Genomic DNA, 60948 nt, shown 5'->3' on the forward strand with positions numbered 1-60948 from the left:
AGTTAAAAATTGCCCTCCTAGCTGTCACCTCTGTTGTTCAACTTCATAGATCGCCTCTGAGCTCAGGGCATCGCTGTGCCAGGCACTGTGTAACAGCAAAATGCAGAGCAAATCGTGAGCAGAAATGCTGAGAGCAGCAGGGCAGGGTGGTCTTGTCTTTCTTTCTTTCCATGCAAATAACATTCAGGCTTGAAGTTGTTGTGGTTGCCACTGAAAGAAGGAGAAAACCTATTTTTCCGAAGCTGCTGTTGCTTGCAGGGAAGCAGCACCCAGTGAGAGAGGATGCAAAGCGCAGCTCACGCTGTTGCAAAACCACGTGGCAGGAGAGGAAGAAGAAATGACTAGGAATAGGTAAAAATTAAATGGAGAGAATGGAAAGGGAGTCTGGAGAGATTTTTGGAGACTGGCAGGAGATGACCTCCATCTCTCACCGGTGGGCTTGGGGAACGGCCACTTCTCCAGCCGAATGGCCTCATGTCGTGGGCAGGATTCAATAGACTAAACATAGGCATCCAGCTCCATCTGAGGTAGCCCAGGGCATTCATCACCCTGTTTTCCACATAAACTCTGGCTCCTGCTGCTGAAAAAATATTTACACGAAGAGCGAGGAATCATAACAGTGAGATATGAGAGAGTTATGACCCAGGCGAAAGAAGGTTTAATCACTGTGATGTGGGAGTTCGGTGCATAGCTCATTTTCAGGTCGATTGAATCCATTTGACAAAGAGGTTTTAATTTGCAAATTATTTCAGCCCCTAAAAAAAGGATTCTTAAAAAAAATCAAAACAATGTTGCTTTGTCATTTCTAAATTAAAGATTTCTAACATTTGTAAGTAACATCAAGGGACCAAGTTCTGCATTAAATTCCACTTTAAATTAGCAGCATCCACTGAAATCTGTGTGTGTTTTGACCTCAGGCAAATGTTTCACTGACTTTAGAATGATTCAGGATTGGACACGGTTTCATTTGACAACAAATGGAAACAGATTTTCCCTGGGGCTTAAGCGCAGCTAGTTCTCAGTTTACTTTTTTCCTGAATTTTTTCCCGTTTCTCACTTCTGGGCCAGACAGCAAAGGGATAATTGTATATTCACGCAGCGGAGCGGTGCAGGAATCCAGCACCTTTCAGGGGAGCTGGGCTGAGATTGCCAAAGTGTAGGAAAACTCTGAAAATAAAGTGTCTAACCCCCCTCCGGCGCTGGATAATGGGGAAAAAAAAGTAGAGAGCAACCACAGTCGTCGTGGGTTTTACGGATGCTCATTTTTTCTTCCTCTCTGCCCTCCAGGCCTTGTCTCCTCCAACAAGGAGAGCGCGTCCTACGTGCTGCAGAAGCCAGAGGGTGGGAACATGCTGGCCATCATCGTCGGCGGGGCGCAGGAGGCACTGGACGCCCGGCCGGGATCCTGCACCTTGCTGCTGAAGAATAGGAAGGGATTTGTCCGCCTGGCCATCGAGCACGGGTGATGCAGGGGATGGGGTCAAGGGATGCTTGGGGAGGGATGCTCTGGTGTGTGGCTGGTTAATGGGATGTTTCTGCCGGTTTTGGAGTAGGGGGGGAAGGTGGTTTGGGGTGGGCTTTGCTAATCTTCATGCCCCTACGTGGGGTTCGACTCCCCGCAGCACCCCGCTGGTCCCCATCTTTTCCTTGGGGAGAATGACCTCTTCGAGCAGGTGAGAAACCCCAAGGGCTCCTGGCTGCGGCAGCTCCAGCACCGGCTCCAGCAGATCATGGGCATCTCCCTTCCCCTCTTCCACGCGCGAGGCATCTTCCAGTACAGCTTCGGGTTGGTACCATACCGGCGGCCCATCTGTACCGTGGGTAAGTCCTTCCTCGGCACGCTGGCACGATGCCGGCCACGCTCAGCCTGGCCAAGACGGGGGGACTGGGGACAGTCCCTGGGTTGTGTCATCCTCCTGCTGGGCTGGAGCACCATGCCAGAGAGCATGAGCTGTGGTGGGCTAGAAACGTGCTGGCAAAGGAGCATCCCCAACTGCTCAGGTGTCACGCTGGTTTGGGACTCTGGCTTGGTCTTATGACAGAGCCCACGTCATCTGGGCTGCGCTGGGAAAGCCTCAGAGCAAAAACACGGCCACCCCATCACCCGTGTGGGATGTAGCCAACCCCAACCCCAGCGCAACCCGGTGATACAAACCACTGCAATAGTGTTGGGTTAAACTTCTTCCAAGCCGATTTTACAAACACAAGTAGGACAACACCTAAGCAATTTGCAGGTTTGCTCAGTGTCCCGTGCAGACACAGCCGCAAACCCCAACCTATTTGCACGTGAACAAGGCAAGCCGGTTCGACCGGAGACCATGCCCATGGGAGACCAAATTTCAAGGAAATCTTTCGTTTTGAAGAAGTTTTGCCTAGTTTCAACAACTCCATGCTTGGCCCACCAGCGCGGCTGACGCTCTGTGAATTAGTCTAATTAAAGAGGCTGTTCGGAAAGGTCAGAGCTCACCCCGCTGATTAAGTTTGACAGCCAGCAATTACTTCTAATTGTTTTACAACCTGTTTGGATTGTCTCAATGGTTTTATGAGCTGTGCAGTATCACAAGGGCTCTTCATTAGTCTGATGAGGTAGCAGCGTTACATGATGATGAAACCCTCTGTCACTTGACAAACACAATTTAAGTAAGAGAACAGAGCAAGAGAGGTATATCTCATGGACTTCCCTGTCCCCTGCAGGCACCTGGTCCTGCTGCTGGTGGCTCTGGGAGATGGGAAGGGGCTTCTTCTAGTGCTAGGAATCAAATTAATTAGATTTGCCCCTGAAAAAAGCACGATTTTCTAAAGATAAGTGGGTACTTGGTTCCTAATAAAAAACAGATGTTTCACAGAAGCTTTAATCTAAGCAAAGTGGAAGCAGCCCAATCGCTAGTGTGTTTAGATAGTCTGGGGCTCCCTCGTGCCTCAGTTTCCCCATTTGCAATGCAGATTCCCAGGGCCATGTGGGAACAGCTTGGAAAGCCCAACCCAAATATCAGGATGATGTTGTCTTTATCTGCAGCCCATCTGAGATGTCAGGAGCGGCTGTAGGGACCGCATTGGGATGCAGTACTTTTTACTTCAAAGAGCTACACAGAGGGTCTTTGGCATGAACCAGCTTTGCAGATGGGGAAACTGAGGCAAGGACAGATGTGACCTTGGAGACCAACAGCAGAGCCAGGGTCTGAACCTCCATCTCCCTACCTCCTTGGTTGCGCTACCTCCCAAACTCCAGGACATGACTGGTTATATCGATCCGTCCACCGCCTCCTTGGAGAGGTGGACCCCAGCTCCGTGCTAAGGTGTGCAAAGTGTTCAGAGGGGCCTGGCACTGGCTCCTCCTAACGCCTGTGCTTGTTTTCCAGTTGGGAAGCCAATTCCAGTGCAGAGGAAGCACAGACCCTCCAAGGAAGAGGTTGATCAAGTCCATCAGAAATACCTAAACGAATTGTGCAAGCTCTTCGAGGAGCACAAAGCTAAATATAACATCCCAGAAGACAGACACCTGGAATTTATATAGAGCTCCTCAAGCAAGGTGAAACCATGGAGATCAAGCTCCAAGTTTTCCCCTATCTCTGGAACTATTTCACGGCCTCAACTTAGTCGCAGTTAACGTATGGTCCGTACAGTGTAAGGAGAAGGACTTGATTTTCCCAGCACTTGCATGGGTGTAGGGCCAGAGTTTTCATTTTTGCTCCCTGTAGGACACATAAAAGATATAAAAAAGAAGAAGAAAAAAAAAAACCCCATCCCATCTGTGGTCAGCACTATTGAAACTCCCCAGCAGAAAACTCACACTTCCAGCCTGGCTTGGAGGCCAGTTTTTCAAGATATTTCCAGGCAGATATGAATTCTTGAAAGTTTCCTTTGCATTATTTTCATTCGGAAATGGGATGATGAGCCATAATTTCTGCTGAATGCATATGTTTTTTAAAATATAATTTGTCTAGATCAACAAATGATCGCTGTTTGCTTGGTGCTCTTCGTGTCTTTAATTGCTCTGGGCTCTTTTCTCGCCACCTGAAACACAGTTTATCAGAAAACTCACACTCCCAGCACGGTGCCGGGCACCCTCGGCAGCAACACGATGCCGTACCCCACTGGGGCAAGAGAAATAAAACATTTATAAAGGGCAAGGGCTCATTCCGAGGGTTCGCCCTACCAGGGCTCCGGGAGTCCTGCTTATAATTTTATTAATTTAACCCCCCACACCCCCGCATGGGAACACCTTGGACTAGTCACCAGCTCTGGCAGCACTGTGACTGTGCATTTCATTTTACAAACGAGGCCATTTCCTAAGGAGAGGGCACGGCCAGGAGATGGGAGAAGGGAGAAGTGATTTGGGACAGGAAATATGGCTCATAAAGCCATATTTGGCAGGTGATCAAGGCTTTAAATAGGCTTTCTGCTTCTTGATATCCAGAACTTTGCTAAACTCTGCACTTAATGGGATTTCACAACGTGGATGTTTAGGTGGCAGGAAGCCATCTGCTCAGATCAGCTTTACATCGCCCCTATAGAGCCCTTATACCGTCACCTTCTTCTCTCTCTCCCTTAATTTCTCTTTCTCTTCCCCACGTCCCATTCCCCACCTGCAAGGAGCCACCAAAAATCCTGCAGAGCACGTGCACTTCATTGCACCTGGGACTTTTGTTACTGCGGCTGCAAGAATTGCATTTAACAAGGCAAACACACAGAACTGTTTCTCAACTGACAATACCAGGGCCATCATTGTGGGTTTTTTTTCTTTCCCCTTTCCTCCTGCCCTGATCAAATTACTCCACCGGATTCTTAATCTGAATGACCTGCTGCAAATCCTTCCTGTTCCCAGAAAACAAGCAGCAACAGGGAAGAATTTGATGGAGCCCTTATCGACATTTCTAAACACTCCTGTAATCCCACACTTAATCCAGTCAAATAAAGCAGGTCACCTGCTATGATTTCTTGCTTGCTTTCTATTAATAGACTTTTTCTTTTGTCCTTAATTAAGGCCAGAGGTGCCTAAGCAGGAGGAAGATTTACGCACCAGGAAAATAAAAATATTTCTCTCCCACCCTTTTCTTTTGGTGCTCATCACCATCCAAGCTTTACCCTAACTCCAGTTATTTTTTCCTATCCTTTCCTCTGCCTTCCCTGCTGTTGGCCATGCCACCCACAGATCCCAGGAACGTCGCCATGACCTTCTGCAAACATCCCGATGGGGATCAGTGCTGGAGGCGAGCGATGGGGACGTCCCCAGGGACACAGCACGGGGTGCTGTGGGGATGGGAGAGGTCTCCAGGGGTGAGGACAAGTAGCTGAGGTCTTGATGCAGTGGGGAAAGGAGCAAAGGTGCTGCTGTTGGGGTGGAAATCAGCAGCGCGCGAGGGAGAGGATTTGGGGAGACGTCGGATGGGCGGTTGGATGTGGTGATATTGTGGGGATGTAGGAAGTGGGGAGGGAGCAGGATGCAAGGTCCAGTCCACGGCATGGACAAGGATGGCAAATGTTGGTACAGACAAGAGGGGTTGGGTCTGTAGAAGCCGCATGACTCTGCCCAAACCTGATGGAGAAGCCCCATTAGAAGATGTGCTCCCCGGTTGTCCATGGAGGCCTCAGTCTTCCCCTTTGGGGACCTGCCTGGCGATGCCTCCGATGCCAGAGACACACGTAGTTGGGAGGTGGGATGGTCCGCCAGCTTCCTGACCGGTGATGCCATACTGAAGGAGAGAAACGGCAGAAAACGGGTGGTCAGGAAAAAATCCCAGGGAGGAATGGGGAGGAGGATGCTGGAGCTGTCTGAGGGCTGACGGGGTGGTCAGAGGCATGCAAGACCCGAAGGCAAAGGAAGACCGCAGTGCTGGAGAAGAGGGGTCAGAGGAGTGCGTTGGCTATATATAAAGGGCTTCCTTCGAGGTCAGTTTTATCTCACAGACTGGAACGTGTCCTCGATCCCTCAGGGACCTATATAACCCAGGAGAGGTCAGTGCCTGGGCTTGTGTGACACATAACATTAAGAATAATAATTCATAGGCGTCCTTGCAGCCGGGGCTATTCAGGGGGCTCAGCGCTATGAGAGGTCTCATCTTCTCGAGAGGCCAGAGCTTTCTCCGAGCGAAACGCCGTAAGACGAGAAGCTTTTGTGCTATTTCAGCCTCGGACAGAGCTGTCTGGAGGATTAAAACTCCTCTGATGCAACACAGGGCAGGAGAAACCTTAAGAAAAAAGGAGCGCCCGGATCAACCAGTCAAACAGAACTACGTTTGGGTTTGGACTCTGCAGCTTGGAACTGGCTCAGTTGGAGACACAAATGCTAGGACGGGGGAACATCCAAGCTGTCGCCTCAAAGTAAGGACCATTTAAAGCTAAAACAACACAGTATGTTTCCTTCCAGCGTGTCCACTCCCGAATTCTGTGACTGGCTTTGATTTGAGAAACAAGCCCAAGGAGAAGTGATAAATTCATTGCCTGTCTTGCAGAAATTTCAAATTTCAGTCTTTTTGGGCCTTTGATGGATATTCCAAATTGGAAAATACGGTAAAAAATAAAAGTGTAGTGATTCGGTATTCCCCTCCTGCCTGTCTCTTCCTCCGACCGCTTCCCTCATGATCTCTCCAGTATTTCTGTTGCGAGAGGCTCTAATCTGGATTTGCCTTACTTAGTGGGTTCAGATCATGAGGCTCAGAAGAAAACTGCCGACGACTGATGAATACAAAATACAGACTAATTCCCCAAGAGGAGGAAAGCCAAGCAAAATGGTTTTTTTGCCCTTCTGTAGCTCTAGTCCTGCGAAATTGTTTTACTGCCCTGGGAATGGGGTTAAAAGGTTGCTTGCTGTTGCGGCAAGCAACTAGAAAAATGTGTGGTTTTCTGCTTAGGGAAAGATTTCCTGCTTTTAATTCAATAAAGACCCAAAATGTGGTATGTTAAACATCCCTGCCTCACGCTGCAGAGCCTTTTCCTTTTCAAGAAAGGAAATAAAATTGCAAATGCATCTGAAACCCATCGCTTCGTTTTCAAAACTATTTAAAGCATCTAAAAATCAACCAAAACCGCAAGTCTCCCCAGGAATGTGAACACTTTTGGGGGATAATCTTTTAGTTCTGTCTGATTTGAACCCATTGAGCTGCTTTTCTGCATCTCCCATCACCTGAGATCGCCTTTTGACACAGCCTTTCTGGGAGGACCCATCTGATACAGGATTTTGGCAGACCGCCTTGTTTAGGTTCTAAAAAACTATCAGCGAAGAAATAACCTGCAGTGACCAACGTGCTGCATGAGGCAGGCGGGTATATGTTGGATTTAAAGAAATACTGGGTATGGTTGAACCATTTTTCAAGCTTGTGCCCACTCTTACTCCTGCCCATGTCCCGGCCCCGGCCCACTCAGAGATGCTAAGCCATTAACTCTGTGCTAGCAAACTGCTAAGCCACCGCATCTCTGGGGCACGGGGGTCTCACGTGCTTCAGACAGCATGAGACCTTCAAAATGCAGCGTGCACTTATGTGCTGGTTTTGGCTGGGATAGAGTTCATTTTCTTCGTAGCAGCTGGTACAGGGCTATGTTTTGGATTTGTGCTGAAAACAATGTTGATAATTCAGGGATGTTTTCGTTATTGCTGAGCAGTGCTTACACAGAGTCAAGGCCTTTGCTGCTCCTCACCCCACCCCACCAGCGAGGAGGCTGGGGGTGCATGAGGAGTTGGGAGGGGACGCAGCCGGGAGAGCTGACCCCAACTGACCCAAGGGATATTCCATACCATAGGACGTCATGCTCAGCATATAAAGCTGGGGGAAGAAGAAGGAAGGGGGGATGTTTGGAGTGATGGCGTTTGTCTTCCCAAGTCACCGTTACGCGTGATGGAGCCCTGCTTTCCTGGAGATGGCTGAACACCTGCCTGCCGATGGGAAGGAGTGAAAGAATTCTTGCTTTCCTTTGCTTGCGTGCACAGCTTTTGCTTTCCCTATTAACCTGTCTTTATCTCAACCCATGAGTTTTCTCACTTTTACTCTTCCGATTCTCTCCCCCATCCCACCGCAGGGGCAGTGAGCGAGCGGCTGTGTGGGGCTTAGTTGCCGGCCGGGGTTAAACCATGACAGTCCTTTTTGGTGCCCAACGTGGGGCTCGAAGGGTTCGAGGTAATGACAGATTTGATTGGAATGTGGTAGATTGAATGTATAGCTGTCATTGCTGTTTAGCTATTAATTGACAAGCTCCTGTGCTTGCCATGGGGCTCGCTTGCCTTACTGTAAATTAGAGCCCAGTGCTCGTTAGTGGCTGCTTTTCACTTTCGCTGCTCGCGGAACTGCCGTGCTGCTGTCATCTGACTCTGCTGTGCCTGGGAACGTTCTGATAACAGCAATGGCGATGCGCCTGGGCTGGTAGATGGCCAGGGCATCGCTGCTGCTTCTGTGCTGCTGTACTGGACAGGCTGGAACTCCAGTGTGAACTCGAGGCGAGGGGACTGTGACCTGTGGGTGAATCCATGTGGGAGCAGGACACCCCGAAGGGTCTGAGGCCGAGGTAAGCCCATGCCAAGCAGGCACATCTCGAAGCGTCTGTGGCCGTGGTTGTCTGTGCCACAGCAGGTAAACCTCTGAAGGGATTGTGGCCCAAGGATAAGTCCACGCTGGAGAAGGTACACCTCGAAGCATCTGTGGCTGTGGGTAAGGCCATGCTGCAGCAGGTACACCTTGAAGCATCAGTGGCTGTGCACGAGGTCATGCTGGAGCACCTCAAAGCGTGTGGCCGTGGATAAGCCCACGACAGAGCAGGTACACCCCTGGAGGGACTGCAGCCATGGGTAAGGCCACATTGGAGCAGGTTTACATCTGAAGGGACTGTGGCTGTGGGTAAGGCCACGCTGGAGCAGGTACATCTCTGAAGGCATTGTGGCCCATGGAGAAGGCCACGCTGGAGCAGGTGCACCTCAAAGTGACTGTGGCTGGGGATAAGTCTACGCCGCAGCAGGTAACCGCTGGAGAGGCTGTGGCTCACAGATAAGGCTCCACTTGGAGCAGGTACACCCCTAAGGGACTGCAGTCCGTGGATAAGCCCAAGCCGGAGCAGGGGCAAGGGGAGGAGTTCATTGCAATGTTAAACCCTATGGTCTGGTCCGAAGGGACCAGGGGTGGAGACTGTAATGGAAATACCTTTAAATTGTTGTAACCCGGGATTTGAGTTGCATGTTACAGGAATTACTACAGCAGGAACCACCTGAGCCAAGGGAGGACAAGCCTTACAAGAAGCAGTGCCAGTGCAGCAGTGACCCGAGCTGAGCTGGCTTTGGTGCCCAGTAACTCCACACAACACCCCACCTCCCCTGTCCTGAGTGACCGCCAGAACAGGTGGAGCCCAAAGTCATGGACTAAATAAACTTAATGGACATTTTGTGCACATTTCTGGACATTTTATGGACATCTTACAAGGGTGGTCCATAGAGTAAGGGAATGATATCTGCGTATTGTATCAAAGGATGGAGATGGGAAGGAGGGTGGTGGTTAATAAGGATGTATTGGATAGCGTGGGACCTGAGCATGACGTAAATGGTATGGAATAAGGGGTGGAGAATGTGCTGGTTTTGGCCGGGATAGAGTTCATTTTCTTCATAGTAGCTGGTACGGGGCTATGTTTTGGATTTGTGCTGAAAACAGTGTTGATAATTCAGGGATATTTTCATTATTGCTGAGCAGCGCTTACACAGAGTCAAGGCCTTTTCTGTTTCTCACACTGCTCCGTCAGCGAGGAGGCTGGGGGTGCACGAGGAGTTGGGAGGGGACACAGCCGGGACAGCTGACTCCAACTGACCAAAGGGATATTCCATACCATATGATGTCATGCTCAGCATTTAAAGCTGGGGAAAGAAGAAGGAAGGGGGGGGATGTTCAGAGTGATGGCGTTTGTCTTCCCAAGTAACCGTACACATGATGGAGCCCTGCTTTCCTGGAGATGGCTGAACACCTGCCTGCCGATGGGAAGCGGTGAATGAATTCCTTGTTTTGTTTTGCTTGTGTGCACAGCTTTTGCTTTACCTGTTAAACTGTCTTTATCTCAACCCACAAGTTTTCTCACTTTTACTTTTCCGATTCTTTACCCCATCCCACTGCGGGGGCAGTGAGCGAGCGGCTGTGTGGGGCTTAGTTGCCGGCTGGGGTTAAACGACAACAACTTAACAGGAGGGGAAACATCTGTAAAATCAGGTAGTCACGAGCCAGCATTTTGGATGTCGGGGTATAAAATAATGCCTGTAAGCTAAATGGATTCATGTTTTATTAGATCGTATGAGGCCAACAAAAAGCAGCCCAAACATGTTTTCAATGAGCAACTCAAGATGCACTGAAAATCACATACAGAAAGCACTATGGAAATGATTTGAAATCACTTGGACTTGTGAAATGCTTGCAGAAAATGCATGCACAGAAAATCGTGCATGCACAGAAAATCTTGCATGCACAGAAAAAAACGTATGCACAGAAACAAATGCACCACCGTCTGCAAGGACAGAACTTGGTTGCTTATTGCAAACAAATGATTCATGGCCAAGGGTATGTGTGGATGCCGGAGGAATTCACCGCCACATCACAGAGTACTTTGAACTGGGAGAACAACGCTGCATTGCCAAGAGCACGTAAGCAATGCTATAGAATTCTTCCACCGAGGAGATACCCTAAGGTCAGGATTTTCAGAAGTGTTTACAAAGTGCTTAGCTTCTACCTTCTGAAAAGGAGATCTTTTAAGCTGCTGCACGGCGGGATCTCCTAGCAAGGCTAAGCACCTGATTTTACTCATCAGCAACCCAAAATCTTGACTGGAGAGGCTCGGTATCACTACATGCTCACTCGCTGGAGTCACAGTGTGTCCCTCAGATGAGGGACTGAGCTGGGTTACAGGTTTTTCCATGCTGTATTTTATATCAGTCCCGTGACGTTACCTAGAAATCCCACGGTGTGCCTTGCTTCCAAGAACTGCCAAGCACTTTATAAGTAAATACAATCCATAATCCCCAGAGAGGTGGAGCGGGAGCTCCTTTAACCCCTCGGCTGATGCTGGGCTGCTGTCAACCTGAGACCGTGAACGTCACAGGGCCGGAGAGCAAGAATAAGCACGACCCCGTGGCCCAAATCCCTGCTGCATGTAGACCCAACTGATCTGCTCCAGGTCACAGGAAGTCTGTAGCAAAGCTGAGATCTGAATCTCCCATCCCATGTCCCGGGGTCTTAACCATGGCACTGCCCTTCCTCTTATAGTTAAGCCCCAAAACCAAGATTGGGGGCAGATATCTGACCCATTTCAACCACCTTTTGCAACCACCAAATCCATCCTTTTAAATGTCCTCTGCTCGATGCTGCTCCTGCCCAAGGTCTTAAAACCTGCCAAGGTTTTAAGGTCTCATCCTGACGGCAGCCGGACAGCCTGGCTCCCATCATTGCCATACGATTTGCAGGATGCAGTGGTACCCAAACTGCAAAGCCCTGACAAATAAAGCAGAGGGGTGGGATGAAGACTTTTCCAGGTCCTCTCTGGAACTTACCCCCTTACAGGGAGGAGCCCTCAAAGAGACAGAGAGAGGTTATCTCTTCCAAGCACTCCACCAAGTGATGGTGTGTCCTAGCACCAGTCACACCAGCACCAGCAGCTCCTCCAGCTATTAATCACGTGTGGCCAATGCCAGTAACATCCTATATGTTTGTCTGTAGATGAGAAGTGACGAGTAACCCTAATGATAGCAGGAGCTGATCGAATCAGAGGAGCCATCCCAGCATCTGTACTTGCCTTTAGGATTGAAGCACACAACACACACTTCTGCTCTATCTTCAAATAGTCATCGTACCAGCAAGAAGGGGCCTCCGTATAAACCCGGGCCAAACATGGATTATTTTATACGTGAACCCAGAAGATGTCTTGGGTCTTCTTAAGTCATTATGAGACTTCCTGTGGCTGTACGGGCCACACTGTGATTAAAGATGGGATGGAAATTTAGGCCGTATCTTGAAATTGGGTTTTGTAGAATTATTCTGAGTAGAGAGGAGATTCCTTACCAAATAAACCTATGGAGCAAAGTATCCTAGAGGCATTCATGTAAAGTCTTATAAAAAGACGAGTTCCTGGGTGTAAAGCTGGTTAGAGCAGGATCAGCAAATCCCCTTCTCCCATGGGAGCAGCCCTGTCCTCTGAAGACGTCTTTGCTCCTCATGTGGGGACAGCTATTCTGGCCAAGCTGCACTTGACCGATCCAAGGGCATGCCCACAGAGGCAGGGTTGGAGGCAGGGAATCTGTAGGGTGCTTCATCCCAGCCTGGTGGTAGCAAGTGGGGTCTGATGTTCTCCCTGGGTCACTTTGGTGCTTCAGGGCTTGGTGTCCTCTCCTGGCTCTTTTTCTGCCTCATTTTATCACTGATGTCTGTTTGCTCCTGCTTTAGAGTCCCATTTCCAGTCTCAGCTTGAGTCCTGCTTCAAGTCTTGGCTATAGGGCTCTAACCATTGAGCCAGATGGCCATCCAGCCCCAAGACATAAAGAAATCACCTCTCCAGAGTAAAATGAGCTTCTTCCATAAAAGCACAATAGAGTGGTGTCTGCACCCAGAGCTTGTTCAGCCCTGGAAAGTTTGGGTTAAGTCTCCACCTCTCATCTACAGACGGATCCAGAGGATGATCCTGGCATTGGCCTTGGGGCAATCAGCCATTGCACTACAAATCCTCCAAGGACGGAGATCATTCTACTAGAAAATCGAGGGGCTGCACGTTATATATTATTGACTAAATGTGAGTGTCAGTCACTCCAAGGTAGCCAGGATGGAGGTTAATTTATGGTAATTTGCTGAATAATGAGGCTCCTCTACTTGTAGTAGATTGTCCCCTGAGGTGGAAAACACTCACAGCTGGAGCAGCCTGGAGCCTTCAACTCTTCTCTGCTTTCCCAGCCCTGGAGGAGATCTTGGGAGAACAGGATGGAAATCAGAGCAACCTCAGGGCTGCTTTAAGTGAGGATGGGGATGGATTTGGCTCACAAACACATAGGAAGGAAAGAAGCAGAAAAGTACCTTGTGTGCCCTGATGATCCTTTCCTGATCACTTCCTGAATCTGCCATCTGCATTTTTATGTTGCAGGTCTTTCCAGTGATCTGCCACGTGAGAAATTTCTTGGCCAAAAATGGACCAGTGTTTTGGGGACACCCAAGAATAGACCAACAGCTTTGGGGTATAAATGGGAAGAGGGGAAATACTCCTTTCACAGGCCAATTTCCAACAGCTCTTTTATGTTGGAAGCACTTTCAGACTCGTGGCAGTCCTGATAACCCCATGTTGTCCAACTCCAGAAGTTGAGATGATCATCAAAATATACATACATGCACACACATATATATGCATGTACACACAAGCACCCATACTGGTATAGATGATTATGGAGATTTTGCTCGATCCAGCTGAACAAATTAACATGGTATAGTCTGCAGAACTGTGGATTGAGAAGACATGATACATGAAGACATGAAGACAGATACAGAGAAGGGAACAATCTTGTCTTCATGCCCATGCTGGATGAGAAAAAAAGCAATGGGCCAAATTACAGCCAGGAGGATTTGGGTTAGGAATAGATTGGCTGGAAAGGTTGTGGCATCTTCATCGTAGAGAGTCTTTAAAAGCATGTTAACACCATGTCTGCCCGGTGACATATGACATGGATGGACTTGATCCTCCCTTGAGATAAAGGGCATGGCCCCGCTGACCTCTTAATATCCCTTCCCAGCCCTATTTCTCTGTGATTGCGGTGCTGGGAACGGTAATATCATCTGCCTTCTCACCTCCACTGCTCTAAGAGGATTTCCCCCAGGATGTGCCTTAGCTAATAGGCTTCAGCAGATCTTTCGTGAGGCCAGCGTTAGTGTGACCTGCTAGGAAGTGATCAATACTTCTTCCTTCTTACTGACACCAGTGTCCAATGTTTTTGCCCATCACTGGGTTTCATTGCTTCCACTGCTCTGCACGGGTCAATACAAAAGAAAGTAGGAGGCCTCCTTACCAAAATAAAGCTTTCAGTGAAGATTAAAAGTTTATTTCTGGACTCAGGTCCAGAATCCAGGCCCTCAGCGTGGGAGATGAAGGCAGCTGGCTTTGAGGACTTACTGCTGTCCTCATTTCTGCAGCTCTTGGCCCTAGGATTTGCCTCTGTCTTAGGGCTTTCAAACTTATGTCCTGGGCTCCAGCTCTCTGAAGACTACAGAGAAAGCATCTGGGTCCAGATCTCTTTTCTCCCCACACTGATGAAGTATGGGTAGGCCACATCGACTCAAATGCTACTTCTCCAGCACATGCAGAGCATTTCCAGCTTCAACTCTGTCCTCACAAATCTCCTCCCAACCACAGGTTAAGAAGATAAAATAGTTTTATTGGTTCAGAGCAAAGGTCCAACTACTTCAGTTGTATTTCTCTGTTGGTGACCAACAGCAGATGCCTGGGAAGAACAAGACAAGCACAATGTAAAGGTCCTCCGTAACACTTCCCCAGCTCCCAGCAGTTTGCAACCTGGGTCTTCCTGACCAGGTGATATCTTTGTATTTAACAATAAATCCCATGTATGTTTTTGCCCAGTTCCCTTAGAAGATTTTTTCCAAACCTTTCATCTTCACAGCTGATATTATTTCCAAAGTTAGAAATTTTCACGCATCTGGACTTCAAATTTGTTTCACCACATGGGAAAGAGATCTTGGAGTCTTTGTGGGTAGTTCTCTGAAAAGGTTGGCTCTTTGCTTAGCACTGGCTAAAAAAAGCAAATAGGATGATATGAATTATTAGGAAAGGAATAAAGAATGAAAAAGAAAGCATCTCTGTACCACTGAATAAACTCATTATGTGAGTTAATATACAAACAATGAGTGAAGTTCTGCTCTGAGGAGGCTAAAAAAGGACAATCAGAGATAGAAACCTCTTCCATACAAGGAGGCACATGGGAAGTCCTCAACCTGGGAAAGAGATGATGGAGGGGATGGCAGCAGCAGTCTGAAACTCTGAATGGAGAGGAGAAGGTGATGAAGCAATTGTTTCTTGGAGCTCAGGAAATGGGGAACATCCATGGAAATTTTTTGGCAGACAGTTCTGGAGCAAACCAAAAGAAGTTTTGCTTTGTTTTCGCTTTTTCCAGAGCACACTGTCAGCAGAAGCTGGGGTGGCCAACAGCATGCATGTTCAAAAAGAATCAGAAAAAAATGTGGAAGATAAGTCCACCAGACTCCTAAATGCGACACCTGAAATGCCATCTCCTGCTCTCCTGGGAGAGAAAATTACAGCAATGCCAGTCTTCCCCTGTTTTGTAAGTACCCGCTGTTGACCTTAAGTAGAGATAGGACACGGGTCGATGGACCATCAGGCTGACCCAAAACCTACGTAAGCACCCATGTCCTTCAAAACACTGAAGAAAACACACCAGCTCCTTCCTCAGATCCCATCACCACTTGGCTACTTGGGCTATGCAGGAATATGTGAACAAAAAAACACCCTTACTTTTGTAGGTTTTCTAAAACGTAGCTTAAACCCCTTCCCAAGAGCAGTAGATGAAATCAAATGGAGATGATCTGGCATCAAAACAATCCCTAAGAATTGGGGTGCAGTGTGTGTAATCCCTGCACAACTGTATCAATTTAAATTCTCAGTTTCCAGTCAACTGTCCTCTTTCTTATCCATGCAAGAGCAAACAGCTTCTTCATATATACATGACCTCAAATGGGTAGCCTGAAATCCTACCCAAATAATGAGAAGTGGAAGAGAAGTAGCCAAATAAAATTTTAAACCCCCATAGCAGAGCAAAGGGGAAAGAAAATATCAGGGAAATATCAGGAAATCCACAGGTTTTATGATCTTCCACATCTCACAGGCCTTTACCTTTCACTCAGTTGCCCCTGTATTTAAACTTATAATGTGTATTTGTCCCTGAAGACCTTCCAGAAAGGTTTGGGAATCCCAGAAGAGAGCTGCTGCCTGTGAACCGGACCAAGTGGTTCAACCTATGGCTGGATACTGGTCTAGCAGTCTACTGGGACCCAGTGGGAAGCAGTGGAAAGCCCTGGGTCAGGCTGGAGAATGTGGCCTTTGGGGGTTACCATGAAGGACAGCATTTTTTGACTGTGAGGGAGAAGGAAGCCATGGCCAGGGTGGAGAGGGAAGGATCTGGTGGTGGAGAAGGAAATGTTTTCAGCTGAAGAGTCCTTTCTACCGACCCCAGCAGGGATTAGATCTGGGCTGAGCTATACAGGTGACCACACTCTTCCTTGTTTCACTGCTGTGCCACCTCTCCTGCTGCTCCAGCCATGCCCAGCCCTAAAGTTCGGCAAGGGAGAACCAGTAGCGTGTCCTGGCATCATCAGTGTCGCGTGCTGGGGCAGCAGTGACCTCTGTGCTGCACACATGCTCTCAGCTAGACATGAAATCCATCCCGTCTCAGTCCTTGGCCGAAAGATGTGGACATCCCGGACACAAGGAGGTCTGAAACAACAGGATTGCAAGTGTTTCTGCAAGGGAGCTGATGCCAACTAGACCGGCAGGTTAAGAAGGAACGAGAGGGGAAAAAGAGACTGACAGAGATGGCCACCAAAAGAGGAGACGAAGCTGCAGGGGCTGCTGAGCTACGGGGCTAACATGGAGAGGGCTCTTGCTTTATCTGTGTTATTTACGCTTTCCGAGGAAGGAACAAGGTTTATACTAAATATCTGTCAAATCTGGTCATTACTTCTTTACTTCTCATTTTTAAGTAAGAATTCAGCAATTCTGCTTGCTTGCTTTGAAATAGTCAGTAATTTCAACTTGCTCGCTTTAAAATAATTGTAATTTCAACTTGTTTGGCCTATTTCTTCCTAGATTGATATTCTTCCTTCTTCCTCTCTCTGTATATCTATACATATTCATAGAAACCCTTCTTAGACACTCCAGCATCACGGGATGAGCTGAAGAGCCATTTAGAGGCTCTGTAGAGAGTAAAGACAACCTAAGGTGAGCAGATCAGGTTTTGTCCTTCAGCTTGTAGATGCCACCAACGCGTACCACCCTTATACTGCATTTCCCGGCCTGATCCTGCAGCTGTGGGGTGCACAGAGAGCATTTGCAGACACAGTCCTGCTGCAGTCAACGTGACTCCCTGGGTGAGTAAAGGGTTGCAGGACTGGGTCTGTCTGGTGCCTACTGCCCACGTGCATCTGTGGAACGACTCCTCTGGGACCCGCAGGAGTTGTGAAACAAGGCTGGCACCTTTTCCCTGCAGACTTTGTTAATTCTGAGTCGTTTTGTATTTGGCTGTGATGCAACCCCCTAAATTTAACCATCGTGGGGCACTGAGGCACCTCTAGTCCGTTGATCCATCACACGTGATCTCTACATAGAGCCCTGCAATTGCACGACTGTAAAAAATATTGCAGAAATGATGTGCTTTTCATAGCACATAAATTGCGAGCTATTCTAACACCGTGGGAAGGCTCAGGTTATTGCTCAGACTGGCTGAGCCAGCAGCAAGCAAAAGACAGCCTCCTGCGGGATGTCCTCTACACCTTGCAGAATGCTACAGGGATGGTCTGGTAGTGTGGTTCAGCTGACTTCCCGAGGGAAGGAGATGCATTTCTATTCCAAGATCCTTCTTCATTCATCAAGGGGAGGCATTTTCAACTGGTCATGGATTCTGGAGATGTGCTTTGAAATTCAAAGTCCAATATAAAATATCCAAGCATGCATGAGAGTCAAAGTCCCAGAGACAAATGCATTTTAGTAGCAGAGCCCTGCCAAGCAAGGTCTTCTGCTTTCTTAGTAGCAAGTGCCTAAGAAGAAACCCTAGCAGCAGGAAGAGCATGAGAAGAAATGTCAGGTAGGTCCCAGGTCTTTGCTCTAGTGGTTTTATGCTTTTCTCTTTGCAGCTGCATTTCCAATTTTGCAATCGAGAACTTAGCTCTCTTCCTTGCTAAAACAACCCTCAATTTTAATCGGTGTTTACTGTTAACTCACATAAAACTGGTGGCTGGTGAGCACACTTGCTCTAAAACAGCAAACTGAAACATTCCAAACAACCCCTAAAACTTCCCTTCAGCTATCTCTGTAGTATAGAGAAGCAAAAACTTCAGCTTTTGATAGACAGAGGCACTTCAGGGCAAGAGCATTTGTGCCTTCTCCCAGACCACCAACAGTGATGCTCTCCTGCATTCACAGGGGAGAGCTCTGGGACAGGGTGAAAGGAGGCAAAACTACGTTTACAAGGCATAATTAGCAAGCACGGTTTGGATCGCAGCTCTTCTCAGAGCTGAGTGCTTCTAAATTAGAATCTGCAGCAGATCCGGGGCCTCTTTTCGATGTCCTGGTAAATTTAAGATCATTATTACTGATTTGTGTTGCAGGAGCTTCTCACCCATGGTCCGAGGAGTATCACAGTAAGTTTTGAGTCAATTAGTATCACAATCCTGCCTTGTAGCTGGTGATAGAAGTTGCAGCCAGACTTAGCCAAATGGGAAAACCTGTGAAAATACAGAAAAAAAGGTAAACTCTCTGGTAGAAATGGTGAAATTTGCCATAGCAAAGGAGACCAAAGCCCTGATGCTCGCATGATGATGCTCACACCCAGCCAGACCTCCAGCATGCTTGGTGCTGTGTGCAAGATTATCCTTGGAAAGGAGACTCGCGTGGTCTGAGACCCTCCTGCGTCCCTTTCGTTGGCTCCCAGCCCCTCGTCAGCAGAAACCGTTTGGTTCAAGACCTCAAGGGGCAGCTTGGACAGACTAACTTGGGCCTCTGAGCTACGCATAAAACACAGGTAATGACTGAGAGTGTGTCCCTAAGCCTGTGGGCAGACTCATACCTGATGCAACGGGGAAAATGGTGCAGCAGATGCCACGTCCTTCTCCTCTTGCACCTTTCCCCATCGCAAAACAGCTCACACAAGCTCTGTTCCTGCAGACTGAGGATGGGCCAGGGCAGCTCGAGCCAGAGGAAATTCCAGTTGCAATGTTTCAGGGTGGGATCCCTGTGCTCTTTTCCTTTGAGAGCCACATGCTTAGGGTCACCCACGTGCAGTCTTCATCTCCTCTCCTCCCGCTGAGACAAATCCCTGGATGTAGATATGTACATGGTCTTAACGCCAAAGCAACGCCTGTTGCCTCCAAACTGACATCTCCCAGCCTGCAATCCTAAGGAGCCCTTTCCTGTGTCTTATAAAGACCACAAGCATCCTCCCAATTTCTAAGAAGCATCAGCTTTTCTCCAGCCAAGGGAAGAAAGAAGCAGGAGATAACATGGAGCAGAGATCCACTGGCTGGAGGGAGACAGTATCCAAGGAAACAACCCAAAACCTCTTCTTGTAGAGCAGAGGTACCCAGAATATGTCATGGCTACGCCTTGAGAAACCAAATACCTGTTCAGCAGTGGTTAACTTTCCTCTCTGCCCTGTAGAAAGGTGTTCTCTATTCACCAGGCTACTCTGCAAGGATGGGGCGCATCTTTCCTTCTTCCCTGCTCCCCTAGTAGAAGTCATCCCGTGCTCTGTGTGGGGCTGAAACCCTAAGGGAGGATTGCAGGAGTCTGGGGCGAAGGGAAGATTTCCCCAGCCTCCGATTTTCTCTGTGCACGGGTGCTGCTGCTGGATGGTCCCCAAAGGGCTCGGGAAGGTTTGCTACAATTGGTAAAATCCTTTGAGGCTGGAAAGCACCAGAAATGGGCAAATCCCATGGGCCAACTCTTGGTTATGTCCATCCAAACTGAGGATGCTTGGTAGGGTCCATTTCTCCTTTTTTCATCCATTTTTTCCTTATCGTCTTGGGACTGACGGATCCTGCACAAGATTTGGGGCCGGAGCTGTCATGCCCAGGGCGGTGGAGAGTCCTCAAGAGGTCGGCCTGGCTGGAAAGTCAGGGGGGATGGACAACCTTGGCTAACAGCATGACAGCCTTCCTCACTGGCCCTAGATGAGCCCAGGGGATGGAGGGTGTAAGAGGCTTTTGCCGGGGATTCGCCCGGCGTGAGAGCTGGGATGGAGGCAGGGAGGCGAGGAGGAGCACTTGCCTTGGTTTCATCAGAAACGCATGGTCTGGGTTTGGATGGTCGCCTTTCCAAGCTTCATGCCTCGGTTTCCCCAGCTGCGGTTGGAGGCTGGTGCTGTCCCAGGGCTGTCTGGTTGCAAACACAGAGGTTTGAGGAGTTCACAGGGAAACCTTTAGGAACATGCAGTCTTCATCACGGGGGAGAGTTGAAAATGCTCATTTTTTGAGAAGTATAACATGAGATTAATGTGATGCTTCCTAAAAGAACACGGAAGTCTCCCACCTTTCAATAAGGGGAAACTATTTTTCCCCTATTATATTTAACCAGTTTCTCATGTCTCATTCCCCCGCACCCTTCTTAACGAAGGAAGCAAACATAATTGAGAAAAACACTAAAACCACCTTTTTTTTTTTTTTTTTTTTTGGTGCCAATTCTTGTTTTGCAAAAACCTCGCAATTGGACTAAAAGTGGAGCTGGTTAACTGTCTATTACTAATTCTCCAGTGCTCATTCAGCACAGGAACCAAAGTTCTTTAGCCATACAGTTAATTTTTAGGTGCTCTAATTTTAGACTGTAGCTAGGCAGCTATACCCTGACTTGCTGCCAACAGCCAAAATCTGGCTTTGCTCAGTGACTTGCATAAATCTTCCTATCTGTCTGGTGGGGAAAAGTGAGGGTGGGGCTTTTTTTTTTTTAATTTATTTATATGTTTTATTTTGTTTTTAATGCCCTCCAGCACAAAGCTCGCTGTGAAGTCTCTCTTGCAGCTTTGGCCTGAACTTTGCTTCCACTTGTGAAAAAAGAGGTGTAAGTGCAGCTAAAAAGGAGAAGAAATGGCTACATTTCAAAATCTCTGTAATGTTAAATAACTTTTAACTTCACGAACAAAAAAGCAAGTGCTACGAAAATAGCTGATCCCAGCTTTGGGCTCCAAAGTGTTTGTACCATTAACCAGTGAGTTGCAGAAGGCATACTCTTTGCCCCAATACTACCAGAAATAGCGGCTGTGTCTACACGGAACGTGAGATGGGGGTTTGCAGTGTTGGTGCTCCTACCCCAGACTGCCTCTAATATATGGTGAGCCATCAGAAAGGATACAGGACCAGCGTCCTACAGGTGGACAGAAGAACTGGGGGATGCCCATCGGCGCTGGACCCTCTGCTCTTCCTTTCCCTGCACCGATGGGCTGCTCTTCAGTCACATTTGCTTTTAACACAGTCTGGATGAATGTAAGCTTTGCCACGCTGGCTGAATGCTTGTTCTTTCTTTGTTTCTTTCCTGGGGATGTCCAGATGAAAAAGTCCCAGGGATGTGTTGATGCATGGCCAAGGTGCCCATACCACATGCAGAAATCCCTCTGGAGGAGAGGCTTTGCAAACGTCTCCTTCCTAAGCAAATTCTTTGCAGGACAAACCTGACAAATACCTGCAAGATAACAGCTCGGGTGTGACACTGAGGTCTGGGGATGGGAGGGTGTAAAGCACGACTTGGCTGAAAATCAGGCTGTGGGGTGGGGGCTTGGACAAGTCTTTGTTCACATGAGGTGGATCCAGGTCCAGGTGTAAGGGCCAACCAGTGCAATGACCATGGTGGTGCTCAGACTTCTGCAGGTATCTCAGTACAGGCTCTGCTGAGCTCTCCAGGGGAGGGAGGCATTGCTCCCTGCTTACTCAGCTCTTTCTGGCTCTGGACATGGTGGCAGATGTCTTTGCACCCTGGCAAAATACGAGCCGGCATCACCGGACCGTGCAGGCGGCCTTGCCCAGAGTGACTTTATGCATCTGTAACACATTGTCCTGTTATGCTCCAGTTAGGAAGCGTATGATCCGTGTCTGTGCAATGAGGGATGGGCCATGAGGAGTTTGTTGATGGGTTCAGAGATACCCCGGTCGACACTTATTCTGCGTGTCTGAAATGTGGCTGGTTCCTGTCCATACGGAAAAGACTTCTCTGGGGATGGAGCGTTGGAAAGGACCAGTCTGGGCTCCTAAAATCAACTCAAAACCTAATTCAAAAGCATGGACAGAAAATCAGAGTCCAGGCGCCGCTCTGCACCTGGGGTGACAAAACTTTTCCCCCGCCACATTAACGAACAGGACCTGCAGGATCCCACCAGAAGCCACAGCCAGGAAGCGGGAGACACCAAGGGGAGCTTCGAAGCTGATGAATCCAAGATTAAGGAAAGGAGTGAAGGACCAAGTGTGAAATTCCTACAACCACCTAAATCTGCAATGCTTCTCCAGAAGGATACGGCAGCTTAGTTCCCCAGCAAGCTTGTGCCTCAGTTTCCCTCTCCATACCCAGGGCTTACACATCTTTTGGGTTTATTTGGAGCTCTGTGGAGAAGCAGGTGATGTGTGGGGATGTGGGAACACACCTCTTCTCCCTTAGCTCAAAATTCAGGTCCATCACTCGGGCGACGTATGAGCCAACAGCACACTTCCATAAATATTACCTGGACTGCGAACTGTTCCCATCGCGGCAGGAAAAAGGATGGAGGGACAGACGAACCCTCCCGTGTACTTTCTGTACAAAATGCTAAAAATACCCTCGGGGAGGTGATGGATGGACTTTCGTCAAGGCGGGCGCAGATCACAGAGCAACATTTTGCCAGCATCGCTGCTTGCGAGTGCCTCCCAAGTGGCACTTTGGGGCTCACCTTACATTTTGGGCTCATGTGAGCAGTTCCTGGGCTCCCATAGCTGAATTAATTGGCAAAGGAAGAGGACACAAGGCCTTGGAGGGAGAGCGGAGAGCACCGTAGGCGATACGCAACGCAAAGTAAGCATGGCCAAAGTCACCTTTATGGCAGGTAGAAAAATAACCGCTGTGGGAATGAGAAAGGGTCTTGTCGCTGTTTTGCCTGCTTGGCAATTTGACAAAGCAAATCTTGCTGGCTGGCTGACTCGGGTTCAAACTCCTCGTTAAATCCCAGCTCTTATCGTCTGGTTTGTCATTTACATCACTGACGATAAGACTTCCATCGCTCCCGGTGAGGGGATGATTACGGCTCAGAGGAAGACGCGGGCATGAAAGCAGAAGCGATCTGGAGGTCCCCGTGGTCCGGTGGGAGCTCTTTGGTGGGGCACAATTTGGCAGCACAAACTTCGTGCGCTTGCAAAGTCCTCCCGCTGAACGCACGGCTTTCCCTTTCCATTAGGATGCTCCTCACGCCCCACGAGTGGTCTGCAACGGGAGCAGACGTTATTTCCAACCTGAATTCATCGCACTGCAGACATCAGAAGAAATACACAGTGAGCTGGACCTGATCGCAGTACCCAAGCTATGGTCTCTACCGCAGAGATGGACCCATCATGTTCCTAGTGGGCTCAGGAGAAGAAATTGGGGAGAAAAGGGCCTTTTCAGATGCCGTGGTTGCAGTCTGTGCAGACAGAGATGGCTGGATTAATGGACAACCCTGGCAGCTGTAAGCCCTCTGTGTTTAAGGCTTGTATCAGCCCTGGAAACAAAAATCTACTAAAAATAATACTGCCCGGAAAGAGAAAACTTAAAAATCCATAAACAGAGGGTTAACCACAGGCAGGGAAATGACTCTATGTTTTTAAGACAGAGAAGGAGAATTACAAAGACAGATAAGCTCAACTTGAGTGCATGTGTCCCGACATGCCAAATACAGGCAGCTTCATACACGCATCCAAACACCTGGCCCCTGGGTGAAGACACTGAACACTGATGCTTTGAAAATCGGGCGTTTTCTGCTGCTAAATAACTGTATAGAAACAAAGCTACAGAGCTGTACACCAGCCGCTGACTCAAAGCACTGCAAACCCGCCCCACGCCTTCCGAACCGTTCTCAAGTCCCTGAATAGAAGCGGGAAGAGAAAAATAAATACCTTTATTTGATAGGCATCGCCCTAAAAATGCAGCACGTGCATTAAAAAAAATATACGTGACTGCGTAAGGGTGCATTGCTGCTTTGCTGTGAGATTCAGTTGTTGCTAAAAAACAGAAATAAAGGCGTCTAAAAGTATTGTGAATTGTTCTTGGCTGCAGAGAGCTGGAAGACTGGCTCCTGCCCATGTTACTCTGTCCACAATCCTTGTTTTTCAGGCTCAGGTGAAGTAATAGTAGGGTATTTGAAAGGGTGTTATTGTTCAAGAATAATCGTGCCAGACATGTGGGTTAATAATAGACAGGGTCGTATATCTCCTGCGCTAACGTAAGCACTGAGCAAAACAAACCACGCGCATTTCCAAAAACATCTATCGAACTAGCACCGTGGTGCCTGTCTTCTCGGTGGGAAAATATATCCTCGTGGGGAACAGAGACACGATATTTCTAATCTATTATTCGGGACTGTTTTCTGATTTTCAGTGACCTGAACGGGAGAGGGAAAAAAAAAGTTGCAGGGCAAGTACTGGTAAAACAAGCGAGACGGGAGCTGGGTGGCAGCCAGTTCCCTGCTGCCGCTCGGGTCGCGTGAAGGCAGAGGCTGTCCCGGGGCTCAGCAATGTCGTCACGGGTCTGGGCTCAACTTTTCTTTCCTCCCAAGAAACACGGTGTCACAATTTGCACCTGCAAGTCACGCGTTCAAGCTGCTGCTCGCCCTCGGGCTCCAGTGGTAGTGGTTTTACTCCTGCAAGTTGTAATATTCCATTAAGCACTGAGGGGTTTTTTTTATTATTGATTTTTTAATATTTTTTTTTTTTTTATTAATGTGTCCTTCCAGGCTGGGACCCCACTGCAGCATACGGAGCAAGAAGACGATCAGGATTCAGAGAATTTGCACCCAAAATGTATGAAAAGGTGAGTATAGGTCAACAGAAAGATGATGGATCTGGACAGATGATGGTCCCAGCACACTAATATTTTTCTATCTACCTATCTCATGCTGTCACAACGTGGCAGTATAATTTTTTTGCAGGTTTTTATTCCGATTAAGATAAGAAAAGCTACCTCAGTCCTTCCTTCGCTTGCAGATAACTCTATTTAAGTCAACAGGGGACACAGGCAGGCAGGAGACCATTCCCCTTTCACTCAGCAGTAGTGTAGTGGTGATTTATTTCTATTCTGGGCTCCCTTTCGGAGGTCTTATCCAAGAGCTGTTGGGCAAGACCCTTTCTTCAGACAGGCTCTTGCAATTTTTCCATTTTTATACATACTTCAACAGGCCACTACAACTGTTGGAAGACGGCCCTTTGGCCAAACGGGGAGCGAACGAGTCCTGGTGCCAGTTTGACTCAGAAAGATGGGCATGGGAATGCCTCGGGGGACTGAAAAAAAAAAAATAAAGCACTCTTTCACCTCTGAATCTCTGATTTAAGCTCACCACAGCTGAAAATACGACTTTTTTTTGCGAAATACACTGGTAGACGCGTCTCTCTGGGCCAAAAAGTGGATGTTGCAGCGGCATCCCCCGGAGCAACAAGGAAAAAACTGCTGGCTCAGCGAGGCACGATCCTGCTCCCACCCTAAAAACCAGGCACAAGTTGAAGCATTTTTGGGGGTGTTTCGGTGGCTATTGCTACCTGTCCTCCGCACGTGGGGAGCTCTACACGCTCGTTGCTTTCAGTGGGCTTTTCCTTGAGGGATGTCAAAGTGCTTCTCAAATGCAGGTTCTTTTTATTTTCTGCAAATTACAGAAGACGAAACTGAGATTAGGAAAGGCGTAGAGGCCTGATCCTTTGCCCAGGGGTGTAGCAAAATCCCCTCTTTAACCACAGGGCCAGACAAGACCCCGTTATAAAGAAGCTGGTTTACTTTCACGGGAGCTGGGACAGACCTGTCTGTCCCCACCTGCAAAAATTTATAGAAAACTCTTGGCAAGTGCAGCTACTTTAAAACCTTGATGCAAACCTAAATGACACCTCGTTTCTTACGGATCTCTTGAGTAGATCCTTAAACACCTTGTCAGGAGAAGAAAATGAGGCTTGGTCAGTGGTTTGGGCATACCTGCAGGCTATCTTAATGAAAACGAAACTCAATGAAACCGTTAAAGCTTCTGTTAATAAAATTTCTATCATGTTCTCTTTTCTACCTTTTGTCTTAATTTCATGATGCTTTTAGGGACTCAGATCTCCCAGCTCCCACTGGGGAAGCTAAAATCAGCCAAGAGCGGGGTGGGAGAGCATTTGAGCAAAGAAGGGGGCTACGGTGTCTTAAAATCCCCATCTCTAGTGGGGGCTTGGGGGGATTTCCCCCCCCACCCTGCGATGGGAAGAAGGAAAACAGGGAGGGAAACACCTTGCAGAGGGGCTGGGGGTGCCTTGTCCTCCCCCCCCCCCCACCCCAAAATCCCCATCCCATGCAGCAAGGTGCATCACTGGGGCCAAGATCTGCCCCCCCCCCCCAGCCTGGGCTGACGGACCCAGGCATCCTGCCGGGGCCCGCCCCTTCCCACCCTCCTCCTCCTCCTCCTCCTCCTCCTCCTCCTCCCCGGGGCTATATAGGGATGCGCGGCCGGTGTTTCTCTTACTCGCCGGCTGCACCGGGGCTGCGGAGCCGGGTGCCTTTCTCCATCTCATGGCCCTGGCCGGGACCTGACCACCCACTCCGCAATGAAGACCATCATCGCTGCCTACTCCGGGGTGCTGCGAGGTACCGGGGGGTGTAGGGGGGGCCGGTAGAGGTGGGTCCCGGTGCCGGGAGGATGCTGCGGTTAGAGGGGGGAGCAGCATCCCGGCGGTACAAGGTGCGGAGCAGGGTGGAAGCAGCACCGAAAGGCTTAGCTTTATTTATTATATTGCCCTTCTTCTTCCTGCCTGCAGGAGTGGTTGTTTAAGAGGGGGAAGGAGGGGGGGGGGGGGGGGAAGCAATGTGCAATGGCGGGGAGGCTGGCTGCAGCTTTTCTTAGGGGTGAGGATTACAGCTCTCTGCGCAGGTTTTGCTTTTTAGCGAGCTCGGAGGGTCGGGCTGCTTTCCTGAAGCTGTCGCAAAAGGCTCTGGTTTATCTAAAAGTGAGTTTGCACCCTGGCAAGATGTGGGCGTGTGGCACTTGCTGAAAAATGAGCCTTTTTTTTTTTTCTTTTCCTCCTTGTGATGATAGGAAGGAAAGCGTAGTAGTTCTATCAACGCTGCATGGCCGGTAAAATTCACTGTTGCAGCCTTATTTTGTAATACTGTGTTCCCCACACCTACATCACCAGGGGAGGAGAAAAAAAAGCATTGCTATTTGTTGTTGTTTTGTAACGCGGAGCTGAAGATTCAGTGTGAAAGCAAGGTTTTATGTTAGCAAGTACAGCCAAGTTTGCTTTTACAACCCTCTGTGCTGGTAAGTCACTCTGCCATCATGGGCAGAGCTGCTGCAGATGCTGAACGCTTCCTGCTGCAGGCTGAAACATGTAGGTTAAAGATGTTGAAGAAACAATATGGGAAATCCCAAATTGCAAGCTCCCTTGCGTGCTTGTAAAAGCAGCTCTAGGGATCTTGCAGGAATAAATTCAACAAGTCTAAATATTTTGCTCGATAGAGTCTCGTACCCCTCCTGCAGGGTGCTGGTGTAGAGAAGTGTCAGGACTTGCAAATAGCGGGGGCTTTGCAGGAAAATGCACTTGGACAAGAATTTACCCTGTGCCTTGTGGGAGGATCCTTGAGTGATCGCTTGGTCTGTGTTGCAAAAGACTTTCTGCCCTGAAAAAGCAAATGCTAATTCCTCCTGGGGTGAAGAGACCTGTGAAATGGCTTGTTGATTAAGCAAATCATTAGCAGAGCTAAGAGGACCTGAACCTGGTGAATTAACCCCTAAGCTCTTGCTTTTGCACCGTGTCCTGCCCAGTCCTGCGTGTAGAGCTGCTGGTGCTCATCGCTGTCAGAAAGATGTGGCACCCGCTGATGTTAGAGATGGATCTATAGGATCAGTTGTGAACAGATTGGGGAAAAGATCTGCGTGTGTTTCCCATGCTCAGATCTGGTCCTTTAAGTAACTCAGCTTGCTTATACAACTAGCAGAAGACAAGTGATGTTTTGAGTTGAGAGAGGTCATTTGAATTAACAGCATGTGAACTGTTAAATTGAGAGCTAACTGCAAGCCAAGTACAGAGAATAAATCATTCAGGAGACCTATAAAATATGTAGGGCTGACCCGAGACCTCAGTGGCCACCTTGTTGGCACTGGTGTGTTAATGATGGATCTAGGACACGTGCATAATTCAAAATGGAGTGTGGTTTAGGGACAGTGATTGGCCTCATCTCTAGATAATCCTGCTTAGCGATGGAAAGCTGTCTTAACTCTCCTCGGGTCAGTTTTCCTCTGAGGCACCTTGTGGGGGTCCTGCAGTGATATTTGTGCTTCCTTACTCATTTCTTCATGTGCTTCTGCCTGGGGAGATGTTGCCTTGGCGACTGCAGCATCCACCAACGCAACCCCTTGCCAGTTCTGTAGCCTGCCATGGGCAACACAGTGCAGGACCAGCTTCAAAGCCTGCCTGTTCAAAGCAAAAGCCAGGTGCCTGGCAGAGGAGCTCAGACTCAGGCTGGGCTTTGGGGATGATGACGTGAGACCCTGCAGATCAAAGATGGGCAGAGGTGATGTGGTGCAGCAGTTCATGCACGGGACCTCACATGCTCCTTGATCATGTTAGATAACGTCCCGCACTACGTGGGATACTTAGAACAAACCCACTGGACTTTTTTTTTTCCTACCTCCCTGAATGTCTTTTCCAAGTATCTTGCCTGTGCAAAGGGCTGACTTTTGTGGGGTGAGAGTCTGAATGGCTCATACTGTCCCTTAGTCTTCAGTCGTCTTGCTTGCCTGGCATCTGGCTTTGTCCCAGTGCTTGTGAATTTGGCTGAAAGTCTGATCCTATTTAAAAACAAGCAAAAAAACACCAAAACCAAAAGGTGCAGGCGTCTGCCTTTCTATCCATCCCTGTGTGTATGGAGGGGAACTTTCTTGGACACCAACCCAGTATTGCAAAAAACCAGAGCAGACCTTGGACCAATGCCTAGGCTTGGATGATGCTTTGAGACACTCTGGTTGGGTAGGAAGGGTTGTCTCCTCATCTTGACCTGACCCACTTTGGCCATAGGCTGTCCAGGCGCTCTCCTCCTTGTGTGTGGCAGATCAGCAAGGAGGTGCTCCACTCGCCTGGGGAAGGATGCTAGTGTGGCTGGAGCACTTAAGGGCTGTCCTTTGCTGAAGTATCTTTTCTAATCTTGTTCGATCTTACAGAAGTTTGGGGTGAGGAAGATGATTTTGCTTAACTTTCCCTTGGAGTTAGCCTTATGGTGCACCTGAGGTTTGGCAGACCTCACTTCTGCTTTGGGGGGAGACCTGGGGGCTCCTGTTTTGGGAGTACGGCGTCACTGCTAGCTGTGGTGTGGTGTCTCCTCTTGACAAAACTGCCTGGGAGGTAGAGGTCTGGACTTGTTCATGACTGAGCCCTTCTTTCAGAGCTCCTTCATGCCTCTCCTGGACACACCGATAAGATGTAGTAGAATGGTTCCCTCTCTCTTGTCTAGAGCTATTAAGTCTTGCTGACTTAAATCTAAAACTGTTGGCTGGTCTAGGGCAGCTGGCTCTACACTCATGGTTACATCACTTTAACCTGCATACAGCTGTGACTGTTGAGACTGGAGGTGAAGTTCAGTGCTGTGAGTAAATGCAGATCTAACATGAGATAAATGATATAAACTTATTTATTTGCTACGCAGAATCCCAGCTCCTTTCTAAAGGGGCTGAAATAAATGTTGTTGTCACATGTCCCTGTTAACTATGTTGTTGACCTCCAGACGTAGGCATTCTTTACCGCAGATAAAGATAATACTGCAGGATTGTTGAGTAGTCTCCTGGAGCATGAGCAAACTGCTATACAGCTGTGTACAGGGCAGCATAACTATACCCCACACTGGTAATTCATGATTCTCTAACGAATGATTCACTAGCTAGTACCACTAACAACAAAGCTGGAGGTGGAGAGAGCTTGTGCAGTGCAGCTGGGGCACCTCAGTGAACCTCAGACACAGAATAACTTGTGTTGCTCAAGGGGTTTTACAGCTGTCACATTTGATGTAGCAGCTTGCTGTGCAGACTCCTGCTCTTGCATGGGAGGCTGGGTGCTCACGAGTATCCTAGTATTGGTCTGTTCATCTAATCTAGCTTTGGTACGCCTCCAGTGTCAGCTTCGCTGCCAAATACGTAGCTCAAAACGTCCATTTGCACCTTATGCTTTGGAGGCTCTAATTTGGTTTTCCTCTAAATAAGCTCTGTGATGCAGTATAATTCTTGGCCAAGAATTAACATGCTAATTGTCTTGAAAAGGTAGCAGATGAAGCTTGGCTTTAACAAGCTTTCAGTGTATTTTTAACTATCTGTAACGCTTGTACTTCCTCTCAGCTAATTTATTTGGCGGCTGCTTAATTAAGTGCTGTCGATTGGGTTTTCTGGTGCCCAAGTGTGAAGTCCTGTTTACTCTCACTCCTGGGACCTTTGATTCTGCCTCCCTGCCTAGGTAAATCATGGTGTTTGAGCACTTCATCTGAAATAAACGGTGCTGGAAGTGCACCAGATGCTGTCCCTAGCTGAGTCTGTGTTGCAGGCATGAGTCAGATGCTTGGTCAAACCCTTCATTGGCTCCAGGATCTCCTTGGTAGCATCTCCTGTGTTTGGTTGCTGGAATTAAATGATAAAAGTGTAGTAAGCCCATCCCCAGTTGGGGGACAGCTGGCTAATGCCACTGAGCTTCCCTGGAAGGCTGCAGATGGCTGCTATCACTGAGCAGCAGTGAGGTCTCCTGGAGAAGTCACTACTCTGGCTGTCTTAACAAGTAGCATCCTTGAGGGCCATGCATGGCTTAGTGCAGGGAGTTATCCCACCAGTACTCCAGGGCACGAGCTGCAGTGTGAGTTGAGGGGCTCAGGATTGCATCTGAGACCAAGCAAGCCGTTGCTAAGATCTCTACTGTGTAGACACGGGTTGCTAAGGCTGGGACCCCAAACAGTCGGGCTGTCCAGTTCTGGAATGGGTGCCCTGGAAAACCCTCCAGGGGCTGCGCTGGGTGGCCAGCACAGGATAAGCAACTGTCTTCAGCAGTAGAAGATGGAGGTCTGTGTTCCTCCAGGATTCAAAATATTTCCTTGGGAGAAGACTGATACAAATGGATACCAAAGGCTGGGGTATACAGTATCCTTCTGCCTCAAAGTTAATCATAAGTATGTCTAATGGGCCTATTAAGCTTGGTTATTAGGCTAATGTATTTCCTGAAAGTTAGAGAAATGGCCTTTCCTATGCTTAATTCCCCTTGGGGTTTTTAATATGTGACTGATGCTTGGTGTGGGCCCACAGGTGAGCCCTTAAAAGGAAGGGTTTTCTTTAAAGAACTGAACCCAAGTATCAGTATTGGGTTATTCTGCTCTGGCTGAGTCCCAAAAACCACACTTCTGTTGACTTGTCAAAGCTCTTCTGCTCTGTGTCACCAGTAACCGGCCTGGTTCTCCGGAGCATGGAGGGTCTTCCCAAAAATGCCTCCTGGCTACTACAGCTGAAGGAGAAAGGAGGCAAGGCTTGTGTGGAGGGTTGAATGCACAGAGTGTGAAGTCTGGCATGATGAACAGCAAGCTCAGGACTGGCTGGAAATGGCTGTCTCACCACTAAAATCGAATTTCCCAGCCTGCAGTTGATGCACTGGGTCCATCTGGAGTGTGCAGGTGGTTGGTGCAGGCAGCACGCACAGGCAGATGCACTTGCCAGCTGACACCTCTGCCCATTCCCACAGTCCTTTCCGTTGCCACTGGACTTCTTTTATGTCCTTAACTGGCAATTAAATGTTAATACTATTCGGCCCATAGTAACCACTGGCTTTTCTGGTGTTCAGAATCTTGATCTCTGTGAAGGATGTTTTTGCTTTCAGCAAATAACTGCCCCAGGACACCACTTGTCCAAGGGCAGGTGCTCAGCTGCCTGCTCAGAGCTGTCTGCCAAACCTGTGCCTTCCCTCTGTCTGCAAGAGTTGAACGTTGCCACAAAAAGCTTAATGTGGTTCGCGGAAACAAGCTGACAGGTTGACTTATGCTACCCAATACGGGTCTATTTACAGGGCTAGCAATGCCTACAATTTGTTAAAGCATCTAGAAAATGCTGAAGTATGAATTCTCATCTGGAGGGATAAACAGTTGTTCTCTTTGGGGGAAGAGGATAGGGATTTAGCTGATCCAAGGCTGGAGTGTTGGATTCATCAATCCAAAGATGTTTTGGTAGTGTAAGTGCAGGTGCTGGAAGGATAAATTACATGAGGCTGGGCTTTTATTATGGATCACAAATCATCTCTAAGACTTTTGGCTTATTTTGAGGACACAGAGATATGGCCAGTGATACCACTAGTGCTAAAAGCTTCCTTTAAACTTGTATCTAGTAGTCCTCAGACCATGTGAGGTCTGTCTGTGGGCAATTTTGTAAGCCAGGTTTTTAGGACAGCAAGTCCCTAGAGCTGCAGTAGAGGCTGCCTCTAGGCTGTGGCCCCTCAGCAGGAATGACAGATTTCTCTTACCCTTGGACAGGAGACTCTGACTTTGTTTTTAAAAAAAAAGGGGGGTGGAGTTTATCACTCACCCCAAATTTGGGGATTTACTGCCAAATGTGGTGAGCTGCGGCATGGGATTTCTGAGTTTTCCTGCTTAGGTACTCTAGTGTTGCAAATCAGCGCATGGTGACAGTTTAACTCAACACATTCTCCTGTCTCATCTCAAATGAGAGAGATACTTACTGAATTCACTCTTAATACTGTACTATGTTATCTTGTAAAGAACTGCCTTCAACTATAGCTGCTGCTTCAAGACTGGATTAGTGCTGTAGGCTTCAGTTCACTGGCAGTTGCAGTGACATGATCTATCCTTGACCAAAACTTGGTCTGCTTGGGGTAGTTAATGCCCAACCCATTGCTAGGATTGTTCATTCGATGTAGACTAAGCAGAGCCGAGGGTCTGAGCTGGGTGGGATGGCTCTAGATTTAGGCTGCAGTCTCTGGTGTGGCTTCTTGTTGTCCTTTACTAGCAGAAAATGCTCAGGAAGGCACGTAGCTGTCAGGCTTACCATTAAATGGCATTTAAGAGGGGCAGCAAAGAAGCTGCAAAACGAATACAGCGGTTCTGCAGATGCAGCTACTGTGCATTAGTCCTATTGCCTAGACTATCAGCAAGGGCAACAGTTCGCAAAGACTGCAGAGATGCTTCACATATTGAAAGGATACATCAGTGAAAATTCCTTTGTAGAAACTACCAAAAATTCTAGGACCTGCCTATATGTAGAGAAGAAGCTCTTTTCCATCGCTTTCATTTGACGAAGTGCGAGCACTCGCTGTGGTATCACCACTAGCAGTGTCACGTCTTGCCAGCAACAGCAAAGACTGAACCCATTCGATATAATAGCTGCTTAGCAGCATCGCATCCCTTCTAATAACAGGCTGGTCCTTAAACAGAAAAGGAAATATGTAAACACACCTCCTGGCTTGTTCATAGGCCAGCAGCTTGATTTGCATTTTAGCCGGTTATTACGGTGCTTGTAAAAATAAAGTAATGAAGAGAAGTGAAGGAAAACCCACTTGCAAGTGCTCCTTTCTGGAGGTGGTTGAGCATATCGGCAAACGCTGCAGTGGGCGGTTCCTCATATAGAAATCAAGTCTTTCACTTCAATTTTTTTACTTGGTTTTCTCCCCACTTGAATAGCTTAAGCTTCTAAAGAGTGGCTTTCAACTCCTTCTGTCCTCATTTACTGCTTTAGAAACACTGTGATAGTTTTCCTTACCCTTGGAGCTGTGGATCCTTGGGGTCGTGGGTTGAGGTGTTGCTCAACCAGCCCTTGAGCTGTGCTGTGTAAGGCTGGAGTGCAGAGCTTTCCTTGAACACGCAGGTAGGAGTTGTGCAACAGAGCTGGTGAAGGGTGCACGAGCAACAGTTCAGACCACAGCCTGGTGTGTGCTTGCCTGTGGTTTGGGACAGCTCGTCTTTATCTTATGGTGAACTCATGGGTTTCCCTCTTGTCAAACACCATGTCCAGGAACTGGCAGTTTGAAGCAGGGGCATGTGTTAGGACCATGTGTTCATGTCCTCTGCACTTTTAAGGTCAAGTGAATAGAGGCTTGCTCAGGTGGGAACTGATGTTACCCATTAATCCCCTCCAGTATCCCCCAAACAGCTGGATGGTTGCAGATAGCAACCCTTCCCCTTCCAGGATGCTTAAACTCCATGGGAAATATTAGCCTTTGACAAGCCTTGCTCTAAAAGCGAACTGCACAAACATTGATTTAAAGCCTCCTATCTGAAAGGAAAATATTGTTATCTTTGCTCAGTGTGCAAATGTAACTTTACTTTTTTTTTCTTAGGCACGGGATCGAGCATTCTTTCTGCTCTGCAGGATTTGTTCTGGCTATCTAAATCCAAAGTAGAGAAGCAACTCCAGATCATCTCTGTCCTGCAATGGGTTCTCACTTTCCTTATCATGGGTAAGTAACAACTTTTGGCCTAAAGCAAAGCTTTTTTTTGCCTTAATTCTGGAAGAATTTTAAAGCAAAAATGTTAACTTTTACAGAGCATTAACTATTGGCTGTGCACTGCAGCAGCACAGTTCCTGGGGTGTGTGGATATTGTAAAGCACGCTTGCATACTTCGTTATTTTGGCAATAAATGACTTTACCGGGTTCTAGAAAAACACAGGAGCTATGGAAAGACCTACTGATGTTTTGCTCATGTCTCTGTCTACCGTACAAATAAGAGATTTCCAATTGCTTCAGTCTTACCTGACTCACTCGTGGGAATGTCCACAGAGAAGAAATTTCTTAGAAGCAACTGGTAACTGATGCAACTGATTGCAACAGGAGTGACTTCCTCTTGGCTTGGTCTCCTTCCAAGAGGTACCAGAGATGGGCAAGAAGTGTTTGTTAGATCAGCAAAATAGTAAAGACTGTTTGTCTCTGGGTACTTCTGTTATGTGAAGCCTCAGGCTGCTCTGCTCCATAGTATTGTTGATAACTAAACTGGAGAGAGATGCTGATTGCAGTCAGTCAAGCAAGTCTCACTGTTCCTTCCCAATTTAGCGTGTGCTAAAATGGCAACATCATTTGTGGGTGGGTTCTCTGGCACCCTGGTGGGATGGCTGGTGTAGAGCTGGTGTAATGTGTGGAAGATTTGTGTAGCTGTGGAAGAAACCCCCCTGGGGTGGGCTACAAAGAAATCTTGATGCTCATAAAGTCTTGCTCTTGCCTGGTGAAGCAGCTGCCCTACCTGGAGATACTATAGAAGAGAGACTTGGAGAAACCACGAAGGGGAAGTTGAGGTACTTCAAAGCAGGTAGCTTTAGAGGAAGCTGTCTCAGTCCTACATAAGGGGTTTTTAGCCAAATCCGATTTGATTGAGGATTAATGACATCAGATTGAGACTAAGACTTCAGTATAGAAGGGTCAAAAGGCAAGGGGCTCTTAATGCAAGTGTAAATGCAGACCAAAACCTGATGCAACCTTGTTTTCTTCTCTTTCTTGGACCTATCCAGGTGTTGCTTGCACTTTAATCCTCATGTACATACTGTGCACAGATTGCTGGGCAATTGCTGCTCTATATTTAGCCTGGCTGGTATTTGACTGGAATACACCAAAGAAAGGTAAATATTGCGGGATAGATCCTTGCTGTTTAAGTGTCCCCGTCCTCATATTTGGACAGAGAAGCACTTCCTTATAATGGGTGACTTCCCTTCTTAATGGGACTTGGCCAAATCACTGACCAAAAGCATTATTCAGTGAAGCAGACAAATGTCAGCCCTCAGCATAAGCTGTGACTGCAGGTTTTATTGATGCTGAGGGTAATACAAGGTAATATTCACTAATATCATGCCACTGTTGGCTTTTAGCAACATGTTTATAAGGCTTAGGTTCTTCCTGTAGGTCAAAGATCTACATGAAGATTCAAGACCTTGCTGTCCTCTCCAGCTCTTGCAAGGTTCAGATTATGGCGTGACTAAGATGTGGCTCCCCTATGGAGTCAGTGTTGCTGCAAATAAAGCAGAAGACTGGTTCAGAGAACACCCTGTAGAAACCAGCTCTGAGAACCCACTACAGCAATGGCATCAAGCTTTGGCAACTCCTTTCACAGCCAGATTAGCACAATTCTCCATTGCTTCAAGACCACTGAAATCATCCAGGATCGTGGCCCTTCCCAAAGGATGAATCTGAGGTTAACATTGAGCTGTTTCTAGCTTGAATTGTCCATTGCCCAACTAAACAGATTATCAAGTCGGAGCCTGCCCTGAATTTGTAGTCAGGCCTTAATTAGCTTGGAGTACCCTGAAGTCCTGAGCATGGATGGTTTCACCTGATCTTAGTGAAAGATGCAGGTGTCCCACTTAGAGAAATGAAATTGTTGATTTCTCTAGTGAGACAGCAAACTATCTGGAGTCCTCTAGGCTTCTTGGTGGCCACCCATGTGGAAAGAGCTTTGAAAACATGATTTTTTTTTTTTTCTCTTCAGGTGGAAGAAGATCCCAATGGGTGAGAAATTGGGCTATATGGAGGTACTTCAGGGATTATTTTCCAATAAGAGTAAGTAACAGTTTAACTCTATGCATTGGGACTTAACTGTTTTAGACTGACTTGTAGTAACCCCTGCGGAGATGATGTTGTACCTACACTAGTCTATCTGTGACACTGAACTGTAAGCAGGACATGGCTGACATACCAGTGCCATACTACTGCTTGGAGAAGCTGTGCTTATGAAATCTGAAAGGCATCACCACTGATGGTATCATGATTTATAGAAGCTGCTGCTTCTGATGGTCTTATCACCAGACTTCTTGAGGCAATCTGCCCTGTAGCAGTCAGGCTCCCTGCTCATCTCTCCAACTTCTCTTCTGTGCTGCAGCAGTCCTGTGTTGTGCCTAGCCCTACCTCTGTTCCCCTCTTGTAAATCTAGCTCAGTTTTGGTCTGTTTTCCAGTTATACCCTAGCAGTGTATTGCGTAAGAATAGTTGGGAGCCTTGGGCACCAAAAATCCTACCACTTCACAGGGAGCAGTGAAATCAGCTCTGAAGTCTAGCTGCTTTGGGGAAGAGGGGTTTCCAGCACTGGAAATAGCTCCAGTTCTCCAGCCTGTAACTTGTTCACCTTCTGCTTGTATTTTCCCTGCTAGTTCAGATGTGTCGCAGACAGAGGACAGGGCTGCCAGTCTGCTCTGGGGACTGCAGAATTAGCTGAAGGACTTGAAAGGGAGCAGGGGCCAAATTCAGCTAGGAGGGAACTTGATCCTCTTTGGAAGGACAGACAGCTGAAAGGACTATTATGTAAGGCTGTTGGCAAGTTTTATTCAGCCTGAGCAAAAGGGAGGGACCTAGCCATGGCTTTTGATGAGCTACCCATCCCTGAGGTAGTCCAGCCTCAGAAAGCAGTAGGGAATCCAGTTCCAGCAGGAAGCCAAAGCGGCACGGACTGGATTCCTCCTTTGCAAAGTCACTTGAACTCTCAGGGTGCCTGAACGTGCTGCTGGTGAACAAACCTCTTGCTGCTGTTAGCAGGTAATTCTTGGCAAGCGTAGGGGTACATGGAAAAATAATACTCTACAACTGCACAGGCTGCAAGTGGCTGGTCAACACAGGTCTCATAGCTAATGGGGAACAGAGCAGGCCCGAGTGGTGAAGACAGGTCTCAAATGTGTTGTCTTCTAGCACAAAGTCCTCAGTACTGCAACAAACCCTGCCTTCTTGATATTGCTGAAGGCTAAAATGGGCTAGTTTTTCCTGGGGACTTGATTCAAGAGGGTCACCAGTAATGGCTGGTGCCGTTGTTTCACCACTCCTTTGACATATTTAGCTTCTGTCTTCACGGAAACATGCTCTGCACCAGCCATGCGGGTCAGATCCACTGTAGACATTAGAAGTTTGTCAAACAGTTGGGTTGTTCACGTAGATTGAGAGATGAGATTGGGCAGATAAACTGAACTTCTCTGCTGTTTTTAGGTAAATACTTGCTAGTTCATGCAATCCATTCGCGAGAACCCCTTATGGCTGTCATTCCTTTGTCACGAAGCGGGTAGAGTTGTGCGAGGTTTGCAGAGCCCACTGGTAAATGGTATGCAAAGGGCAGAACACGAGGGCTGACAGCTGTGGGATAACTCCTGCAGCTGCTGTGGGGCAACAGCCAGCTGGCTGCATGGTTGTTAGAAGCTGCTACAGGGATCCTGGGGCTGTGAGGTGCTCGAGGTGGTTGTCCGCAATTACGGGACTGATCTTACAGGATGCACCATAAATATTCTCTCTTGTAAGGAGTGGTACCAACCACCAGAATGGCTTAGGCTTGAACTTGCTAAGAGCACGGGAACTCCTTGGATAAACTATTTACCTGTCTTCAGTCAAAAGGGAGACGGGTCTAGAGAGGATCACTTGTTTAAATCCTCTGTCTGCAAAATTCACCTTGACTGGATCCAGAACTCTGTGTGTAATGGCTTAGCAGGGCTTGGTTTGTCCCCCTGGCTCGTGGTTTGTTGGGATAGTCATCTGCTGCACCTCATCCTGTGCCATGTGTCCACTGAGCACTGTGAGGACAGGTTACACCAGTGACAATCTCACCAGCGGCACTTGTAATGCTAAACTCAGCCTCTGCAAGCTCTGCACATAGAGCTGTGCTAGCTGCATCCATATCTGCACAGGTACCACCTGCATTAGGAGTAAAATCTGAGCTAATATCCTATTCCAGGAAATAAATACGAAGCAGTTTTGCAGATTTTTTTTTCCAAAACCCTAAGGCCACCTCCCCAGGAAGAAGGACCCAACTCCCAGTGGGTGATAACTGTAGCACCAAAAGCTTGGGAGGGGAGGCCTCTTAGTATAATGTCCTCACTGGCTGCAGATCTGAAGGCCAGGGTTTCCTCGTACCTGGCTGGTGTGAGCTCAGTCTTGAGGATGCAGGCTGGATCTGGCCAGACTGAAATGCCACCAGTATTGACCTCTGACAAAGCTGTATGCTCGAACTTGTGGCCAGGTCTGCTGCATCCCTCCATGGCTCTACCTGCTGGCATCAGGCTTGCTTTATCGGAGTAGCTGCATGAGCAGCAGGCTCTGCTCTGACATTTATGCTGATTAGGCTTGGTCTCCACCTGAGTCAGCAGTGCTTCCTGGCCTGAAACACCAGTAGGACTATTGTACCCAGGAGATACCAGGTCGTGTTTTGTAATACCAGGTGGATTTGGGAACCAGCCTGAATCTGGCTCAATTCCTCAGCATAAACAGAGGTTGTCCACATTCCCTGGGGCTTCATGCAGCTGCTCTGACAGTAATAAGCTATTTTAGGGCACTAGAAGCTTAAGTTTGTCTGCTGCTTAGTGGCTGGCCTTGCAAATAGTGCTTTAAGCAGTGCCTGAAGCAGCTGAGGAAGCTTCCAGAGAGCTAAATCCTGGTGCTGAACTGCTGGCTAAAGCTCAAGCTCTTGCAGGTGTGAGCATGTTGCTGTGTGCCTGGCTGGACTCAACCCTGTTGCTGCAGAGGCAGGCAAGGTCCCAGCAGCCTCCTGAGCGCATCCTGCTGATCTGAGGATGTCATGTTGGAAGTGCCACAATCTAAAGGTCTTCTGTAGGTAAAGCAGCCATCGCCTGAGCACGTGAACACAGCTACTGCTTATCTCCATAGGCAATAGCACTTCAGATAGCAATGACTGCAGACCTTTGGCTCACCTTTGTCAAGCAGTGAGCGTTTCAGATGTGTGCTGTGAGACCACCTCAGTCTCCTGCTGAGCTGGGAGAGTCGGCAGTGTGCCAGAGCAGGGACTGTTGCAAGACTGACTTTTTTTTTTTGCAGCGTTTGTCTTGCACTCTGTGGCTTGGCTGGCTTCCTGGCAAAGCTTCTCCTTTGTTGTTGTAGATGACTTACAGAGTGGAAATGGAGGCTTTTGCTTCCTGTGTGTGATGTAGTGCAGTTGGTAATACTGAGAGCCTGGAGGGGTCTTCAGGTCCTGGCCTGCATGGCTGGGAAGGTGAGATAATTTCTTCCATAGGGCTGCTGTGTGTGATGCAGCTAATTGCAATTGTTTGGTTGTTTTGCAAGCTTATACGCTCACTACTGCTGCTTGGATTCTGCAGGATGAGCTCTAACTTTCTGCTTTCTGCATGCTTCTGTGGTCACTGTGCTGCTCAGCTTGCAGGTAGGCTGAGCACCCACCTAGACCACTCATTTTCATCCTGCTCTTTGCTGGCTCCTGGTGCTGAGGAGCAGTATCTCTGCAGTCCCCTTTCTCCACGCTTGAATGTGCTACTTACTCATCCTGTTCCTCCAAATAACATTGGCAATACTGCTCTTTGGGCGTATCGGGCACTCAAATATTAACACTAGTTTAACTGTAATTGCACTGCTTTATTGCTTCTGTAAGCAGGCTTAGATCTGTTTAAAGAAATCTGTTATTACTAGAGCAGATGGATGGACCTTTGCTCCCACTGAAACAGGTTTGGTCGCAGAGAGCAGCTGGGAACAGCCGTGTTCGTGCAGCGGGGTGAAGGTCCAGCTTCACCCCCAGCACTATAATCATCCGGCTGGGATGCAGCAGGGACCTGCTGCCTCTGTCTCATCATGGGAGCAGTGAGCCTTCAGGGAGCTGAGGGCTGTGTGGGACTAGAGGAGACCTTGAAGGCAGAAAGAAAAACCTGTTGGAGGTTCAGAAGAGAGTTACACAAGTGCTGGCAAATGACAGCTACAGCAATTCCTTAGGCCAGCCTGATAAGGCAGCCCAGCAGCTCAGTGTTTGCTTGTCAAGGGGAAAGGTGCAAGAAAACTAGGAGTGAGTGATCAGCCTCCTAAGGAAAGCTTCAGTCTTGCTTGAGACCAGAAATAAGTGATTACCAGAAATTATTGCTTCTGGATTAAGTTTAGGGAGACATGAAGGCTCTGCCTTTGGTGTTGGCAGGTCAGACCCTGGGCTGAGTTTATGCATTAGCAGATCTAAGACCTGCGCCACTGGCAAATAAGTACACAAACCTGTCTGATGCCTGGCACTCTTTGGTTGCCCTGGCTTGACTTGGGTGGAGGAAGACATGTTTGCCTTCTGTGAACCCATCTGTTGTGGGACAACCTGTGGAGGGCAGTGGCAGCCTGTGTGGGACAAACTGGGGAAAAGCACATCTATATGAATGCCAGGCTGACTCTCATACCTGTAAATCCTTGTTGTGAGCATTTGATTCTCATTGAGTCTCCAGCGCTGCTCAGATATTCCCCTTCTGCCTTGCCACGGGTGGGGTGTGCAGGTGAGTTGGTTCCCTGCATACCCCTTGCCTTGCTCGTGCACTACTTGTGCAAGTGGTGTGGGTGAGCGTGGTGGGTATCACCAACCCTGTGCCTCCAAAACAGGAGGTCTTGGAAAGCAAACACAGAGCGATAAGGCTGCAGCTTAGCTGGGGCTCGTACAAGGTATGCAAGCAATGGGCTCCGCTGGGAACTGGGTGTCCTCGCACGTGGTGGAGGGGCTGGAGCAGGGTGCTTGCCATGGCTAGCAGCATGTCGTCTGTATGAGAGCAGATGCGTGCCTCTGCCAAGCTCTGCTTACAAATGCCTCGTGCTCCAGCGTGACAAGGACAAACCCTCTGTTTCAGCCGGCTTCCTTTTAAAGCAGCTGTGCTTGGGGCAGGTGAAGGATGAGGCTTGGAGCCTGGAAACCACCACCCTGCTCTGACCAGAGCTCTAAGGAGGAGTGTCTGCCACTGGTCCGACCAGGCCATGTGTGTCTGTGGCCACCAGGCCTTGAGTCTCTCCTACAACTGAGCAAGAGCTGACAGATGGAAGGGTTGCTTACTGTATCATTGCTTTTTTTTTTTTTTTTCCCCCTCCACTCTTTCCTGGAGAGTGGTTTCCAGCCTGTACTCTGGGAGCCCTGTTTGTCCTAGGGACAGCCATCCCACCCTGGAGAGTGAAAGCAAAGTCATCTACTAATTGGGCAAGAAGGGAAAGCGGGGGGAAAAGGATGACTTGGTGTGACACAGGCCATGGGGCTCTACAGAGCTGCTGCAACCACAAGCATCTGCAGACACTTCCTGGAGACCTACGTGACCTCAAAGCTAGATGAAAGCGTGGAGAGGGGTAGTCAACTTGCTTAACCTGCTGCTGTCACGCCTGTGTTGCAGCTGCTGTCTTAAACAGCACAAGTGCTGTAGCCTCATCTAGGGACAGCGGTGGGAACGTGGGGAGGAGGGAATCGAATTCCTGGGCACGCTGCTTCAGTGCGTTGCAATGGCACTTCAGCTCCATGGAGCATGATTCAACAAAACGGACTCACTTACTGCCAAAGCACTCCTTGGCCAAGACAGTGGGGTATGTAATGCTGATGTGACGTCTTGGAAGTCCGTGCTTTGTCCTATAGGAGCTGACACAGTGACCTTTGCGTATACAATTAGAGGGATGGGGTGCAGTTGTTTAGCACCTCATGCTGAAGGTGCAGCTGGGGCTTCTAGGTCCTGCCCCAGTCTGAGAGCTGCTGGGGTGTTGCAGTCAGCAAAAACTGGCACCGTTGCAGCCTGAAAAAAAATTAAAGTTGATCCCTACTTCTGTAGGGTGATGCAGCAGTCCTGCTGTACACTTACTCAGACTGCTTGTGTACTGCCAGGGGAAGATGCTCTGATGCATGGGATGCTGCTGCTACTTATAACATCAAAAAAATCCTCTGGCAGTAGTGGTACCAGGGCATGGGTTGCGCTGTGCACGGCTACGACAGCTTTGGAGTGTCTATGCTGTGCAAACAGATGAGTAAATGGTTAGGAATATTGCACAACCCCAAACCTGCTCCTGGAGCATGTCCTGCAGAAATTGGAGCACTGCTGTGGAAGGCTTGAGGTGTCTTGGTGGCCTGTTGGTGCGTAGGCCAGAGCAAAACCTCTTGAAAGGAGGGATAGTTTCCAGTGGTAAGCCACCCTTCTGCACATTTTCCCTCTTGGAGGGTGGCCAGCAGGCATATGAAGTGGTTGGGTCCTTTTTCAATTATTAAGCAAACTTGCTTCTGTTACGGGACACTGATTTTTATTTTTTTTTTTTCCCTCATACTGGGATGTGTGCCACTAACGTGCTGAGAGAGGGCCTGGAAGGAGGCGTAGCTGTGGCTACAGGGCCATGAAGAACTTGGTTGGTTTAGGCAAGAGGCTTGCAAGAATACCTTTGAGAGGAGTAGGGAAACAAAGGGGACAGGCTACTGCAACCCAACCCTTATTCCTGCTAGGCTGGCAGTCTTCTTGTGTCTAAGAACAGCCTGTTTGTTCTGCTCCCTCTGCTTGGGGAACTGAAGGCTAAGTGGCTGCTCTTACCACAGCCTCTGAAATCCAGGATAGCCCATACCCCAGCTCTTGGGCTGTTCTCCCTGGTGGGAAGAGAGACAAAAGCTGGGGACTTTGACTTTTTTTTCTCCATTCTTTCTTATTACCTGAAAATATCTGTCTTCATGTGAGCTCACTCTTTTCTTTCCCAGCTGGTTAAAACCCACAATCTGCTGACCACCAGGAATTACATTTTTGGGTACCATCCACATGGCATCATGGGCTTGGGTGCCTTTTGCAACTTCAGCACAGAGGCCACGGGTGTCAGCCAAAAATTCCCTGGGATCCGACCATACCTTGCTACCCTGGCTGGGAACTTCAGGATGCCCATTTTGAGGGACTACTTAATGTCTGGTGGTAAGTGCAAGCACACTGTGTTCCTTCTACTCATACCCTTGCATCTGAGCTGTCTTCCCCTCTTTCAAGTGAAAAGCTGTGGCAGAAGCTCATGTAACCGCTTCTCTCTGGTAGCATCACACAAACATTGCTTTTCCTATAGTTGTCAAGAGGAAGCTGTGAATAGCTTGGGCTGCGGGGACTGCTGCTCCTCTGCATTCATCCTTAACTCAAGGACACTCTTGTCCAAAGGCATAGTAAAGATATCTGGCATCTGTAGTTGTGGGTGTGGAAGACGGAGATGTGGAAGCAAGTTGTCCTAGTTATCATTAGGAGGTACTGGTAGATGAAGAAGTTGCGCTGACTGAAAATATAAAGTATTCATTAGCCTTTGAAATGTGAATACTATGGCTAGCTAGCTCTGCTCCCGGGCTCACTACCACATGAGCTGTCACACATCTAGGTCTTATGGTGGTGATAGATGCCGTCTTCACCCAACCACATTTTTAGGTGCCTACCAGGAGTAAAGAGTCTGGGGTATTGCATGGTTTCAGCTGTTCAGAAGAGCCCCTTGCCTGAATATATTCCTATAGGTGGGTCACAGGGATTAGGCAGTGATATAAATTTGCTGAATTACATTAATAGGTCTGTCCTAACGGATTCCAGTATTTTAATGATGGAGGGCTTCTAGGTTATGACTGGCCAGAGGAAGCAGTGTTGACAGCCTTGAGAGACAGTGTTCTTGCATGGCCTGAGGTTCCATTTCAGAGTGAGGATGCCTGTCGGTTGAGTAGAAATGAGGGAGTAACGTTTAAAGACCACAAATTGAACAGTCCAGTCCCCTGTTTGCTGTTCCTGGAACAGATTCACCAATAAATGACTTTAAAATGGATATCTTAATGTAGTATTTTGGCTGAATCTTGACTCATGGCTGGGGAGAGGACAGGAGTAGCTGTACTTGGCTCTGACTTGCTAGGTTTGACTGTTTCCAAGATTACTGCCTTAATTTGGTGAGGGAGAAGAAAACTAACTGGATCTGGTGCAGAAAAGGTGTTTGTCCCTGCCTAGGAAGGGCAGTATCTCAAGCTGGTTTCTATCTTCCTGCACCAGATGGAAGCTGCTGTGTGAAGTCCAGAATTCCCATAATCTGGGAATTCCACAGGACAGCAGTGCACGAGAAGCTGGGATCTATTGCGTCTGTAAACTTGGTTCATGTGTTGCTTAAGTTTCCGCGCAGCATCAGCCTTTCTATATTTTAAAAAAACATGTTCAATCTGCTCAAGAAGACTGGTAGATGAATCTTGTGGCCAGCCAGAGCTGCTCTGCTCCTTTTGGAAGGAAGGTGGGAGTAGACATTAGCGACATCATTGCTGACAGGGCTGGCTTGGCTATCCCTGAGCATTACAGTTAAATCAGTGGGAAATTCTGCTTCCTCTGTACCTAGGGTTTAAGTAAAGCTATAGGTGTGATCTCTTGGACAAAGTTAACTTTCTGAAAGCCATAATTTGTCTTCACTTTCCTCTACTGGAACTTAAGGGTGTCACTACAAAGGCTTTAACATCACTTGGGAAGTGCTGACAGTTCCCTCAATCCTTTGTTTTGTGGATGAACCACTTCAGGTGAAATCCTAACAAATATTACTGTACCAATACACACACTTAGCTGGTTTACAACCAACTGTTGCATATTACAATGTTTTACAGCCTACTAGAGCTCCAGCAGGGATCCTCTAAGGCATGAGGAGATGGCCAGAAAATCTTATATACTGTATAAATGTGCTAAAGAGCACACTTCAGCAATTGCCACTTGTCTGTGTGTCTCTGCATTTTTTGGAAGAAGGATTTCAATGCTCAGTGCTGTGAGCAGGCGCAATCTCCTTCTGCTAACAAGTGTGAAATGGCTGAGCATAAATCTGTGCTGCCCTGTTAGCCAGGGCTGTGTAGTCAGTGAGTGTTGGTGTGCAGAATGGGAGAAGTACGAAGGCTTCTGGCTGTCCTATGGAGCAGCAAGCATAGCCTGAGCCTTTCAAAGGAAACATGGGATCAGAGAGAGATGTAGCTGTGCTGAAAGAAATGAGTTTTTCATCTTCAAATCCAGCTGACCTGTCTCAAGTGAGGTCTGCTCCCCTGTGGCCTGGAGCTGGGATTAGGTGGTGACCTTGATGGCCAGACACACGTGAAGGCTTGCAGACTTGCCCTGTATAACTTCATGGGACCCATTCATCATTTAGTTCTTCGTTCAAGTGATGACTACCATGAGACGTGCAGAATCAGCTTCTAAAATTAAATTGTGTAATACTGCCCTTCCTAGTGCAATGACCTTAAGTACTCAACACAGCTCAGATGTGTTATGTGGATGGGAATGTACATGACGGCATCTCACTCTCCTTGGCTTATCATGGCCAAAAATGTGAGGCATGAGCAAGCTCTGACAATAACTGTAGGATAAAAGCATGAGTTTCAGGAGTAGTGAATCAAACTTCTTAGCATTTTTAGAGCAATAGAGTAGAAATTAAGGGTACCCTCTTTCATTGGGCTGAATGGTAAGATCCCTGGAGTGGGGACTGGTGCTTTAGGGCAGGGATTGCTTTGTAAAGCTGAAGTGCTGTGACTGGTAGTGCAGTCCTGTCCATTCCAGTGTGGGATAGAGGGAAAGACCTTCCCAGACACTTGTCTCAGAGTATGGACTTAGCTGAGCACTCTGTCCCATACATCTCTTCCTTCCCAGGACAGCAAATATTGTGCTCTTGCCATGCAAGAGCTTGATGTTATTTCAGAAAAATGAATTAATTTAAAAATTAATAATCTGTCTCAGAAAGGCTTGTCCATTTATTCTTTTTGTATCACTAAAGCATTGTCCCAAAGGACAGCCTATTCCACTACTTGGTTTTGCTGAGGAACTGGTCAAATTCAGACTCCCATCCATCAAAATAACACAACCGCTTTGCTTCCCCCCCTAAGGATAAACCAGCTTCTACTGCAACCTTTACTTGGAGGGAGGATGTCTTAAACAATTGCTGTTAGCATCACTAAGCACAGAAGAAAATCCTTGCTGAAGCCTTTTGTGTTAAGGGCAACTTTTTGAGGTAGTGTTGGCGGAATTTGTTTATGACCAAGTCTAGTGCTGTCCAGGTCTAATAACTGCTTGTTTAGTTGAGGAACAGGTTGCCTGATAATACACCCAATCCTCTGTGGCCACAGGGAAGCTGGGCAACTCAACTTGCAGTCAAGGCACAAACTTTTTGCTACAAGAATGGCTGGTGTCTTCAGGATCATGTTAATCTTGCAGCTTGACCCTTTATGTCTGTTTCTTGGATATGCAGGTATATGTCCTGTGAACCGCGACAGCATAGACTACATCTTGTCCAAGAATGGCAGTGGCAATGCTATCATCATCGTGGTCGGAGGGGCAGCGGAGTCCCTGAACTGCACCCCAGGGAAGAACTCGGTGACGCTGAAAAACCGGAAAGGATTTGTGAAACTGGCTCTACGGCACGGGTAAGAGGCGACCTCAATGCCAGAGCAGTACTGCTAGCATATGAAAGGTGCTCTTGTCCTCCTGAAGCAGCTGATGTCTCGGATGGATTCTCCTTTCTGCAGTCTCACTGTGTTGTGTGGATGTATGTCCAGCGCATCAGCCACATGAGCCTGTCCTCTGGCTTCTGCCCTGGAGCGGGGGACAGGGGTAGGAAGATGTGTAGGACAGCAGGAGGCTTCCAGGGCAAGGAGAGGCAGGCGTCAGTAACCTGCATGGGGCATCACCTATGCAGCCCCTGTGATCTCCAGGGATCCCATGCGACTGAAAAGGGATGTCCGTCAAAAATCAGAGATGACAATATGGAAGCATATTCAGTGCCTGACTGGGTATTTCATGGTCCCATTGCCAGTACAATTCTCTTGCATGCCTTAAAAGTATATCTACTATATCATGTCAAGTCTGGCTGGCTTGTGTCAGTACCTTGTGCTGCAAACAAAGCTCTGGCCGATGAAATCTGCAAATGTGCAGCCTGAAAGAGTACACGGCAGTGAGTGTGGTGCTGCGGTATTGACTGCGGACCAGGGGTGCGGGGTCCTAACATCTTTCCATCTTTCTAGTGCGGACTTGGTTCCTGTCTACTCCTTTGGGGAGAATGAAGTGTACAAGCAGGTGATCTTCGAGGAGGGTTCCTGGGGAAGATGGGTTCAGAAGAAGTTTCAGAAGCACATTGGCTTTGCTCCATGCATCTTTCATGGCCGTGGCCTCTTCTCCTCCAACACCTGGGGTTTGTTACCCTACTCCAAGCCCATCACTACTGTTGGTAAGGTCTTGGTATAAATGTGCTATGTGCTTCTCTAGGTAGTAGCATACTTGAGTCTGTGCTGTACCCCTGCTCTAGCTTGGTCTTGGAGTCTTGACTATAAAACTCTGTTTTCCCTTCTATATGAAACCTTCCAGCACAGCTGAGAATGAGCTAGAAGAGTTTCCAGAGGCTACAAGCCTTCCATCATGCTCTACTGCCAGTTAGTTTTGCAAGTGAGCTCTTTTGGGGAAAAATTGTTGTAGCTGCTACCTTCTCTGGTCTTGGATGGCTAAAGTCAGAAGCAGCCCGTCCCCCCACGCTCCTAGGACTGGCAGCATGATGCTGTGTGATGGCTGAATCTTAAAGTCAACCCTAAAATTTTGCCTTTGAGTCTTCCAACCCAAAGCAGCAAGGCTTTGAGGGAGAGAAAAAGTGCTTTTTTTTTTTTTTGCTTTTGCAGTGTGTATAGGGGAACACACAAGAACTGCAGCTTTTAGTCTTGGTTCCTGTTAATTGAGGAGCAATTTATAACTTTGCTGTAAGCAGAAGCAAGTGGGACTTTCCAGCTACCTTGCGCAGTAGAGGCTCTGCACTGCTGGTATTTATGCAGCTAAAATGGCACGCTTGCCCTGGGTATCGCTGCAGATGCAATAAGGGGCCTGGTAGTGGGATGATTTTGCTTCAGAGCCTAGCAAAACTGGGAGAAACTGGGCAAACCTCTGCTATAATGGCACGCTGTGCTGTGCCAGGGTGGATGTGCTGAACTAGCACAGCGGTGGCCATAGAGGACAAATCTCCAGGTTGTACAGAGCATTCAACCTAACTTGCGGATCTTTCCCTTTTTTATCAGTTGGGGAGCCCATCACCGTCCCCAAAATTGATAATCCATCCCAGAGGGAAGTGGACTTCTACCACAGTATATACGTGAACTCCCTGATCAAACTCTTTGACAAGTATAAGAGCAAATTTGGCCTGCCAGAGACTGAGATCTTGGAAGTCAACTGAAGGGACTGGCTCAGCAGCATCTCCTTCTCTCAGAATCAACACATCTTCTCCAGGAGTCCAAGCTGTCATCGTGTACTTGAAAGCATGTGTGGGTGTATGTGTCTTTCAAAGAAAGTGTTTAAAGTATTGCTAGACCACTTTTAAAAATAAAAAGGCTTTACTTTGGATAAATCCCATTACAAATGTCTTTCTATCCAAAAAAAAAGCACAACTCCCCATTGCTGTGAGGATTTGGATGGGGGAAATGATTGCCTTTGTAATCTGCTATATAATGCTGTTGGATTGGCAGCAATGGATTAGAAGCATTCCTACAGCTACTGTACCCACTAGCCCAAGGTATTTTGGGAGAGTAGGATCCATCTGGTTTTCAGTCAAAAAAGCAGCAGGTTGATTTGACCGGGACGGCAGTATTACAGGCGTGTTGCACAAGAGCCATGTTGAGACATGCTTACATAGCACAAGGGCATTTCGGCTTTGGAAAAGCCCCTTCTGAAAGTACAAGCAGGTGGCCAAATCCCCTGGTGTGGCACCTACTGTGTGCAGTGCAGGAAACCAAAGGATATAGGTCTGGTGGACCTCAATCCATACAGCGTGGTGGATACTTTGGTGGCTGTAATTTCACCACTTGTATTTTTGAATGTCAGTTTAGAAGCAGGTCTGTCCCAGGTGCTGCTTGCATGGAGGCATGTAGCTGGAAATATGGGACTCCTTCATAGCCACAAAACTCCAAGGACAAGTTCTAGGAGCGGTGGGATGGTGCAAACGTGTGGCCCCAGTGTTGCAGACCCTTAGGGTAGCCTGTAGGGGTAAGTGCAGTGGGGCTATTCATGCAAGTGTTCTGGATCCCAAAAGCATTTGGGGAAAGCTAGGAATAACTTCTGCCCAAAGATGGCTTTTAAATATTCCGTCCAGTGAATGTAAAGGAGTAGCCTTTTCACGCATAGGATCTAAAGTGAGTGACTTTTTAAAGTGTTTATAAAATGTTTACGTGGATGTTAACACTGCTTGTAGTGAGATTTCTTCAGAGTACAACGTGTTTATGTGTAAACCTGAAACATTGCACTACTTGCATGTCTGACCTGCCTTTTCAACGGTTCAGTTGAGTGTATTTTGAGCTCAAAATGTGCCTTTCTTCCATGCAAGATGACGGTACTTCACATTCCTGGAATCTTGCCTCTAAAGATAAATGTTCATCTGTCATATTTGATAGACTATTGTATTATGGAGTATCAATTTTTGTACAAATTTCTAGAAATAAACTTGGGCAAAAATAGTGGGCTGCTTTGGTCTCTTTGGTGTTGCAGTGGTATGTGGCTGGGTTCATGTTACAGCGATTGTTTGTGTCATTGCAGCTGTGCCCTTGGCTTTTATGGGGAGAAAACTGGTCTGGCTGTCCAAAAGCAGACCCACGCTGATCTGCACTGTCCCTGCATGGGACACCCGGGACAGGCAAAGTAAGTCTTTCTGGTTTAAGGGTGGGTTTTTGCCTGTAGGTTTATGAGGAGCTAAGGCAGCCTATAGCTATGGACCTCCTTTACTGAGCAGATACAGAAAGTTCATGCCCTGTTGCTCCTTTCAGGAAATTACTTTGGATTTTGTTGCTGCCTAGCACACAAAGAGCTGGATTGCATCCCTGGTCCTCAGCTGAGGAAATTCTTCCAGCTCTTGTCAGAGCCCCCAGCCTTCTACCACTGGAGGTGCAAAGTGCTCCAGAAATAGCACACATTGCCACAAAGTTCATGTGGGCTCTTTTAGTAACAAGTGAGGGTTTAACCTGTTGTCTGTTGGGCTGGAGCTGGCCCGTGAGCTATGGAGGTGGTCCATCAATGCTGGCTGACTTTCACAGGCTGACGCTGCTGTTCTTCAAGGTGAAAGCCAAACTTATTCTTTGCCCTTTTCAGGCTTGGCCAATGGAGCTTGAAAGCCTCCTGCTCCAGAAGATAAACCTGGAGGTTTATCTCGCTTCCCCTTTTCCTCGCCCCTAGTAGAATTGATTTGGTTCTCTGTTTTCCGCTAGCAAACATTAAGGCTGGGATTCCAGTGACTTGTCTGGAAACGCACAGCAAGAAAAGCCATGAATGCTCTCCCCAAACCACTTTTGACAGTTTGTGACCAGACAAGTCACTAGAAACCACCCTTGGCACAAACTGGAGGCGGTCAGTTCTTGCAGAGCTTTTTCCAAGCAATGTTTTCAATTATCAAGTTTTATATCGAAGCACAGCTGCTGCTTGCAAATCCCCCTGAAGCAGAGGAGGGAGGGAGTTATTTCAAATAAGGATCCATTCCTGCGAAGGGCTGCACTAATCAATGTCCTGTAATTGTCAATACTGCAAGGTTGGACCAGCTCTGCCCAAAACTCTTGGCTGTGCTGGAAGTCCTGTTCATTAAGGTCTAACATGAGATTGCCACTGAGTATTGTTCTTTTCTACTTACCACCAGTCTATAAAAGGGGAATTTTTCCTTTGAATGTCATCTTGTGCCCAAGGTACCAGCCCAGGACATGCTAGTCTCATACAAGCTTCAACCACCCTTCCGAGCTGAGCTCATGGACAAATGACTCCTTCCAAGTTGTTTTTCTGCAGTTGGTTTTCCCTTCTCTTGCCAATCTTAGGAGTGTAGGGGTAAGAGCCTTACCTAAAATTCATCTCTGGCTTGTGGCGTGTTTAATGATTTTGATTTCCTACTTACGCTCTTGCCTATGTAACATAGAGGCTTCTTGGGGAGGGGCTGCAGTTGATGTACACAGCAGCCAGAACAAAAAAGATCATACTGTAAAATAACATAAATGTTAATAGAAGTTAAAGTTATCACCTCTGACTCAGTGGTGACCATGCTACATGTTGCTGGGACAGTGTCAGGATGGTATTGCTATACTCTTGCCTTCTTGTTGCCCAGGCGTCTTCCCTTGGCCATAACAAGAGGTAGGCTCCTGCCCATGATAGACCAGCCCTGATAAGGCTGTTCTTACGGTCTCTCTTGAGAAATGGGCATCTTTGCTTTCCTGTGGACCTGTCTTGCCTTTAGCTCAGCAACCTCCCCTTCCTCTGCTGCTGTTTAGCTTGATGTTAAGTACATTTCCACTTCTCCAGTGCTTTAAGACCTCCCTGTCCTCCTGACATTCCTCATTACATCTGCAAGAGTCCTGATAAATCCGTCCCATCCTCTGCACCGGGCTGTATCAGCCCTTTCTGGTTTCAGTCTTCTTGCACTCTTTTATTTGCCCCTTCCTGACAGATGCATTTCTCTTCCCTTCTTGCTAGGATTTGACTCACAAATTTGCATGTTAAAAAGAGAAAGAACGTAGCTTGGGGCCTTTCAACCTGTTTTTGTACCTGTTTGTGCCTCCTTACAGGCTGGAAGAGGGGACTTTACACTGCCACATCTTCTTCCTCGTGCATTTACATAGTTTCTGTCTTATTTTGTCCCCTTTGCCTCAAATCAGAGCTCTCCCTCCGGCAAACAGAACTGGAACAAAAGGCTACATGACTAAATTTATGGAAAAAGCATGGCAGTTAGGTGCAGGCCACCTGCAATGATTTATTCCTTCCTCGACTGCCAGCCATAGGGCATCCTAAGCATGTTACATGAATTTACTTAGCTGCTTTTTCCCTGTCTGCAAAGCAGGGCAGCAATATTTTCTATAGCACCAGCATGTCCTGAGGTGGGATGTCACCGGTTTGCTTTGAGACCCTCGTTAATTAAAGTAGTATAAGCAGAGCAGTGCCATTTGTAGTGCGTACACAGCTTTTTTTGATTCAGTCTGGAAGCAGAGCAGGGTCTAACGAAAGAGGTGGAGAAAAGAAAAAGAGAGGACGTGCTGCCCTCATGAGGTGCCTGGCAGTAACTCCACGATAAGAAAAAAACAAAAGCATTTTGGGGAAATGCCAGGTAGCGATGCCGAGAAACCACTAACCCAGACTGGAAAGGCCTTGTACGAGGAGGAGGCACAGAGCGAAAACGGATGCATTACCCTCTGGATAAATATTTTGTCAATTTAGCCCAAGCAGCAGTACCACATGGAATAACAAATGAATTTCTACAGTGCAAATCCTTCTGAGCTTCACGCTGTAAAATGATCCTCAGGAAAATGGTGCTATTTGGCAACAGCTCAGTTAAATGAGGTTTTTCCCTCTAAAGGAATATCTGGACCATCACAAAAATGGGCAATTTCCTGCCTGCTTCTGCTAGGGGTTCAAGGGCTCACCTTCTGCGGCTGAAAGGGCAGGAAGAAAAATGCCGATGCAGAGCTTTCTCTGCTTTGTGGTTATCTTTTCTTCTTCTGAGCTGGGGGACTTGGGGGGTAAGAATGTTTTAACAGGCTATAAAAGGCTATAAGAGAAGCCTGGTGGGAATTTGAACTCCATTCATGGTCTGACCATTTACTGGTTCCCTGGTTTCTCCCAGATCTGATCCACCTTTGCTAGCTGATCACACATCGGGAGTTTTTCCCGAAATAGTTCCTGGCTTTGCTCTGTGCTTTCTGTTGTGCTTTGATCAAGGTTACACAGTGCAGGATGGCCCTCCCATCATGTTTGACTGAGCCAAATATTAGCCCCTGTGCCAAGATCTCATATTCCCATTGCATGGCATCCCAAACCCACTCTGATTGTTGGTTTCTTAACACAAACATTCCTGTCTCATAAACATCTCCAAGTCAGGCATCAGAAAGAGCTGGACTGACATTTATTTCTATTCTCTCACCCTGAGAGCATGAGTTCTGGGGAAACTAGCTCAGTTCTCCAAATATTAAGTTCTCTGACTAGAGTTTGCCATAGACACCAAGAGCTGCCATCAAGCTGTTGCCCATTTTCCCTAATGTCAGATGAGCTTTTCCACCTCAAGCCTATCATGCCAAAGGAGCATGAACAAACATTGACCACCATCCTGACCATGGGTTTATCCGTGACCAAGTGACTGGGCTGCTGAATGTCTTGAGAGACGTCTTGTTCAACGAACTAACAGGAGGGTTAGGAAGTAGCATATAGCTGTCCTGCATGACCAGTTCGAGGTAGTGGGTGGCAGATATCCAAATAGATTGTACAGCAGCAGCAACCATAGCACCCATCCATTCTCCCTCCTTGTCTCATCAGAGGGCCTAGACGTCCCTTCCAACAAATTCTTTCTAAATGGATGTAGAGGTTTCATCGGTGAAGGGTCAGTCAAAACGTTATGACCTACAAATGATACTTAATAAGTCAAAGATCAAGAAAGTCTTGACAGTTTGGTGTAATGGCACTATATTGTCCTGGAGGCGCTTATAGCCAATGAGAGTATAAGGTTTTGGTACAAACGCTGTCCCGGGGAGGCCTCACAGCCAGTGGGCTCCCAGCCAATGTGTATATTGATTTTTTTTTTTTTCCTTCTTACGTATGCTTAGCTTTCATACTCATTAACGGATCATCCTGCAGAGGCTTTCCATTCAACGGGCCTTAAAGAGCTCTATAAATATTCTACAGAAGGATTTACTTTGCCCATTGGTGAAATGCAACCACTTCTGGGGTGGAAAGCACAACCATTACACATCGGATTAAGTGAGGAAATCACAATACCAGCTCTGCAAGATGAAAAAGCAGATGCAGTAAAGGGAGGGACTTTAATTCAAGCAGAATTCAGAGATAAATTTCCTTCAGGGACTTCTGGCAATGTGGCAGGGGATATTTCATGACCATACCTATACAGGAGCCTAGGATTTTTGCATCTTGCTTGGAAGACAGTCCTTGCAGCAACTTGCAGACCCAGTGCTTATTCAGTGGTGAACCACCGGCCTTTGGCCTTGATATACGGTCCGCTAAAATCAGAAAGCATCTTCTGGTTGATCTTCACGGGCTTTCAATGTAGTCTCCAGTGAGAGCGAGTGACTGGTAACGACCACTTTGAGGTGGGTGGGTGTGACGGGCCCCATGTGCTAAAAGGTCACTGAGCTGCTTTGGTGTGGATGGTCCTGTGCAGAGTCAGTGTCTTGTGAGCAAGCAGAAAGCTGTAACTGATTTAATTTCTCTGACATAAAAGATGCTTTAGTGGCTGATCTGAGGTTGTAGAATTACTTTCAAAGCAAAGAAGTTGCTTGTTGTCTGTTCCTTCTCCAGAGCGGTCGGTTGTCTTCCTTTGAAGTTAGATACACTGAAACTTTCTGTTAAAGAATAATGTTCCCAAGGGAAAATAGCATTTGAGCTATTTTTGTGCCATGCACTTAAGCTATCGGAGGCTAACACTTCAGCTCAATGTATGATCCTATAACAGTTTTTCTAATTTCTTTTCCAAATCCCATAATTTAAAACAAAACAAAACAAAACACAGAAGATGTAGACGTGTTGTCATCAGTCGAAGAAGCATCATCAACAGCAGACAAGGCATGTGTGTTAGAACAGGGAGTTTCAGAGGTAGCCCACTTCTATCAGCACACCCCTAGGACAGTCCCTAGAATGATCAACACCGTAGTACGTAAGCTAAGACCTGTAACATTTATATCTGGCGTAATCCCAAAGCAGTGAGTACTGACACGACATTTTCCTATAATCAGCTGAAAACTCTGGGAAAAAAATCTTGGAAAATACTATTCCTTATCCCAAGCTGATTAATCCTCCTTTTTTTTTTTTTTTTTCCTGCTCTGCCTTTTAGTTCATTGTCTGTACGGTTAAATAAATCGGTTCAGCTGCCTCTGTTCACTTAGGAAGCACATTCAGTAACCATGTATATTTGTACAGCATCTTCCATTCTAGAGCACATTTAATGACTTGGGGTTTTGGTTTTATGTCTGATCCAAAATAACATTTTCCCAACTATTGCAACAGCAATTGAAAGGGCAAAACAACACCTTGCCAAGCCTTGATTAAGCAGGATGCAAGCACTCCCTCACTCGAAGCTCACGCGGAGTCCCCACAAAGCCCAAAACTCCTGTGTTTAATGCAGATGTGTCCCTGAGGAAGCACACTGCAGGCTCATGGCTTTAATCCCAAAGGTCATTTCCAGGAGGCCTTTTAAAATATCCTCATCCCAAACTACCTTGGCCTGATTCGACCTCGCTTGTGAAACCTGGGAAGATCACAGCACGACTTAGCGTGGCAGCAATTCTCTTTTGACTTAGCATGGCAGCAATTCTCTTTTACCACGCTCAAAACATAACGCATCAAGAAATAGTTCATGTTGTTTCCAAACAAGAAGCTTTTGTGAGGTTCTTTGAACATTTATTGATCTTGTTAAACTTTTCCTGGTAAAAGCTTTTCTTTATGGCCACAGTGATGAGGTAATAACATCCTTCTGAAGGCAGTTTTTACAACCCCCTGCCACTTGACACCCCCCCCCCCCAGCTCTTTTGGACAATAAGCTTTTGTTTGGATTTTTCAACAAGCTAATTCAAACAACTTCTAAACTAATTGGCAACCCTTTCGCAGGAGTCAACATGCTGAAATATCTTTTCCAAAGAAAAAAATTCAGGTTCACATACACCAGAACCGGTGGGTGAGATTCCTATAGCAAAACTGAGTGCAACATCCCTAAAGTTCACCAATGTCTTAGATCCATGCATCCATCATTCCCTGAAAATAAGGCAAATAGCAACAGATTTTAAAGGCAGCAGAAAAAAAAAAAATTGGATTTGCTATTAAAGTTTCTAGGATAGTTAAGAAGGTTGGAACAGAGTGACTCCATCACAGGTTGGTGAGAGAAGGCTGGAAAAAAGTGTGTCAGGGCTAATTCAGGTACAACTGCTGCTGCGGCATTCATCGCTGAACTGAGTTGCATCATGCTGTCTTGACCATTTGGTGAACCTCATCCCAAGCCAGCATCACTTGATGAGGTTTTTTTTCCAAACCCTCACCATAAGCTTGATCAAAAACCCACCAAAGATGCTTAAATGTAATCTGTTGACTTCAGTGGATTTGAGATCAGCCTATCTTGGTCGGATGACTTCAGTCTACCAACACGTTTCTCAAGCTACCCAGGAAAACCAGCAAAACAAACAACACCCTTTCCCCCAAACCACAATGTTTTAGTATATTGAAGGCTTCAAAGAAATAATACAGACGTGGTTTTAAAGCAATATGGTTTAAAGCAATAAATGTTTTCCCAGAAATTAGGTTTGTTTTATGGGCTGTTGCTCCTTATTTTGCAATTGTGCTGTGAAGACTCTGACAGTGGAAGAGCCCAGGTGCCAAACGCTAAAGTCCACATAGCAAAAAGACATTCAGTGCCTAAAGAAATCACCAAAATTACCAATTACTTCTTGTACAACCTAGTCGGTATGGGAATAAAGCTGGTTTGTAAAGGCTGATGCGGGGATCACCTTGTTCTGAGATAGCACTGCTGTTCTCCTTCATGACTATCTCATTTAAAATATATTTTCTTTCCCTGTCTCATTTAAAATATGTATTTGAGTCTGAGAAGGAAGTTTTTCCATGAAAATAATAGCTCTTCTAAGCACCAGGATAATAATCGATATTCTAAGCATCATTCGCACTCCAAAGCACCAGGAATCCCCTTCCATGTCCTCCGTGGAAATTGTCTAATGGTTGTGAGCTGACTTGAAGACGTCTTCTACTGCAAGGGGATCTCCTCTGTGCACATAATGTGACCAGAACAACTTGATGGTGTGTCAAAAATACAATGAAGTCTCTCTATCTGAGGTAGGGTTTATCTATATTGGGACACTCAGGAAACTTATGATAAATTAATGAAATCAATTAACAAAACATTTATGCAGCTGACAGTGACGGTGAAGTGCAAACAATGGCCAATTTACTTGCAAATTAATAAACCCCCCTTGGAGTTTAATGTGGTATACCTTGAGCACATGTTTTCAGCATTTTTCTGAACATCTTCACGTAGACCAGTACTTTTATAGTACCAGCTGATATCTTAAGGGCTCTTCAGCTGATGCTCACAGACATATATTGCTATTCATTCAAAACCAAGGGCCTTCATAGCAAAACGATCTGGCCTTCATTGTGCTTTTCACTGTGAGCCTCTGATATATCGCATAGGGATGACTAGAAAGTCTTAGGTAGCTGCAAGTGTCTTAGAGCAGTTTAAAACAGCCTCTGGGGACGGAGCAAACATATTGGCCTGCAACTAGAAATACAGACACTCAGAAATATCTTGGACATAAAAGGGTCCAGGGTTTAGCGCCCACAAACCCAGTCTCTTATGTCAGTCTCTGTTGCTTGAGCTTGATCCCTCCAAAGGCAAAGCTAAACAAACTCTTTTAACCCCACATCTGTGGCTGTAAATCCCATTATTTAATAGGCATCCAGTGGCAAAACTTAAGCTTTTTCCTCTCCTTTAAACAGCTCACAAACTTGAAGTATTTTGCTCTGCACTTGGAATCCTTCCATCCATCAATGAAGTATGTTCGCTCATTTGAGTGATTCTGCAATGATCTCATACCCCAATAAGAAGCATATTTGACCCAATCTGTGGCAGAAATAGGAATTACAGTTAGCCACAAGGTCATTGCTTCCTTTCCCAAAGCTTCTAGCATGCCAAAACTTACAATAAAGTCTATTAAATGATCTCTGTATGACCTGCAGGCAGCAGCTCTCCACACATGTCATTTGAAAGGACACTAGCCCCTGTGTCTCAAATTCAGTGCCACCAAGCAAAAAGAGCACTGATATAGTAGTGCTTCAAGAGACGGCACTTAAGTTTTCAAACGGCATTTCTGACAATGCCTGAGTGGTATTTCATCCAGCTTTCTCCAGAGGGTTTTTGAAACTATGCTTTATTCTGCAAGACTGTTTACCCTGTTTTCTTAAAATTGCATTTTGAAATTCTGCTAATAATAATTTCATTATTTTCTGGCTTTGTTTCCACAAAAAATGTTCAGAAGAAACTGCTTCTGGCTTTCCACAAGGTCAAAGTGAGGAGCTGCTGGTATGAGTTTAGACCACATGTGAACACAAAACATGCTCAGTAATCAGATGATGTTTTTGAAAACTTTTTTTTCCTGTTTGCCTGTTGGATTCACTTGAAGAAAACTGAAGATCATAGAATCACAGAATCACAGAATGGCTTGGGTTGGAATGGACCTTAAAGATCATCTAGTTCCAACCCCCCTGCCGTGGGCAGGGACACCTTCCACTAGACCAGGTTGCTCAAAGCCCCATCCAACCTGGCCTTGAACACTGCCAGGGATGGGGCATCCACAGCTTCTCTGGGCAACCTGTGCCAGTGCCTCACCACCCTCATAGTGAAGAACTTCTTCCTTACATCTAATCTAAATCTGCCCTCTTTCAGTTTAAAGCCATTACCCCTTGTCCTATCACTACATGCCCTTGATAAAGACTCCCTCTTCTTTCTTGTAGCCCCCTTTAAGTACTGGAAGGCTGCTGTAAGGTCTCCCTGGAGCTTTCTCTTCTCCAGGCTGAACAACCCCAACTCTCTCAGCCTGTCCTCATAGGAGAGGTGCTCCAGCCCCTTGATCATCTTCGTGGCCCTCCTCTGGACCCGCTCGAGAAGGTTCATGTCTTTCTTATGCTGAGGACCCCAGAGTTGAACGCAGTGCTGCAGGTGAGGTCTCATGGGAGCGGAGCAGAGGGGCAGAATCCCCTCCCTCGACCTGCTGGCCTCGCTTCTCTTGATGCAGCCCAGGATACAGTTGGCTTTCTGGGCTGCGAGCGCACATTGCTGGCTCATATTCAGTTTTTCATCCACTAATACCCCCAAGTCCTTCTCCACAGGGCTGCTCTCAATCCACTCATCACCCAGTCCTGTATTTGTGCTTGGGATTGCCCTGACCCATGGGCAGGACCTTGCACTTGGCCTTGTTGAACCTCATGAGGTTCACATGAGCCCACCTCTCAAGCCTGTCCAGGTCCCTCTGGATGGCATCCCTTCCCACTAGAGTATCAACCACCCCACTCAGCTTGGGCGGATGGGCAGGTCATGGAGGTGGGAGCGCTGCGTGCATCCGCGCACTTGCTGCAGCCCCGGGAATTTCATCTTTTATGATGATCAGCCGCAGGAACATCCACGGGGACATAATAAAGGTCACGCTGTGATCTTCCAAACGATGCAGACAGATAATGCCTGCCTTTTTATGTGGTTAAAAAATTCAAATGACAGTTTCTGAGGGCATCAGTAAATTACATAGGGTCCTACATAATGCCACGTATACAGCTGAGATTGGCAGTACTGCTCCAGCATTACTGCTCTGAGTGACTGTTCATCAACCAGGGATAAAAGAAGCCACAGTCCTCCCCGGCTGCAGCTTGCAAATACTCTGGTTAAAATAATCCACCAATCCTTATTAATTAACTAATTATTTTAAGCCCAAAAGGGATGATTATTTTGTTCAAATTCAGGCACGATCTGGGTTATTAAATGACTCTCATCGTGTTGAATGGTCACTGTGGTGAACTATGCAAAGCATGGACTTAACCTCTCAAAGCTCACGAAAATCAAATGTGAAACTGAAACCTTATCCCTAGCAACTCCTCATTTTATAACGCCCTTGCAAACACTTCCTTTTCACGCTAAAATAGCAAAAAGCGAAGATATGTCTGAATTGTAGAATACGAGGCCAAAACCTTAGCAAACATGAGCTGGAAATCTGCAGGGACTTCTCTGGAGCTATATCAGTTCCACTGCTACAAAATCATTAATAAATCAACATGGGATTTGGGGTCATATTTGAATTTTCCTCTGGGGGAAATTTTGCTTTTTAGTGCCTGGATTATGGGTTAGATCTCTCATTCTACATTAAGCAGCAAATTAAATGCAATCTCCATATACAGGGCTTGCGAGCTATGTTAAGTAACTCATTTGACTTTTCTGAACATCAGTATTTTAAGAAAGTTTTGAGACGATAGTCATCTGCTCCTGTGGAAATGAAGAAAAATAGGAAAATCCTGCTACGGTAGTGTCGTATGGACTTTAAATTCACCAAGTCAGCATAAGTTAGTCACAGAAAAGGCACATATCATCCGAGGATTGATTTTTTTTTTAAATCCTTTGATGTTTTGGGCAAACAAGCAGTGGCATCTTCGCACTGTTTCCATAAACTGTTTTTAGTGATTTATCTCAGGAACAACTGTTCTTACAACTGTGATCCTCTCTGATTTTATATATAATTCCGAGCTAGAATTAGTTTTGCTCACTGGAGGAAGCATATCTAAAGAGTTTCAAGTTCAGAAAGCATTCCCAAATCTCTT

General features: G+C 47.2%; 2 protein-coding genes across 2 annotated transcripts in view; both read left to right on the forward strand.

The window, feature by feature from the left end:
* The window catches only part of MOGAT2 (monoacylglycerol O-acyltransferase 2), a 25844-nt gene extending 22330 nt beyond the window's left edge, over positions 1-3514 (forward strand). Inside the window, 4 exon segments of the mRNA XM_050907561.1 lie at positions 1288-1462; positions 1623-1645; positions 1648-1821; positions 3360-3514. Coding sequence (XP_050763518.1) covers positions 1288-1462; positions 1623-1645; positions 1648-1821; positions 3360-3514 — 527 coding nt within the window.
* Positions 3515-26443: 22929 nt separating this feature from the next.
* On the forward strand, positions 26444-50076 carry DGAT2 (diacylglycerol O-acyltransferase 2). The gene is made up of 8 exons (XM_050912496.1): positions 26444-26532; positions 34248-34367; positions 35411-35518; positions 36382-36452; positions 43335-43539; positions 46841-47015; positions 47613-47815; positions 48648-50076. The coding sequence occupies exons 1-8, from the start codon at positions 26493-26495 to the stop codon at positions 48800-48802; spliced, it is 1077 nt and encodes a 358-aa protein (XP_050768453.1). The 5' UTR covers positions 26444-26492; the 3' UTR covers positions 48803-50076.
* The last annotated feature ends 10872 nt before the right edge of the window (positions 50077-60948 follow it).

The sequence above is a fragment of the Gymnogyps californianus genome, chromosome 1 (assembly GCF_018139145.2).
Source record: "Gymnogyps californianus isolate 813 chromosome 1, ASM1813914v2, whole genome shotgun sequence".
NCBI lineage: Eukaryota > Metazoa > Chordata > Aves > Accipitriformes > Cathartidae > Gymnogyps > Gymnogyps californianus.

Bases quoted from the DNA above. Each gene is read 5' to 3' on its own strand.
- DGAT2 (XM_050912496.1), top strand. From the start codon at position 26,493: ATGAAGACCATCATCGCTGCCTACTCCGGGGTGCTGCGAG. The intron at 35,519-36,381 runs GTAAATATTGCG...TTTTCTCTTCAG, and splicing joins CTGGAATACACCAAAGAAAG to GTGGAAGAAGATCCCAATGG. The intron at 47,016-47,612 runs GTAAGAGGCGAC...CCATCTTTCTAG, and splicing joins AAACTGGCTCTACGGCACGG to TGCGGACTTGGTTCCTGTCT.